Here is a 60,948-nt window from a genome sequence, read left to right as displayed (position 1 = left end):
GGGAACTTGGCGCTGCTATTAGACCTCATTTACCGCCATATCCTTGCGCCGAATCCAAGGGGGTTGCAGGGGAGTTTTGCTTGACTTCCCTACCCCAAACCTGCCACTAGACCTCAACTAAACCCTAATTTCATGTAGATACCCCAAATCTAGACTCAACAATTGGGGCTTGGAGTCAGGAAGACCAGAGTTTAAATATAGTTTCATACACTGACTAGGTGTGACTCTGAGCAAGTCACTTAATCTTGTTACTTCAAGTTCCTTAGCTGGAAAATGGGAATAAATGATAGCATCTATTTTCTAGTATGGTTGTGAAGATCAAATTGATGCTGTTCCAGTGGCGGCACAGAGAGTTGTGGGAATCCCCTTTTTGGTCAGAGGCACAGGTCCAAAGTGAAAGAATTCATGAACCCGAAATATTAGTGGCAAAAAAGTTAGTTTTATTGGCATTGAGAAGTCAGCTTTGCTAGGAAGGCAGAATGGCAAGAGGCCCTAGCAGAGAAATAAAAGGCTCATCACTGAGAAGAGAATAGCATCACAGAGGGCAAGAGTCCTGGTAGGCAGCGATGTTAACGAGAGAGATCCCTTGACAAAAAGCATAATTCTCACTCCAGACTTCTGCAAAAATAAGGAGTTTAGAATTGTCCTTTATAGAAGCTTGAGACTAAGGTTCCCGGTTGAAAAGAGAGCCAATGCCCCAGGGCCTAGCTACTTGGAGTTTCAAGCCACTGAATATCAGACCCAGATCTACCAATTGAATGAAAATCACTTTGAAGGCTTCCTGAATGGGGATCCAGCTAACCAAAAGATCCATGGAGAAGGGGGCGATTTGCCTTAGAAAAGCTGGTCTGGAAAATATGCCTTCTCCTAGACTCTCTGGGGTCTGGAAGACCCCCGAATCAAAGGGAACACAATTTCAAAGGGATTATTTTACAGATTAAAGGGCATACAGTTTCACCCCCACCAAAATGATATATTTGTAAAGCATTTGATACAATATAAATGCTTGTTTCCCCCTTACCTTAATAAACATTTTAATCAGTATTTATTATTTTCTATATGCTAAGAGCACACTCGCACCCTCTCCTTCACTCAGTCTCTCCTCCACAGTCTGACTCTGACTCACTCCTGATCTCGGAGGAGGAGGGCAGGAGGCAGGAGAGCCACGGAGGATGGTCAAAGATAGACCAGCCCCATTTCCAGTCCTTCTCGGCCCTTCTATACCTTAGTACAATTACATCATCACAGCACGCTGAATCCGGGGGATCATTACATCACCATAGTAAGCACTAAGTATACGTGTGAATTAGAGAACCATTATCTCATCCGTTCCCCTGAGTTAACACCTAGTTGTAAGTATCCTTGTTTCCAGTACACTTCTCTAGAGCTCCGGCGCTCTACAGCAGTCTCCTTCCCCAAAGAGTTTGCAATCTAAAGGATTGCACATATTGAGCCTCATACAATCCTGTTAAGTAGGTACCAGAGGAATCCTCCCCTCCCCCCCATTTTTTTTAAACATATAAGGGAATTTATCCCTCCATATAGGACTAAATTATATAGGGGCACCTGGTCAGTCATCAAGATCTGCGTTCGAATTTGTTCTTAATTGTGTGACTCTGGGCAACTCCCGCCTCCAATTTCTCCTGTGTAAAACAGGGATGATGATACGCCTGCCTCCCAGGGCTGTTCCGAGGACCACACGCGATCGTGACCGCAAAGTGTTCCTGAAACATAATGAGAAATGTACAAATGTTAGCTGTCGTTATTTTTGTGATTATTAAGCTGCTCGCTGGCTCCGCCTCGGTTTCCCCTCCCCCATCACTCCCCGGGGTTACCGGGAATCCATTCCCAAACGTGTTAGTGAGGATTGAGCGAGCCACAGGCACACAGGGTCTCGAAAATGTGAAGGGAGCTGTTACCGCCCGGGGCTCTCTTACTTCACAAACAATATCTCTCCCCTCCCCTCCCCCCCACCAGCGGCCCCACGGTGCCCGGTCTAGGACTCCAGGAGGAGGCTGAGCCCGGAAACTACATTCCCCAGAATTCCCAGGGCTTCCCTTCCTCCTCTTCCTGTCCCGGGCGGCTGATGAAACTGAAAGTGCTGCTCCTGCAGCTGGGGCTCTTTTTTTTAACCTTCAGTCCGGTGAACACTACGGGGGGGGGGCTGAATCCGGCAGGGGGGTGGAAAGCCCTGGGCCCCGGGTAAAGCATGAACGGAAGAGTGGATTATCTGGTCACGGAAGAAGAGATCAATCTGTTTAGGGGACCCTCAGGTACTTGGCGGGAGCGGAGGAGGGGGTGACGGGAGGGGGAAGGGCTGGGACGAGGGGGGAGGCGCAGGCTCGGGGTGCCTTCCCTCCCTCCTTTTTTTGGCCGGGCCGGGGGTCTCTGTCGGAGTAACACCGCCGGCAGCCTTCTGTCCGCCCGCGGAGCCTGGACACTGCCCTGTCCGCAGCCTGGCAGCGCCGAGCTGCCCGGACGTCAGGGCGACTCCCGGGAGGGGGAGGCTAACGGCGGGGGGCGTGTTGCCCTTTGTAACTCACCTGCGGTGGCTTTATCAGCCTCATCACCCCCGCCCCCTCCCCTTTTTGTCCCCTCCACCCTTTCCCTAGTGGCAGGCTCTGCGGCGTGATCGCTTCGTCCCCTTTCTTCCAGAGCCTTTCATTTTTATTTTTAAAAAAATCTCCGTTACGGATTCTTTGGAATCCAACATGTAAATTCATTTCTCGCCTTGTACAAATTCTTCTTCTTAAAAGAGCCCCACTACGGACAGTTTCTAAAGCGATTGAACAATCAGTCGATCCACCTGGCTTTTAATAAGGTTTGCAGCGGACCTGGAGGCTTTGAGAGATCACCCGGGCCAAATCTGTTTGCCCAGATAGGCGATTTGTCCAAGGTCACGGGCTAATTAAATGGGGTGGCGGGGCTGGGACTGCAACCCCGGCTGCCTCCGGCCCCTTGGGTGGTGGCTTTGCCGAAATACCGCCTGCCTGATTTTAGAGCCCTCCACACTCGGCTTCACCCTCCACTCCCGCTTCTTTTAAGGGGCTTCAGGAATGGGATAGGAACCGACACTTTGAGCTGCGTAGCAGCACGAGGTGTTGATTGAACCCTCTGAAAATAGACCTCCTGAGAGAGCCAGCCCTCAGTCAGCTGCTTGCTTCGCCCGCATCTCTCCTGAGTAGCGTCAGGGTGACTTGAACCTCCTGTTGAGTTTCAGAGTTATCCTGAAGGGATTGGTTTTAGGATAGTGATTTCCAGGTATTTTTGAATCGCATACCCCTTTTGATTCCAGGACTGGTGCTCTATCCACTACGCCATCTAGCTGCCCACATGCCCCTTTCAGGAAAAAAAAAAAAAAATTAGTTAAGATATTTGTTCTCTAGGACAGTGAACTCTCGACTTTTTGTATTGTACACTGTTATCTGTAGAAAAAAAAAATAAATCAACTCTCCCAGTATGTGTATAGTCATTTATGAATTACCTGCATGTACTGTTATACCAAAAATAATTAACATTATCTAACTTGAAAAAAGGTAAAAGGGCAAGATAAAGACGAAGTAATATATGATTCCAGAGTATCTGGAATTAAGAAAAAAAAATGAATCAACTCTCCCAGTATGTGTATAGTCATTTATAAATTACCTGCACGTACTGTTATACCAAAAATAATAAACATTATCCAACTTGAAAAAAGGTAAAAGGGCAAGATAAAGACGAAGTAATATATGATTCCAGAGTATCTGGAATTAGAGAGCCTCTAGAAATGATTGAATATCGGAAAATCACTGGACAGCTGTGTAGAGAATAGATTCAATGAAGAGAAGCCAATTAGGAAATTAATTCAATAATCCAGACTAGAGTGGAAGAGTACTTGGACTAAAGTGGTAACATCATTAAGAGAAATATAGAGGTAGAAATAACAAGACTTGTCAACTCGTAAGATAGGTAGAGTGAGGGCAAGTGAAGATTGGGACATAATACCAAGGTAACTTGGAAGGATGGAATTGCCCTTCTCCAGCTGGATGCCTGCCGAAGCCATGGAATGATCTTAAGGGCAGGGGATGGGTATGCTGGTGGGATGGGATGGTGGAGAACTTTCCAGTGGTACCTAAATAATTTGTGTCTAGTGGTACTGGGTTAGGTGATGACTTTACAGAGGGACCTAAAATCAGGGAGGTTGGGGTCTTGCACAGGTGAAAATGTATGGAACAAGGAAGGGTGAGGGGATAAAAGTGGATGTGATTGTATTATGGGATGTGATCAACTCTGATTGAACGATCCCATGGTTCTTGAAGTTAGACTGCAGCCTCCACTTTGGAGATCATTGCTTTAAGAAAATAGGAATTGATGTCTTGAGTATCTATGGAGTGGCTAAGCAATAACATCAGAAGATCAAAGACATAGACCAGAGAACAAAGATTAAAAGAGAAATAGATAGAAGGAGTGGGTAGAATTGGGATTTGAAAGAGATAAAATAAGAGGGATCCAGATTTAGAGAGAGGACTAGCAATATTTGCCCCAGAGGCTTTGCTGAAAGTTTGCAGTTAATTTTGCAGATAACTTTAGATTATCTGCAGTGACTCGGAGTTTATTCCAGCTTGATTTTGAAGCAGATGTCACAAACGGACTAATATTAATTTTTGAGCTGTTTAAGATGATATCTTATTCAATTTGTTTTAGAGATGAGGAAGTTGAAGTCTAGAGAAGTATGACTAACTCAAGGTCATCCAGCAATTGACATAGGTGGGATAAAAAAAAATCAGGGCTCTTGTTTCCTGTTTGTGTTCTTTTTTCTGAATTAGTTCCCAATGGACAGAGAGAAGTGAGCAATCTGGGATAGATGTGTGTGTGTGTGTGTGTGTGTGTGTGTGTGTGTGTGTGTGTGTAAAACTTTTCCTTCTATTTTATACCAAGTCTCCTGCCTGTTGGTAAATAATTCTTAGCTGTTTACTTATGAGGATTTAATCCATTTAGTCATCTAGTACACCACAGTATATGGGCTCCTAAACTTCTTCTAGACTTCACATTTGGGGTATCTGTTCAGAGAATGACTGTGTTTTTGTTTTTTCTTTTAAAAGTTTTCTTTCCTTTTGTCATTGAATCCTGTATAGGGGAAGTATGGTGTTCAGGATATATGGATAGATGAATAGTGGAGCTATAGGTGGCAGAATTAAGTGAGTCAGTTTGCTGTAGAGAAAGAAGCAAGAACATTGAAGCAGGAGTGAGGGGATCCAGTTTCCAGTTCCCACTTTGGTTCTCACAACAACTCTGGGAAGTAGTTGCTATTCTTATCCCCATTTTGCAGTTGATGAAACTGAGGCAGACAAAAGTTTAGTGACTTGTCCAGGATCACATGGCTCAGGTCATCCTGATGAAGATCCAGCATTCTCTCCAACTCACTGCATAAACAGAAAAGGAATTGTTGATGAATGAAAACTAATCAACTAAGTAAGCACTTACTATGTGCCAAGCACTGTGGTTAAATGCTGAGGATCCAAATGCAAAAATGAAACTCTTCCTTTCTTCAGCCTTCCAAGAGGGAGAGAAAACACATAAGGGAGTCATTACCATGGAGAGGTGTTTTCATTTATAAAGTCACCAGGATAGTTAGAGAAACTGATCACAAAAGCAACAGAAGTAGCTTCATCAAGGTCATGCCAGATTAAGTTCATTTCTTTTTTGGAAAGGTCTAGCTTAGGAGAGAGTGCTGCGAGTGTAATTAACCTATTAACTTTTTGAATGCTGTCTTTCCCCAGCCCAGGGTCAATATCAAGATTTATCCTAACTTGCATCCTTTCAGTGTTCCCATATATACTAGCCAGGACCTCTCCATTCATGGGAGCCTTTTGTTTGGGGAGAGGGAAGGTAATACTAAATCTTTGCCATGTAGAGCCCTTTGCTGAGAGGCAGCCCCCTTTTCCCATAAGGTCTGGATAGGATTACTGTCATCCAAGGATGCAATATTGCTAGTACATCAGAGGATCTTTCTTTTAATGTGTGCACTTTCACTGGCTGTCTTCCATTTCTGGAATTCTCTGTTTCTTTATCTTTACCATCTTATTTTGTGCAAGTCACAACCAAAATCCCACTTTAAGTGAAAAGTTTTCCCTGGTTCCTCTTAAAATTAATGGTTTCTCTCTATTAATTTTTTTCTAATTTATCTTGAATACATCTTGTTTGTACAGAGTTATTTGCATGCCATCTCCTCCATTAGTATGTAAGCTTCTTGAAGGCTAGAACTTATTTTGCCTTTGGATATCAGTTTCTGGCACATAGTAGGTGCTTAATAAATACCTATTGGTTAGTTGTCTATCATAGTTATCAAAGACCTTCAGATAATTAGATCCAGGTACCTTCCAATAATACCATTCCTTTATCTTTGTGGAAAGGAGTCATCTAAACCAGGGCTTCTTAAGCTTTTTCTACTTGTGACCCCTTTTTTCCTGAGAAATATTTATGTTACTCCATCTCAAATTTGAACCAAAGTTTTTCAGGAAGCTTTTGTGCATGTGCAATACAAAGTGCATATGCTGTATATTCAGAACCAAGGCTGCAGTAAAACCTCTCATGCAGCATGGGTAAATACAGTTGCAAACACCTTGGATTCATTACACATTTGCTTTGAATTCACTTTTGGTCACTGCATTCAGAAACTTTTTGCTGTTTTCAAATGTGTCACTTTATAAATGAAGAAACGGGCCCTCAGAATCAGATATCCTTAAAGTCATATATTAAGTTAGTGGCAGAGGTGGGTTCAGAACCCAGTTCTAAGGACAGCTTAAGATATTAGCATTCAGATTTTTTTTTTTTAGGTAAATAGTTATTGCTATTCAATTCATTTTTTTTAATATGTTAAAGTATATGTTAAATACATTATATGTACACATATTTATACAGTTTTTACTGCACAAGAAAGATCGGATTTAGAAAAAAGGTAAAAATAACCTGAGAAGAAAAACAAAAATGCAAGCAAACAATAACACAAAAGAGTGGAAATGCTATGTTATGGTCCATACTCATTTCCCACTGTTCTTTCTCTTGGTGTAGCTGGTTCTGTTCATTACAGATCAATTGGAACTGATTGGATCCTCTCATTGTTGAAGAGAGCCAAGTCCATCAGAACTGATCATCTTATAGTCTTGTTGTTGCAATGTATAATGATCTCCTGGTTCTACTCATTTCACTTAGTATCAGTTCATGTAAGTCACTCCAAGCCTCTCTGTATTCATCCTGCTGGTCATTTCTTATAGAACAAATAATATTCCATAACATTCATATGCCACAGTTTATTCAGCCATTCTCCAATTGGTGGGCAGCATTCAGATTTTTAAGAATTCCTTTAAAGGTCACTTTGGGGATAATTTTGCCTTTTTTTGTTAGCCATATAGATAGCAAAGTACTCTCATGGATACAGATTTTTCTTTTAGGGTTTTTCAAATTTCAACTTTTTGTTATCTGGAACTTGACAACTATCAAGAGACATGAACATTTACATAGAGAAGAACCCCAAAAGGGTGATCATATATGAAACTTTTTTGAAAGTATCTAACAAATTCAAATCAATTACAAAACTATCACACTTAAACCATGTCTTCCTGAATTCTTTCTGTTCTCTTTTGTTCATTTAAAAATGTTTCATTGAAAACAATTTTTTGTATCACCAGCATTAGTTCTACTTATTTCCCTAATTTTTCTCCCTTTCTCCTAAAAACAAATTCCCTTTCCTTACAACAAATAAGCAGAGTCCTACAAAATAAATCCATTCATTGTCCATATCTGTAAATATGTAATCCTCACCATGCCTTGGGGATCCCTTCACCATCCCTTTGGTCAAGACATCTTGCCCCTATCCATAATTATAAATGGTGTCTCTCATTTTCCTCTCATTTGTTTATAAAGTGATTATTATAGTAGGTTATATATAGATTTTATGGATTTTTTTTATCTTATGTGATATAAAATATAAAATATTGAACTAAGCCTAATTTCTCACAGACTTCTCTTCAAATTTCCCAGATATTTTTATGTCATTATTACAATAGTTTATGTTTTCTGGATTTTTTTTAAAAACAATGCTTTTGTATTCAGTTGCTTATCTGTTCCATTAATTGACTTAAAAATAATTTTTATTGATACCATATGATTTTAATATCTAAATTTATTTCCCTCCTCTCTCCTTTTTCCAGAGATTCATACTTTATTAATAAAGCACTAAAAAGAAAAAAAAGTCTTATAAAGCCAGTAAACACTTAAAAATATGATATTACATACAATATTTCATACCCACAGATTCCTATTTCTATAAAGTGTATCTGTCCAGGTTTTTATTCTATTCAGATAAGAATGAAATCATGAGATGCCCGATTTCTCCTCTATCTTCTTGTCTTTTTTCTCCTGTAGTGTATCTCTTTTTCCCCCCCAATCTCTTTTCTTTCCCCTCCTAACGTCAATAAAACAGAACTAAACTACTAGCAGATCTTGTATTTTACTTATTTCACTCCATCCGTGGCTCTTAAAGACAATAGGATTCTGAAAGGACACTTGTTTCCTCTTTCTTTTAATCATTATTTGGATTCTTATTCAAATGTGTTTACCTTTCTGGGTTTCTTTTGACTTCTGTTTAAATTTTAGAGTTTCTGCTTCTTCCTGGTCTTTTTATTAGGAATGTTTAAAGTCCTCTGATTAAAGGTCCATTTTGGCCAGTGTGTGTGTGCGCGTGGGAGGGGGGGGGAGGAGTCCTGAAAGCTTACATTCAATTTTTCATAGTTAGCAAGGTTAGGAAGGTTTACCTATAAACCCTCTTTTTGCCTTTTGGTTTGCCATATTAGAAGATTTTTTTCTCCTTTTTACCAGTTGCTGCCAGGTTGTGTGTGGTCCCGACTGTGGTTCCTTCCTTCTGGTATGCTTTGCGGATACTTACAGTATTTTTTATTTTTTTCTTTGACATCAAAGCACTGGATTTCTGGCTGTGACATTATGGGGAGTTTTCAGTTTGAAGTTTTTTTAGATGATGATTAGTAGATTCTTTATATTTTTACTTTTCCTCTGGTACTAATAAATCTGGCCTGTTTGCATGACTTCTTTGAGACATAGTGTCCAGGTTTTTTGTTTGTTCATAATTTCCAGGGGAATCTGATGTTTGTTTCTTAAGTTATCTTTCTTTGGCCTAATTTTCAGGTTAGTTTTTGGTAGGAAGTACCTTCTGTTTTCTTTTATTTCTTTTTAATGTCCTTCTCAGGATGATGGATGAGGTACCTAGCCTCACTGGGGGGTAAGGATGGATGCTTGCAGGCTCCTGAGCTCCTCCACAGTTAGGCAGGAGACGATGCAGGTGGGGATGTGGAGGGTGCTGAATTAACCTTATCCTTTTCTGGGGCTTCCAGTGCTCTGAGGGCTGCAAAGTAATGGGAGCCGCAAGCCAGGGGTGGGGCCTGGCTTCAAGATCCCAATTAGTGGAGCTGGTGCTGGTTTGTAACTCCTAACACAAGCCCTCAAGTTAACTTGTAGTCTGTTTGCTCACTCTAGGGTCCCTTCACTGGCTTCTTTCCCCAGCTTTGCTTTTTTTCTTTATAGGTGGAAAGGAAATAATCTCCTAAGGGCCCTTCCAATGGTAACTTCCTGTTTTTCTGTGACATTTGTAGCTTACAAGGGTTGCAGCTGATCCTTTGAGAATCCTTAGTGTAAATTTATACTTTAATATATTTAACATCTACTGGTCATCCTGCCATTTTGGGGAGGGGGTGGGGGGAAGGAGGGGAAAAATTGGAACAAGAGGTTTGGCAATTGTCAATGCTGTAAAGTTACCCATGCATATAACCTGTAAATAAAAGGCTATTTTAAAAAAAAAAAGAGAGAGAGATAGAGAGAGAGAGAATCATTAGTGTAGGCAGGGAGTGAAGAATATGAGTAGAGTAGTCCTCCCCACCAAAAGAAATCTGACAAGGGGAGGGTTTTCAAAGGAGCACTTTAGTAAAAATTTATTATTTGGGAGCGCCAAATGAGGTGCGAGAAAGAGTTAGAAAGATTACATAAAGACAGTTTCTGCCCTATACACACACACACATACATACAGACTCATAAAACTAGGAGACAAAATGGTATTCAGTAATTATATAAAAGAGATATGAATCAAAAGCAAGATAGGGTCTGGCGAAGAAAGGATTGCTACTGCCTGGGATTGAGATATTAGGAAAAGTTTCAGGAATTTAAGGCTGGGCCTTAATTTGAATAGGTGAATATGGCATAGAGGGCATTCCCAGAATAAGAGATTGCCTAACCTCCCTCCTGGATGGCATGGAGGTAGGACAGTGGGGGAAGTGTGTGGAGCACACGTCAGTTTGGCTGTTTGGTTTAAACCTGTGTGAGATAAGGCTGATAAAGATAAACAACCTTCCCTGTCAGTGGAAGGACATTGAGCTTCTATTGGTAGTCAGGAATGAATGAATGAATGAATGAATCTATGAAGTACTTACTACATGCCAGAACTTTGCTAAACTCTCAAGGTACAGATGCAGAAAGCTAGACAAGCTTGTAAGCTTGATGAGGGAAGTAGGGGCCCAGCAGTAGGCTTGGTAAGGAACTCATAGGTGTATCTAAAGGAGTCCCAGGGCAATGGCTTGACATGTTTGTTTGGTTTTTTGCTTTCTTAGGGATGCTTTGATTATAGAGGTAGAGGGGAAAAGTCACATGTGTGTGTGTATATAGGAGAGGGGAGGCCAGAATTACCTAGATATATTGAACCCTAACCAGTCAGGAGCATAGGGCCCCTATCATGAGATCCTAGCTGGGCAGAGAAAACCTGAAGCATTGATAGGATTATAAAACACCCTGGGAGCAAGCTGGAAAACACTGATTGTTCAAGTGGACTCTCTGTTACAGCCCCACCCTAGGTGGAGGTCTCTAGAAACTCCAGTTTTACTGTATCCAATCAGAAAACCAAGTTATGATGTCAAACTCCTGTATATGGATCTGTAACAGATCTGCTCATGGGATAGATCTTTTATTTATTTTGTTATTGTTGTTGTTGAGACAATTGGGGTTAAGTGACTTGCCTAGGTTCACACAGCCAGGAAGTGCTAAGTGGCTGAGACGAGATTTGAAGTCAAGTCCTCCTGAATTCAAGGTCTGGTGCTCTATCCACTGCACCACCTAGCTACTCCCTCATGGTATAGATGATCTTTTGCTAAATCCCTGTTAGGGTTAGCCTAACATGGTGGTCTGCTTCATGTCTTCTCTCCCCTTTCCTCCTTTCTTCCCCTTCACCTCATGGTGTCTTTCTCCTTGTTACAGCTAACTCTTTTAGGCTTAACCCGACAGTCAGTGGTATAATCCCCTTCTACCCACTTCCTTTTGGATTAACTGCCAAACCCTTCTATGGATTTAAGCCTGCCAGTTGATGTCATACTCTCACCTCATGGCATCTTCCCTTTAATGGATTAATTGTGAGTTCCACTTAAAAAAATTGTCTTTCTCCTTGTTAATTGTTACCTGGGATAGATAGCTTGACTATCTCCATGTTGTGAATGGAGTCTCCATTATGCATTTTTTGTATAATATTCTTTTTATAATTAATTGTTCTCTTAAATCTATTTCATATTTATTGCTCCTGGTGCCTATTATACTTTTTCATAAATGGTGATTTTACTTAGAGTGGAGTTGGAGGGCTCCTTTGGAGGTCAAGGTTGAAACTGAGGCATGAAGATGGTTGGAGTGTCAATAAAGAGCCATTAGTGGCTGGATTTTGAGGCCAAATTGGAGACAAGAACGCCTATTTGGATATTCCTGCCCTTTCTCTCTCCTGCGCCTATAGTATTATAGGTGCCTGGAGAACTTCAATTTTTAAGCCCTTATTCTAATATATATATATAGGACTGGATTAGCTTTTTTCTCTATAGGCATGTTAACTCTTCCTTTATTTACTCTTTTTCTAGCTGGGAAAACATGGGCATGAAGAAAGGTATTAAGGGATAAAGTCTAGCTACTTTTTCTATAAAGTGTGTCCCCATGGCTTGTGTCAAATGAAGGACAGGGTTGTATAGATTGGTCTTGATGGTGTACTGAATTTTAGACCTGTCTTGTCACAAACTAACTGTGACTTTGGGCAAATCCCATAACCTCTCTGGGCCGTGGATGATTTCTTAAGGTTAAGAGAAAAATTCTTCTGAGAAAGATCTAGAGAGTATAGTGGACTGCAAGCCAGCCTTTCTCAATTCTAACATTTTATGAAACCATTACACTCAATTATTCCTGGGAAAAAATAAGATGGTAATGAAGGTCTGGGTTAGAATGGTAGCAGTGAGTGTTACTACTGGGATTATATCCCAAAGAGATTATAAAGAAGGGAAAGGGACATATATGTGCACGAATGTTTGTGGCAGCCCTTTTTGTAGTGGCTAGAAACTGGAAACTGAATGGATGTCCATCAGTTGGAGAATGGCTGAATAAATTGTGGTATATGAAAATTATGGAATATTACTGTTCTGTAAGAAATGACCAACAGGATGATTTCAGAAAGGCCTGGAGAGACTTACATGAACTGATGCTGAGTGAAATGAGCAGGACCAGGAGATCATTATATACTTCAACAACAATACTAGATGATGACCAGTTCTGATGGATCAGGCCATCCTCAGCAACAAGATCAACCAAATCATTTCTAATGGAGTAGTAATGAACTGAACTAGCTATGCCCAGAAAAATAACTCTGGGAGATGACTAAAAACCATTACATTAAATTCCCAATCCCTATATTTATGCACACATGCATTTTTGATTTCCTTCACAAGCTAATTGTACAATAATTCAGAGCCTGATTCTTTTTGTACAGCAAAATAATGTTTTGGTCATGTATACTTATTGTGTATCTAAGTTATATTTTAATATATTTAACATCTACTGGTCATCCTGCCATCTAGGGGAGGGGGTGGGGGGGTAAGAGGTGAAAAATTGGAACAAGAGGTTTGGCAATTGTTAATGCTGTAAAGTTACCCATGTATATATCCTGTAAATAAAAGGCTATTAATTAAAAAAAAAAAAAAAGAATGGTAGCAGTGAGTGAAAATGGGGGGGAATCTGGAAGACTGGAGAGAGAATTGGCAGGAAGTAGACTTGGCCTCCTTTTACAAATGAAGAAACTGAGACCCAGAGAAATCGTGCTTTACCCAGGTCCTCCTGTTCCAATATATACCATGCTTGCTTTCTTCTCACTTATAAAATGAGATGTTTGACTTGATTATCCCTGGGCTTCCTTCCAGTTTAAAATTCTGTAAAGTTATAGCCAGCATTTAGTGGTGCTAAGGAGATAAGAGCGGTGAGAGAAGAAGACACGGAGCCACAGAGGAGAGCTTCTCCAAAGCCAAGGGAGAATGGTGTAGCCGATGTATCCTGTAGAGAGGTCAGGGAGGATCTGAGGGTAGGAGGTTCTCTGGAGAACTTGGAGGGCAGCTCTACAAGTGGGTACTGAAGTACGAGTGGGTAGTGAGAAGTGGTGGAAGAACTTGGGCCAGTAGGAACAAGGGAAAGTCTGGGGGGTTTATTTATTTATTCAGATTGCTGAAATCTAGCTGTTTGTGGTCAGCTGGAAAGGAGTCAGAGTGGGGGGGGGGGGAGGAGGTTGGGGACGAGAGAGAGAGAAAGAGATAAGAAACAGGTGGGGGAGGGAAAGAAGGGTGAAGGCTAGGAACATGGAGAACAATTAGGAGGGAAGAGAGAAACTGTGAGGATCTTTATGATTCCATTGGTTGTCCTGGAGGAAGAAGGACTTACAGTATAGGAGGAAGACAGCCTTTACAAGAATTAAAGACACTCTTAAGGGCTTGGACAGCAGGGAAGGAGGAGACAATGAAAGTTTCTAGGTAAATTGAGGAGTTAAAGCTTGTGCCAGATAAGTCTCAGTCTTCTCAGTGAATTAGGCTAGGTCAGCCTGGAAGTGGGGGGGGTGGAAGGCTTGAAAAAAGAGTTCAAGTTTTGATAGTCATTGAGAGGAATGAGATGAGAAATCAATGCCACCTAAAGAAAAGGATTGTTTCTATAATTGAGCTTTAACAATCAACTTCATAGGTCCTAGAAGGGAGTTGTGATAAAGATCTAAGGATTTTAGTGGACCGCAAACTCAACTAAACCAAAGTTTTATGTGTCATTCAAAAGCTAGTGTTTACTAACAGCAAGAAGGGCCTGGAGCTCAGCTGGAAGGAGCTAATAGATAATTTTGCTTATGCTCTGTCCTGGTCAGACCGCAGTTGGAGGATTGTGTTCAATTCTGTTTAAGATGGTGACAGAGTGGAGTGTATTCTGAAGAGGAATGAGTATGGTAGGAGGATTGGACTTTCGTGTCATCTGAAATTCAGTCGGAGGAGCTGAGGATGTTTGGCTTGGAGAAGAGATTTAAAGAAATATTTAAAGGTCTGTGATCTGGAAGAGAGGTTAGATTTGTATTTGGCCTTAGAAGGCAGAGACTGGAGTAGTAGGTTAGAGTTACAGAGAGGTTGATTTTAGCTTCATTTAAGCTAGCACAGTGGATAGTATGCCTGTCCTGCACTTGGGAAGACTCATCTTCCTGTGTTCTCACCCTCAGCCACTTAGCTGTAGGACCCTGGGCAATCACTAAACCCTGTTTGTCTCAGCTGCCTCATCTGTAAAATGAACTGGAGAACGAAATGCAAAACCCGTCCATTATCTCTGCCGAGAAAAGACAAAATGGGGTAACAACTAAAAATGAAGACAACAAAAAAGAAAAAAAAAAGAGTCCCAACAATTTTAGAAGTCTCCAAAGTAAATTGGACTGTGTTGGATGGAAAGAAACTAGATGATCTCTTTCTTATCTGTGATGCAGGAGAGATTAGAAGTGATAGCATTCTTAATAGCTCTTGAAGATTGCTTTACCTGTCTTAAGTCATTTGATCCTAATCATAGCCTTGGAGAGGAGAGGAAACTGAAGCTCAGAGAGATTAAGTGATTTCTTCACAGTTAACCAATTTGTGGTAGAAGTGGGATTTGCCTCCACTGCCACCAGCTTTCTCCTCTTCTTGGATTTGAGCTGGAGGAGATGGCAGCTGAGGTCCCTCCTGACTTGGAGATTGTGTGCTGGACTACTGGGCTCCAGTGAGAGCCTAGCTTAAATGTAATGAGTGAGGTTTACATCAAGATCACTATGCCAGAAATAAGAATGGAGAAAATAAGGATGGTAGGAATTACCCAAGGTTGAGGATTAGGAGATAGGCAATAGGGAGTTTCATGGGCTGAGAGAATCATTGATGTGGTTCATCTTGGGGGTAAATACAGGGTGAGGGGAAAAAGGCAAGTGAAGCCAGAGTGGAGCAGTCAGTCAGTCAGCTGGGACTATTAAATACTTACCATGTGCTAGGCAGTATGTTAAACACTGGGGATACAAAGAAAAGACAGAAGCGTACTTCCTGCTGTCAAAGAACTCATTCTAATGTGAGAGACAACATGTCTCTCTTGTGTACACGCAAAATACATAAAGAGTAAGTGGAAGATCCTCTCATCAGAGGGAGAGCGCTAGTAGATTGTGGGTGTGATTAAGTGAAACTATGCAGATAGGGAAGGATTGAGGGACTGGAATTCATGTTGAGGAGGATAAGCAGGTCCAGCAGCAGGGAAGGAGGAGGTTGTGATCATGAGGTCTTTGCCAGCATCAGGCAGGAGACAAAGGTTGTTGGAATCAAGGAGGGTCAGAAACTAGCTATGGTGTCAGCCTTAGCCTCATTCTCTAAGATCCCAGAATTAAAAGTTGGAAGGAACATAAGAGACGGCTTACTCCAGCCTCTCATTTTGCAGATGTAGAAACAGGTCTGGGTCAGAGTTGCCTCAATATTAAGTAACAAAACTTAAATATGAACATGATGAAGGATGGTGGGGAATATATCTTGTTTTCTGATTCTTTTTTAAAAAGGTACTGATGATTTTATAGGTTGTGGCTGTTTTGCAATATCCTAATCTTTAGCAGCATTGTAGTGTTCAAATGACTTTTTTAATATGTCACAGGAGAAAGGTTTTATAGTTTGCTATTGATAGATATGAAGGTATCTCAAAGTAGGAACACAGGCTTATGACCTGATTTCAGGCCAGTGGAAACCTGCCATGTAGTCATTTATTTTACCTTTGACTTGGGTAACATGCATTTTTCTAATGCTCCAGCCTCCAGGTATAACACATGCTTTTAATTAAGGCTGCAGTCTTTGAATCCATGCCTGCCCAATATAGGTATCTAGATGGTGAACCTTATATATATTCATCCATTCAGACAATCATTCATAAATATTTCTTGTGAAGTTAGAGTCATCCTTGATTTTTCAATGCATTTTCAGTCATTCACCAGGTCTGGCAGATTCTCCTTTCACAAACATATTTCTTATCTGCCCTTTCCTCTCTATTCAGAACCAATTCTAGCTCTTAGTGTCTTTCACCTGAACTATTTTGAAATTGGTTTCCCTGGTCTCTGTCTTCCTTTTCTGTTCTATCCTCCGCTCAGCTGCCAAAGTAATCTTCCCAAAGCAGGCATCTGGCCATGACCTTACCTTGTTCAGTAATCTTCAGGAACTCCCTGTTACTTGTAGATGCAGCTAAGTGGCATGGTGGATAGGTGCTGGGCCTGGATTCAGGAAGACTCACCTTGAGTTCATATCTGGCCTCCAACACTTCCTAGTTTTGTGACCTGAGGCAAGTCATTTAATCCTGTTTGCCTCAGTTTTCTCATTTTCTAAATAAGATAAGGAAATGGCAAAAGGAATTATCATCCATAATCTTGCTGTTTCTGTGTATACTGTTTTCCTAATTCTGCATCTTTCAACTCAGCATCACTTCATGTAAAATTTTCCAAGCTTTGGCCTACTCAGCATTTCTTAAAGAACAACAATATTCCATTACATTCATATGCCATATCTTATTTAGCACTCCTCAACTGATGTAATGCCATCTCTTTTGGGAAGCTGATTCTCCTGGTTATTAGTGTTCTCTTACTCCTCAAACTACCCAGCACTTAACATAGTCCTTGGCATATAGTAAGTACTTAATTCATGTTTATTGAATGAATCTTGTAGTTCTCTCTGTTAAGTGTTGTAGTTATCCAATATAAATGCCTCTCTCTCTTTTGTTTCCTTCCCCCTCAAAAAGCTCTTTGAGATTGAGGACTATTTGTCATTTGTCTTTATATTCCCAGTGCTGGTCATTGTGTTTAACAGGTAGTAGCTGCTTAATAAATGTTTTTGAATTGAAATGAACAAATCCTTTGCTATGTGTAAATTATTGTGTGAGATGTTATGAAGAATAAAAACAAATAAGATATGGTTCTGGCCTTCAAATTCCTTACAGTTCATTTGGGGAAACAAGATAAACATACATAAAATATAATAGTAATATAAGACAGCATATGATTAAGGACTGATAATTGCAAAAGCTGCTATAAGAATTTAAAAGGGTGAGTATAGGTCAAAGCAGTTAGGAAGAAGTAGGTTTTTAAGTGTTAGAGGTGGTATGGCAAAATTTGGAAGCCAGAAAGCCCAGAGTTCAAGCCTTGCTTCTAACACATATTCTTATGAATATGCAGGGTAGCCTGTCAGTGCTCTAGGCATATCTCTAAGACTAAAATCCACAGAATTGGCATTGGGAGAAAGTTTCCTTACCCAGGAGTTCTCTGAATCAATAAAATACCATCTTGTCCTTATCCCCTTTAAATGTGGATACAATTTTAGCCAGCATAGAGGAGGGGTGAAGGCAAAGGTATTACAGATGGAGAAAACAACATGAAAAAGCATGTAATGAATTAATGAACCAGTCTGGTTGGAGCAGTAGGTTCTAATAGGGAGCAGTAGGTGGTAAGTCTGGGGAGGTAGGCTGAGATCAGGCTGTGGAGGGCTTTGCATGCCAGGTTAAGGAATTTAGGCTTTCTTCCATAAACTAACTGTTCCTAGCGCATGCCAGGTAGCACATAGGCCAGTTTTCTTGTTTAGTTTAGTAGTTTAGCTGCTGCCTGCCCTTTCCCCATTTTGACCACCAGTTTGAGTATCTGAGGGGGCTTCAGCCATAGTGATTATTGAGACTGTGTGAGCAGAGCAGTTATTTGGAATAGGGACAAAGCTCCCATTTCTTTCATGCTCATGAGTTACATACTACACATAAGTTAATGTTTCTATCCTCATTTACATACTCCTGTGACTGCTACCCTTCCACCCTCGTGGCATACCCCAGATCAAGGAGTTAGAAATCCCTTAATAGACAGCTGTCATCAGCTGCTGAAGACTTATGAGCAGTATATTTAACATCAGGCCAGTGTTGTTGGAAGATTGTTGTTTCTTTGGGGTATGGGATATACCTCAGAAGCAGTGATGATAGTAGAGAAAGGGAGAAGAGACATTGCTGAGGAAGAATCAGTTGGATATTAGGGGGTGGAGAGTGGGGACTGGATAAGGAGGAGGAAGAAATCAAGATGACTGAAGTTAAGCTGGGATAAATAGAAGAATGAAAAAGGAGATCTAGTTTTTGAAGGGGAAGGAGTAAGTTTTTTTTTTTTAATTTGTTAATTTTGAATGATAGGTCATACAAGTGGAAATAACCACTTGGATATTAGAAAGTGGATGGGAGCTCAAGCAAAGAATCAGGGATGTAGAGGTGAATTTGGGTGCAAAGTTTAGATAAATCATGGCCCTTGACCTCAAGGAGCTTCCAATGTAGTAGGAGACTAAAATTCCCAAACTGCTTTGATATACAGTATTATATGATAATTGCATCAAGGGAGGAAGAGCAGCCCTGACCAGAGAGACAAGGGAAGATTTTCCAGAAGAGGTGGTGTTTGAGTTATACTTTAAAGGATAGGTAGGAATTCAGGTGTACCTTTGCACTGAAGATGCTGTTGTACTATTAATACTGTGTTGTGTCTTGTGTCTTGTCTTCTGGCCACAGCAGTGTTCTCCTTTAGACTGAGACTAATAGGCTTGACAGCTGCCCCTACTTCCCAAGCCATGGCTGAGGGAATGTAGGATGCATAGCTAAAATAACATTCTCCAACAATAGGATTATATCTAGGAACCTGATTCTAACCACACTGTCCTCTGGTTCTAGAAACACAAGTGGTATGTAAGTGAGAGTGTGTCTTGGAACCTCCAAATGTCACTCAGAACCACATTAAATTAGGAAGATGGCCTTTAAAGACTAGTCCCACTCTGACCCTATTTATAATTGTTATTAGAAGAAGAGGAGGAAGTAAACGAAACTTTTAGAGGACTTTTGTGTACTTTTACACAAAACTACAAAAGTTTTAAGGTCTTAGGTCTTAAAGGTATTTAAAAATTGATGGCTTTGGTTCTTTATCAGAATTGACTTAAAAACTTGTTGTTTTTTAAAATATTGTGTTTTTGTTGTGTAGTCATTTTTCATTCATGTCTAATTCCTCATAACCTCAGGTTAGGCTTTTCTTGGCAAAAATACTAGACTGGTTTTCCATTTCCTTCTCCAGCTCATTTTACAGATGAGGAATCTGAGGCAAACAAGAGTTAAGCGACTTGCCCACAGTCACATAGCTAGTGAGTGTCTGAGGCTGGATTTGAACTCAGGTCTTTCTGACTCTAGGCCCAACATTCTGTCCATTATGCTACTTAGCTGCCATACTTTGATATACAGGTGTATAATTAGCCCTACTCATAACTTACTTGTCTTGATTAGAGTTGTATTTTGTATCATAAAGGAAGAGAGTGAGAGAACAGAGAGAGAATGAGAGAACGTGGATTTTCCTGAAACTGACTGAGAAAAGAGAATTGTGAGAGAAAGAGGAAGGAGAAAGGAAGTTATAGAGAACGTGTGTGAGAGATGATCTAAATTATAAAATATAGAGGAAAATAAGAAATAAGGGATGTACATGACTCCCACACCCTTTCTTTACCTGACAGAAAAGAAAAGGGCTGAAGAAGAAGAAATAGTAGGTCGGATGTTTCCTTGCAGCAAGTACAGGTTACCCCACTGTTCTGAGTGCATTTGAGTGAAGATGGTGACAAGTGGAAATGATGGGCAGGAAGTTCTGAATGAATACCTGATGGATGCAAACTCAAGGAATACATTTTTGTGGTAGGAAATGGACTTCTGTGTTTGCCTAGGTAGGGCCTAAAGATAATTTATTGCTCAATTGTGAGAATCACATCCACTCTCTCCATTTTTAGATCTTTGAGACAAGAACACACATGTGATCTGTAGTGGTAGGTGTTTTTATACTGTCCTGAAAGAAGACTTGGACATATCATCATGGAGAAGAATTTTTGGGATCTTTTCAGCCAAAGAATTTTGATCCATCCCAATCTTTTTACATTCAGGGAGATGCTGAAAAGCAGGTGGATCCCTAGATAATCAGCAACCCTCAGATGTTTTTCTACTGAGACTGAGGAAGTTTTGGTCCAGACTTTTGTCAGACAAAGTGTGGGATTTGATGCTCAAGTGAGGAAGATGTTTGATACCTTAATTCTTTTCTGTCTCTCATGCTGGCAAGTAGATTGAGCTGACAGATTTTCCCCAAGAGATAAGAAGACCTGCATTTTATTCCTGATTTTTCTCAGTTGTTTGGTCATCTTTTATTTTCTGTGCCTCATTACCCTCATTCAAAAATGAGATCTACTTCCTTGCGGAAGTGTCATGGATGTTTAAGTCAGAGTCTCTGAAGCTCGGGGTTATCCCTAACCCAGAGCCATGCTCCATTTCAAACAACAACATTTAGAAAGGCCTTCTCCCTCCTTTTTTTCAGCCCTGTTTAGGCAGGGTGGGTAGAGGGTCCCATGATGGGAGGCTCTAAGCTTTTCCAGCATTAGTTAGCTTGTACAGCTGCTGTGGATTTGACGGAGCCTGGCGGGTAAGGTTGTAGCTAGGGAACAATGGAGGAAACACTGGGTCTTGAGTCAGGAGGACCTGAATTTAAGTCCAGCCTTGGACACTTCCTAGCTGTGTGACCCTGGTAATGTCACTTAAATTCTGTTTGTCTCAATTTCCCCAATTGTAAAAGGAGGATAACAACACCTCTCTTGCAGGATTGTTGTGAGGATCAAATTAAAAGGTATATATTTTTAAGGTGCTTAGCACAGTACCTGTGTGCCAGGTGCAGGGTACTATAAAAATTCTTATTATTCTCCCTTCCCTAATACTCTCCCTCCTAAATCCAAAGTAGGCATATGCAAACACTTAGCACATATTCAGGTTAGGATTTTAATTTTTAAAAAGCAAAAGAATATAGAGTGATCCACCTAGGTCTTGTGGATTTTCTCTAGAAAACTGTACCTTGGGGGCAGCTAGATGGCACAGAGAATAAAGCACCAACTCTGGAGTCAGGAGGACCTGAGTTCAAATTTGGACTCAGATATTTAACACTTAGTAGCTCTGTGACCCTGGACAAGTCACTTAATCCAAATTGCCTTAGCAAAGAAAGAAAAATCAGGAACACTGTCATTTCTTGGCTCCCTTCTACAGGGTCATTTCCTTGATCTGCTCTGGTTTTAATCGATAAAGACCACGTCCCTTGCTTTCTATCACAGTCATTTCTTTGCCTGCTAGGTCCTTGTAGTTTTCCCTGACCAGAGTCAGGGTGAAGTTTTGTCGTGGGTACCTGGTCTGGTCCACACAATGAATGAACTGTTGGTTTCTTTAATATGAAATCAGCCTTCTTCAAATGGCCAGTCTGCTGTCGGGAAGCCCGCTCCCTGGCTGAAAAGCCCCTTTGTGTGGCTGTTTCCACGTCCTGGTGGGAGCTTGGTGCCAAAGGGACTTGGAGAAGAGAAGCAGCCACTCAGGCTGAGGTTCGCAGCCCTTTCCTCTCCTTAGGAGGGAGATGTGCTAGCCTGGCCCCTATGCTTTCGACACTCCAGCCTCCCTTAATCTGTTTGTCCACAGCCTGGTCACGTGGCATGTTGTCTGTTTTACCTGTCTTTGGTTTGGTGCTTCCCCTAGAACGAACATGTTTTGCTAGTGATTTTACAGTGGCCTTGAGGTTTGAGCTGTGAAGACCTCGTCCCGAGATGTTCCTCTTAGTTGGATTGTCATTTGTGACGCAGCCAGGAAGGAGCTAGGGATATAGCTGTAGCCTTTGGTTCCACCACAGATTTATTTCATCTATTTATTTAACTTCTAGATTCTAAAGAGACAATATGGAAAATGAGTGGAGTGTTGGACTTAAGGTCAAGAAAATCTAAGCTCAAATCTTGTCTCTGAACCCACCAGCTCTGTGATCCCAGGCAAAGGGCTTAGTCTGAGCCCTAGGCTGCAGGACACATGTGTTCTCCCACCTCCCTCTTGTACCAACCATTGCAGCCTCTCTGCTCTCCTCTCCTTGTTCCTCATAGGGGGGGAAGAGTGTCTCTTTTGCTGCAGGCAAAAGCTCTGAATTTGGAAGGAGAAGCTTAGGGCCTCCTTGGGCCACTTTCCCCTGGTTCTGCTGCTCTCTGTGGGCCAAGATTTGGCTTAGGTGATCTCTGAGGTATCTTTTATCTCTTAGTCCCGGGAGCTCAGATCCCACCAGCGACTAGAGTAATGAAAACACCAGGATGTTAGGATTTCTGAACTCCAGGTACAATTATGTGACAGTTGTGAGTTTATTTCTGTGTCACAAACTTCTGCCACCTGGTAAATGGCCCAGGGAGTTGATATATATATAGCTCATTGTTAGCCTGGTGTCAGTTGTCTATAGGTAAAGACTCCTGTTGCACATGTATGTCTCAGTTAGTCTTTTAGGAGGTGGGTATAGGGTGCTGTACCTGGAGTCAGGAAAATGGGTTCAAATGCTTCATAGATGTATGATTCTGGATGCATCACAACTTCTGCCTCAGTTTTCTATCTGTTAAATGGGGATAATAATAGCATCTACCTTCCAGGGTTGTTGTGAGGGTAAATTGAGATAATATTGGTAAAGTGCTCTATAAACCTTAAAGTGCTATGTAAATATTAGCTGCTATTATTGTCAGTTACTCATAATAACAAACACCTTATTATGGCTTGTGCTTCAGATATAGGTAGGAAGAAAGAAGAATTTATTGAGCTATTCATCATGGATTTGGTTCCTCCATCAAGTAGCAGTTGTCCATTGACTCTCTAGTTTGTTCTCATCTTAGTTTTCCCTGCCATCAAAAATAAAATTTTAACTCTCAAATCATAGCCACCTCAAATAATACAGGATCTAGAGAAATAAAAGGATGGGAATGAAGGTCCCATGATATGTCCCTTTATGTGTTAACTATCTTCAGAGCATTTCTTTCACTTAGTAATGGGTTAGCACTTTTTCCCATCCCATTGAATGTATATATTTTTTCATTTTCAGTTTAAACTATAATTTTTGTTTTTATGTGATATACATTTACAGATTATTCCCACTTTTTCATAAAAAATTTAAAATAGTTAAGTAAAACTAGTAATATAGTGACTTCATCTGAAAGTGCTTACAACATTCACCTCTGTAGCATTTCTTCCACTTTTCTGTTTTCTTTGTTCAAATAAACAGAAATCTATTTTCTCTCCCTCTCAAACCTTCTCCATTGGGAGAGAGGGGAAGAAAAGAAAAAACAAATTCATACAATAAATATGTATGGTCAAGCAAAATAAATTGCCCTAATGGATATACAAAAACAAACAAACAAACAAAAAACCCCCAAATATTTGTTTCATTCTTCCCCAATTCTATCACTGTTCCGTCATGGATAACATATTTATCATTGGTCCTTAAGAACAGGGCTTCTTAAACTTTTTCTACTCATGATTCTATCTCAAATCTGAGCTGAGGTGTTTCTGGCAGTGCTTGTGCATTTGCAGTGCAAACTGTGCATGTTGTGTGTTCAGAAGCAAGGCTGCAGTGAAGTGTGCAATGCAACATGGTCAGAACCATCAGAAATACCTTGAATTCATTATGCATTTGATTTTGAATTAATTTTCTTCATCACTTTATAAAAATCCTCAAAATTGTTCATTTTTATCATTTTTATTTTATAGTATAAATTGTTGATTCTGCTTACTTCATTCTCCACTATAAAGAACATGATGGGTGAAGAGTATGAACTTCGGGCAACTACCTTCCTGATGTTGCCAGAGCCATTAGAAATGGAGATCCTGTGGAAATTAACGTTAATTCTTGGTCCAATTTGCTTAGAGGAACCAGATCTTCCTGAAACCTCTGGCAAATTCATTTAAGCACATTTTATTCCTGGCCTGATCCAGGTCAATAGTTCTGAGAGCTACTGGCTTAGTTTTATGGGAACACCATCCCAATCCCACTCCATCTGTTTGCCTAGTCTGAGTCTATGTTGTTTGACGTTGTCATTTCTCTCTGTGTCCTGCTCTCTCCCTTTCTCTCCACCCTTCTTCTCCCCTCTGTTCCTTTGTGATTTTCTCAGGGCTGGGCTTCAACATCGTCGGAGGGACAGATCAGCAATATGTGTCCAATGACACTGGCATCTACGTCAGCCGAATCAAAGAGGATGGGGCAGCGGCCCAGGACGGGCGGCTCCAGGAGGGTGATAAGATCCTCTCGGTGAGAACTGGTTTTCCACCTTCTTCAAAGTCCTCTGTCTCCTAACTTATACCTTAGCCCTCTCTTTGGAAGGATTTTTGTGGGAAACATATGATAGATAGAACTACTCTTAAGAGTCCTTGATAACTAGTTTAATCCTTGTCTTGAGATGGTATCTTTTTTGGTATTTTTTTTTTTTTTGAGTAAAATATTATTGGCCCAGTTATTTTAGGCAGAAGAGTGCCTAAAAGTGATTTGCCAACAATCATACAGCTAATAAGGTATAGGAAGCAAGAGTAGATAAAGAATTTCAGTCAAAATGGCAAAAAATCCAAAATTAGTCCTATAGTACAGGGTTGCTGCCACTGAAACAGCTTCCCTTTTAGTAGTTGAGATCCCAAATCCTTGGAGTTGTGTCTTAGGCCTTTTATTTGTGTAATTATTAAAGTTATGCCATTTTTTCAGCTGCAGAATCTATCTTAGGTGCTTAGGTAAGACCTCAATTATGACAATATGAAATGCAAAGATAGAATATATAGAATAGTTGGTAAGAATAATGGGGCTTAATTAAATCAAACTGTAAGTATGAATTTCCATAACTACTAAAAACAACACAGAAAACATTGCTCCTTCACTAGACTACTCGAGGTCATTGCTGTGATATGTGTGTATGTGATTATCTGTATGTATACACACATACTCATACAAACACACATATATATGTATAGGGAGGGTTGAAAAAATATAGTTTTTGTATTTTCTTTCTCTTTGTTTTAAGGTTATACTGAGGATAGATAACTATCAATGTACACATCTGATTGAAAAACTGGATGTAGTAAGGATGTTGGTAGAGGTAGTTCTAAGGACAGTTAGGTGGTGCAGTGAGTAAAGTGCTGTCTTTAGAGGCAGAAAGCCCTGAGTTCAAATCCAGTCTCAGAAACTTACTAGCTGTATGACCCTGAACAAGTCATTTAACCCTGTTTGCCTCAGTTTTCTCATCTGTAAAAGAGCTGAAGAAGGAAATGGCAAACTTCAAATGGGGTAGGATTACCTCTAGAAACTTGAAATGGACTAAAGAGGAATTTGGAATGGGTAATGGGAAAGGCCTTTAATGACAGGAATCTTCAGCTCATAAGATCAGAGATCTAGATGTAACAGGACACTCACAGGTCATCTAAGTTCAATTCCTCCATTTTAAAAATTTGATGAAAAATTTGAGGAGGCTGAATGACTGGCCCAAAGCTGTCATTCTTCTCTCTAGGAGAAATGATGGGGCAAAGTTTTGGCAAACGAAAAAGAATCTCTGTAAGAATAGAGTAGGAAGGCTGTGAATTGGAAGTAGTATGAACAAATAATGAAGAGAGAACTCCACAAAGAAGGTCTGAGAATTTTGCCTTGGCTGCAATCCAATTGTTTCTTGGTTTTTGTTGTAATTCATTCTCTCTCTCTCTCTTTCTCACTCCTTTTAATCCCAATCACTCTTGATATCTCATTTCATTAGTGATTAATATGCATCAAGATACCAAGTGGAAGTGTGATGTAAAAAGACGTACACCTGTGGAGTTCATATTCTCAATCTGACATGCTTACTGTGTGACTGTGGGTGAGCCATTTTTCCTTTCGGTGTCCCAGGCAAATCTCTGTCTGTGTTACAGAAGTGTTTGTTTGCCTAAATGGAGAGAGGTGTGACATTAGCTATTCCCTATACCCGTGAAATCACAACCATTTCCCTTCCAATGTCACCTCTTGGGGCACTGCTTCTAAAGGAAGGCAAAGAGAAGAAGTCCATCTTTGATTCTCTTGGTGACTGGGACTGAATTAGTCCAAGTTGACTGACCTGAAAGACATTGAATGTCCTTTTGGAGAGGCTGATGTTTTAACTTTTTTTTTGATTGACTCTCTGTCTCCAGGGACAGGCACTTATTTAGCTGCAGGACTCTGACCAAGGCAGCCCTTCGTACGCTAGACTTCAGTTCACCAGTGTCCTCATTTTTCCCCACCCTGCCAAGCCCAGTGACCGAATGTTTAATCTTTGGACAGTTCCTTGAAGGCCTAATCTTTATTTTGTGAGAGAAACAGAAGTTAGGAAGTTTAGGGACACAAATGTTGGGTATTTCTAGGAGCATCTTGGAGAAAGTCTGTAAATATGAGATGACATTGCAATGCTCTTTCAAGGAAACATACTAATATGTTGCCTGAGTAAAAGTTTTGTCGGTTAGTACAGAAGTTAGTCAATTAACAAGTGTTTATTAAGTGCTTACTATGTGCCAGGCACTAAACTGGGCCACTCAGTGCCTAACTTACAATTATTTCACTCCAAATCCTGCCCTCATCACTACAGTACATCAACCTATATATTGATATTTCCTCAAATACCCCAACTTTTTAGTTCCTCCATCTGCTCAGTTCTCCTAACTTCTTCACTCCACCTTTGCTTTATCTAAAATGGTCATACTCATAGTCTTGCCATCACCCACAAGTGTTCCATTTCCTTGTTAGTGAATTCTGAAATTCTTTTTATCATAAGACTTTCTCTTTCCTTCTTTCCCTATGCATTATGATTCCTAACTTCATTCTTCTTTCAATCCCTCCAACCTTCAGTTCTTTCCCAAGCCATCACTTTTGCAACTGACTACTCTCTTCCCTTCCTGATCTTGACAGACACTTTAGTGAATCACTTCAATCCAATACTGTCTTCTGTATGCGGGTCACTTATCCCCTTGTCCTTTTGTCAGTCATGTCTTGTCAAATCCCAAACTTGGTTCACTCCCACTTTCTGCCTTCTTTGCTTCTATTCATAAGCTGTTGACCAAAGCTGAATAATATCATGAAAATATTTGTGCTTCCTGGGTCGATTTCACATTTGCTATATTACCTCATCATTCAACTGAAACTGCCCTCTGGAAAGTTCCCAGTGTCAAATCTTTTGGCCTGTTCTTAGTCCTTTTGGGCTTCTCTGTTCTCTGTTCAGTGGCTTGCTTATTTTGATGAGCTCTGCCTTTTTTACTTCAATAGACTTTGTTTTGTGAGTGGTTGTTAAGTACTTTGGAGCTCTAATTATTTTTTGTCCTTGGCATACAGCCATGGGCTTCCAATAAGGTGTCTTGGAGTGATCTCCTGACATCCTGTGGACTAGACTTTTACTTCTTCCATGTCTAAGTGACATCTATCATAGTTCCATAACCTAAAGTTAAATGACAACATGATGGTTCTACCTTATCTACTGGGATAATGAGTCTTTTTAAAAATAATCTTTTATTTATTTACTTAAATTTTCAAAAAAATATTTTTTCCAATTACATATAGAGATAGTTTTTGACATTAATTTTTTCCCCTGAGGCAACTGGGGTTAAGTGACTCGCCCAGGGTCACACAGCTAGGAAGTGTTAAGTGTCTGAGGCCAGATTTGAACTCAGGAGTACTTCAGGGCTAGTGCTCTATCCACCTGGCTGTCTCTCGATATTAATTTTCTTTAAAATTTATTTATTATTTATTTATTTTTTATTATAGCTTTTTATTTACAAGATATATGCATGGGTAATTTTTCAGCATTGACAACTACAAAACCTTTTGTTCCAACTTTTCCCCTCCTTTCCCCCACCCCTTCCCCCAGATGGCAGGTTGACCAATACATGTTAAATATGTTAAATTACAATATATGTATACATGTCCATACAGTTATTTTGCTTTATAAAAAGATCGATATTAATTTTTTAAATAAAATTTTGTGTTTAGATGTTTCTCCCTCAAAGACAAGCAATCTGATACAGTTTATACATGTACAATCATGTTAAAAGTGCTTAAAGGAAGATGTACAAACATATTTCCATGTTAGTCATGTTGTGAAAGAAGATTCAGAACAAAAGGGAAAAACCATGAGAGAAAAAAATGAAAAACAAAAAATAGTGAAAATATTATGCTTTACTTTGCATTCAAATTCCATAGTTCCTTTCTCTAGATGTGGATAGTATATTCCATCATGAATCTTTTGGAATTGACTTGGGTCAATTGTATTGCTTAGAAGCATTAAGTCAATCATATTTTATCATTGCACAGTATTGCTGTTACTGTGTATAATGTTGTCCTGGTTCTGCTCACTTTACTCAGCAGAAATAACTTAGGATTCTAACGACCACAGTAATGTTGATGGGATGATGATAACAGTAACTGACATTTATGTGACAATTTAGAATTTTTAAGGAACTTTATGCATTATCTCATTTGAGACTCAAAACAACCTAAAGAGAAAGGTTCTTCAGTATTATAATTTTTACATTAGAAAATTGAGACTCAAAGAAGTTAAATGATTTGTCCATGGCCACCCAGCTAATAAATGTCAAAGGCAGGATTCAAGCTTCCTTAACTCCAAATCTGGGAATCCATTCATTATGCCATCTTGCTCTCCTTTAGTTATGTAACATTGGGATAGGTCTCTAAAGAAGCTTAAGAAATCTTTCTCTCTGTAAGCTTTAACAAATACTATGGTGTTATCTCCTTAGGATAGATTACCCATGGTCCTGCCAGAAGAACTCAGTAATTCACAGGACTTTATGTGATCTCCATTTATTTTATCAATTGAAATGTGGTGACTGAACTCTTTATATTGGTGATTGTTCCATTTTAACAAAGCTTTTTGCCTAATAATACCACTCACAGACCAGGTCATCAGTCTGTTCAATTTCATATTATATTATAGCATTACTCTAAGATTATGGAATAAAGTGAAATTATATAGTGAGATGTGATAGTATCAAGTACTCTGAAGTACCCATTGGGTACAGATACCAAAGGCATTTCTGTTCCAGCCAACTTAGAAACTAAAGAGGGAGATAGTACAGTCGTTTCTGTACATAGCCACAGAAGAAAAACTAATCCAGAGCCAGTAAGACTGTACCAATAGCCAATGAAACTTAATTGCAAACTCATGGAACCTCCTAATAGCTCTCTGTTAGGGTAAAATTTAATTCGCTGGAATATAACAAGTCTTCCTAGAATTTTTTTCATTTTTGCTTTCATTTTTGATGAGAAGACTTTAAAGGGCAAGAAAATTATATGACTTCTGACATTAAGTAAAAATGAAATTTTTGATATTTATGACCTGAAGTCAGTACACATTTAATTCCTTCTAGTATATCTTCTATATCTATTGATAGAGTATGATATAGAAAGAGTTCATAGTTAAACTGAATAATAATCAAAAGATCTTCAGTCATTAAAGAAGTTTGGTTATGTTTCTTATACTATATTTACTAAGGCAGGAAAGAGGAATAATATCCAGTTGAAGCAAAATATGTTCTATATTTAACTCCTTGATCAAGCAGAACAACTTTTCAGTATCTTTTATTTGAGAAAATCCATGATAGAATGTACACATATAACCAAAAAAATGTTGTTTTACATGTAATTGGGGTAAAAATTAAAGAAAAGAAAAGAAAAAAAACCTATGACAGGTTACTATGAATTTAATAACAGCTTTAGTGAATTGGCATTTTAGTCATCAAAAAATTTTTGAGGAAATCATTTCTATCTACAGAAGATATTTTTGCTAACATATCAAATATGGATTTCTTACAATAATAACCCTTCATAGGTCCAAAGCCCACTTTTTGGCAGTCTGTTTTGGAACAATCTATTAGGGCCATTCTTTAAAAACGGGGTTATAAGGAATGTTTACATTGTAAACATTTCTTTAATTTAAAATTTCTTTAATGTAAACTTTGCAAACATGTAAAAGTCATTCATTCTTTCCAAGTTTACCAAGTGTCTAGCCTGTACAATTTATAGTACTTGCTGATTGAGGATATGGAAATAATTAAGACATGATCCCAGAATTTAAAGAACTTAAAAAGTATCAGAGATGATAATAAATAGAGATACCAGTGAAGATGACATTTATTTTAGATGACATTTATTTTAAATGCATAAGGGGTGGCATGTACAATGGAAATTATGATTTAGAGTTAAGAGGACCTGATTTCAAATTCTAGTTCTACCACTTACTAGTTAGTTGTGTGACTTTAGGTAGGCTCCTTAATGTTTTCCTCATCTGTAAATAGATGAAGTTGAACAAGATAGTCTCTAAAGTCTCATCTAGCTTTCGGTCTGTGATTCTATGCCAAGGATAGAGAAAGAAGTTATTTTTATTCAGAAGGGTTAAGGAAGACTTCATGGAAAAGATGACATTTGAGCTGAGATTTGAAAAATAGTTGAGTTGTCAGTAAGTATAGATTAAAGGGTAAAAGCATTCCAAATACAGGGAATAATATGAAAAAACAGATGAAAAAGTGTTAGATGTGTTCTGGGACTGGTCAGTACTCCATTTGGTAAGAGGTTAGAATATATGAAGGAAAGTTGTATAAGATAATACTGGATTAGAGCCAGATATTGGGGTGTGGGGGTGGGTGAGGCAGGGTTGAAGGTGAATAGGAGTTAAGGATCAGCCCTTAGGTGCCAGGCTAATAAGCAGTTCGGGTTTTGTTCAAAGTGCTAAAAGTATGTGGAAAGTTGAAAAAAGTGCTAAGAACCTGTGAATACAGTGACTACAGTAGTTATCTGGAAAGGTTTTTAGAGAAGGAAAATTTCAAAGGAGAAATAGACATAGGTTAGGACCAGAGTTAGTATCATGAGTAGAAAGAGGGACATGATGTCCTGGTGTGAAAAAAATGGGATAAAAGGTAAAATCATAGAATTGGAAGGACCTTAGAGAACATCTTTTCCAAAGGTTGTTGACCTTTCTTGGTGTCATAAAACTCTTTGGCAGTTTGGTGAAGACTTTAGACTCTGCTCAGAACAGCGTTTTTCAATAATCGTAGGAAATGCTAAATATCAGATAGAGACTAGTGAAAATAAGGATTTAATATTTTTTCGTCCAAGTTCATAGACATCCTGATATCTGCACACTCCTGACTTGGGACAGTCCCTATTCTAAGGAGAGATGAAGAAACCTAACTGTAGAGAAGTAAACTGGATTGTCCAACAGGAGATAGCTAATTAGTAGCAGGACTGTGACTGGAAATAGGGCCTATTCATTCCTCCTGGTCCAGTGCGCTTTTTCCTGTACATCTTTTAAAAAGTGTTCTCCTTACATTTCTTTTTAACTTCTTATCAACATTCTTGTCCACCACTGTTACTTCTCAATCATTGCCCTCCTCCTTCATCCTCTTGCTCCTCCCCACCTTTATCTTCTTCTCCATCCCTAAAAGGAACCCTCCCTTGTAACAAATAAATATAGTTGTATAGAGTAAATCCACACATTGAACCAAGGCTTGAAAATGTTGTTTTCATTTCCCACAGATAGCCAATCCTCTCTCAGCTAAGAAATAGGAGGTAGGTTTTACCTTTAGCTCTTTGATATTAGTCCTTTGGAATATTGACTTTCCAGAGTTCTGAAGTGTTTACTTTTTGTTTTCCTTTAGATTATTGTGGCTGTCATGTAAACTGCTCTGCTTACTTTGATCTGCATCATTTCATATAAGTCTTCCCAAGTTTCTTTGAATTCTTCATATTTACTTTTTTTTTTTTGGCATAGTAATTTTTTTATTGCATAGTAATATTACCTTGTACTCACATACCAGTTTGTTCAGCCATTTGTACTTGTTGGGCATACATTTTGCTTCTGGTTATTAGTCACTATATCAAATGGTACTCTAAATATTTTGTATCTGAGACCTTTCCCTCTATCTTGGGATTTATTCTTTGTATTGGTATCACTGGTAGCACTGGTAGTGGTCTATCTACCGCAGCATACCGCATCTTGATAGTCATGGGATAAAACACCAGCACTTTTTTTCAGTACACAGCACTTCTAGAGAATGTAAAACTAAGTGTTTTGTGAGGTCCAAGTAGAAAGAATTTGACTTGATGAGATGCATCAGGAAAATTATCCTGAGAAAATTACATTTGGCTAGGAATTCTGAGGAAAAGAAGGCAAGGAAAGGCACACTAGACATTGGAAACAGTGGGAGCAAAAGCATGGAGTCAGGAGAATTCATGGAACATTAGAGAGTAACTCAATTGGACAGGAGCATAGAGTACAAGGAAAGCTGCAAAGTTAGGTAAGGGTAAAAAAGTTGGGCAGTGCCAGATCATGGAGGCCTTGAATGCTTGAAAAAAAAATGAGTTCGATTTCCTACTCGGGATCCTCAGAAAATTTTTGAATGGAGGACTGACTTGACAAGGTCTATGCACCCTTTAGCCTGTGCTCATTTCTCACACTCCTCATAAAATCTTAATTTGTGAGTTATCCATAGAATTTACTCTTTAGGATTTTGTATTTTCAGAACTCATCATAGACACAGCATGTAGATTTACTGGATCTCTACTTCTAATTCCCTTATTCTTCTTTCTTATCGTTCTTGGCAGGTGAATGGTCAAGACCTGAAGAATTTACTGCATCAGGATGCTGTGGACCTCTTCCGAAATGCTGGTTATGCTGTGTCACTCAAAGTGCAACATAGGGTGGGCTTCTTTCTGTCTGGGGTGTTTGGAGCCACTCTTTATATAACATGATTTTTGAAGATCCACACAATTTCCATGCGGCTAGTCCCAACCTTTCCTTCTCCTGTTACCATCTATGAGTCTTTGGGGAGAGAATTAGAAGAGAGCTTTGAAGTCGTTTTTGTGGTTGTTAACTTGTTTTCAGCCGTATCTTACTCTGTGACCCCATTTGGGGTTTTCTTTGCAAAGATGCTAGAGTAGTTTGCCATTTTCTTTTCTAGATCATTTTACAAATGAGGGAACTGAGGCAAACAAGGTTAAGCGACTTGTCTAGGATCATACAGTTATTATCTGAGGCCACATTTGAACTCAGGAATGAGTCTTCCTTATTCTATTTATCCAGTATACTACCTTGCTGTGCCTAAGTTAAGTCCTTCCTACTCATTTTATGGATGAGGACACTGAGAATAAGAGAGATTAAAGGTCATAGAGCCAGCAAGTGTCTGAAAGAGTGTCTGACCTCAGATCTTTGCATTAGCACTCTATCCTAGCATGGTGACCAAGAGCTTAATAAATGTTTGATTATTGAGTGCAGAGCAAATGATTGGAGAAGAAGAAGCTCTGGATGGAAACATGTTTTCCTAGGGAGTTGTCTGAGAAAGGGAAGAAAGATATAGAATGATTTAAGATGTGATTGGTCTAGTGATGGTTTTTTCAGGATAGTGGAAATGGGCTAGTTTTTAGACCCCTGGGAAGGAGCCAGTAGATAGAGATAGAGATTAGAAAGAGAGAAGAGGTCATTGTAGGGACAGTGTGCTTGAGAAACAAGGGAGAATGGAATATATAGAGGGATTGGCCTTGGCAAAGAGAAGGTCATCTCTTCATCAGAGAGTAGAGAATGAGAGATGTTTTCAAGAGATTGGGGATACAGAATTTCTATATAGAGGAGTCTATTTTCTCAATAAGGTATGAGGCAATGTCCTCGGCTGAGAGGGTGTAAAAAAACCCGAAGACTGTAGAAAATGTGAGAAAAGGTTTGAATTAGCCTTTGTGGAGAGTTGGGAAGGAGTAAAAAGATTGTCTTGTGAAGGACCATTTGAGATGACATACCTTTTTTTTATATCAGATTGGCTCAGTTATATGATTTCCTCCAGTTTTGTGAATAAAATGAAGTAGGTAGTAAGACCAGTCCAAAGTTGGCATCTGGGAATTCATATAAGATTTGAAAGTGGAGGAAAGAGTTGGATTTATTAACTATAGAATCAAGATTAGAAAAGGAAGAAGTTGAAGTTAGAGCAGAGTTTTATGGCTTAGAAGATTTTTGAGGGATGGAGGGTTTGGAATTTCCAGTGAGGACAAAGAATAGGTATAGGAGGAATGCAGCATAGGGAAATAGGAAATAATAAATAGATTATGATTTAATACGTGGATTTTGGAGGGATTGGTAAATTGACTTGGAAGACTTGGAGGTGGTGGTGAGATCAAAGGTTTGCTGTGTTGAGATGGAAAGGTCAGGTCACAGAAGATGAGGAATAGGGACATTTGAGTGTTTGAAGGGCAATAACATGTATATAGAAGTACTCTAGTTTGAGACAAAGCAGGAGAATGATTTGGAAGACTAATAATTGCTACTAGGCTATCTGGTGCTTTTGCACTATCTATCTTTTGTGTGGTATTTATCTTGTATGTCTTATAAAGGGTCACTCAGCTATAGGAGAAAATCTATAAGTACCATTTAGGAGAGGAACTGTTAGTATTTGTTTTGTTTTATAGTTTGTTCTCCATTTTGCCTGTATTCTAGAAATTTTTCTTTTCATGTATCTAGAATTGAGAATTAGGAGAAGAGGACTTTAGGCAGTGAATGAAAGGCCAAATTCTGGATTCCTAGAAAGAGAGTCATCTGGAATTTGACCAGTTTCTCATGTTAAGATTAGCACTATTTGCCGCAGAGAATTAATGTGCTTCTTTCAGCCTCTGCTTCAAAGAACCTTTCAGAATGATCATTCTTAGAGAGCCTCCAGCACATTAAAAGCTTATAGGGCTCATCTGTCCTCCAGTTCTCAGCAAAGCCAATGTAGAACCTTCCCAACCGAACCCTCTCCCTCTGCCTGGGGCTTCTCTCTCTGACAGCTGTAACATAAATAAGACTGAATGGTTATTGACCTTCCTTCCTGCCTTTGCCTTATGGTGCTCAGGCTTTATGGTGATGTCTTTGTTGGGTGGTGGTATTTCTGAAACACTGGTTAACAAAAAAATTAAAATTTATCTTTCCTTTCCAGGTCCAAGTGCAGAATGGGCCCTTGGGTCATCGAGGGGAAGGGGAACCAAGTGGCATCCCAGTTGCCATGATGCTGGTGCCATTGTGTGCTGTCGCCATGGCAGTGGCCTGGGCCATCATGAGATATCGGCAGCGGCTGTGATAAAAGTTTGTCTCCCTCCAGTGCACCCCGATGAAGATCTCACTTTCTCCCTCTCTCTGTCTACCCACCTATCCACTTGTGTACAGAGCCACCACATGATTTAAAAAGAACGAATGGATTGTTCTGTTCTGGACTGATGTTGGGAGGGGCTTGTCCAACTACTGAGAAGTTGTCATTGTTCTGATGAGGGGTGGAGGGAAGTGGGAAATCGGTTGGCAAGCTAAGAGAGAGTTGTGGGCATGTGTGAGGTGCCTGTTTCACAGGGTAACCAGCGGCTCAGCCTCTGGCTTTGTCTCCTGCCCACCAAGCCCCCGGGATGATACCTTTTCTCTGGCCTGGCCTGTTTCAAGGCCAGTTTGTGTGAGTCGAGAAAGAAGAGATTTTTCTCTCTATTGGTTATACTTGGGAACTCTTTGTGGTCCTCACTTTCTAACTACAAACCTAGGTGCCTACATTGAACAAAGAAGAATGAGGGGGCCATTTTTAGCATTGAAAAATGTGATAGTCAATGCCTTATGGAGAATTAAAGAGAAAAAGCTACGGTTGTGATTTCTAGGTTTCTGATGCTAGGGCTTTCACTTAATTGAAGATTTAATTAACAGTGAGAGACCACTATGGAAGAAGCCTGGGCTGAGAGAGGGAGGAAACTGAGGGAACTAGCAAGAGATGTCTGAAAGAAAATATTTTTTTCCCATGATAGCCATGGGAGAGAGAGATCTTCCTTCCTTCCTCCTCCCCACTCCCATTGAAATAGGCACTTTACAAAATCTTTGCAAAAATAAAAGATTTCCAAGATCTTGCATTTAAAAATTTTACAATTTATAAAACGTTACTGTTTCGCTTCCCCACAGAATACCCTTAATTTCCCATGCACCCTTTTTCCTTCTCCCCCTTTTCGTTAGTTCTTTGTATCTCACTGTTCAGATCCCTCTAACTGTGACTGAGTACTCTCTGCCCTAAATTCTTCTGGTCTCTATATGTTTTGATTGCAGGTGCCCAAGATGTTCAGAACCTGTTTGTGCACAGTTGCCTATTTAGAGTCTGCCCTGAGCTCAGTTGATGACCTTGTGAATGTTGAGCTAAAAACTGAGATTGTTTTGTTAGGTCAGAAATATCCAGGATGATTCTGGGCAAAATACATCAGATCAGGAATACCTGCAGGAAGTAAAGGGGGGCCTTCCTCCTTTTATCTTGGAAAGTACTTGCATATGTACTGAGTGAAAATAGCATTTGGTTCAGTTTACAAAACATTCTCTATTCCATCGATATTTAGTTCCAGGGTCCTATATCATTGTTATAGTCAGTACATCCAGCTACAAAAAAGTCTTTGAATTCAAAAGGTTAATCTAATTAGATTCTGGGTTACTAAAAATTGACATTTTCATGCTATGATTTATGAGAGAAAGTAGTGTAATTGTAAATTACCTGTTAATCTATTAACTGAACTACTGGGAGCCACAGAAAAAAAGTTAGAAGTAAGCAGGAAATTATTCCCTTCAATCCACAAATAGTTATTAAGACCCATGGCTATGACAAGGTCTTGGCTATAACTCTCCTGTTCAGGCTCCCTCCAGCACTGTCCTGCAGAGGAAAACTTGTCTGAAGGGGCAGTACAAATAACACAGAAAAGATGAGGAGGGGAGCCAAGGTAGGGTTCAAACCAAAGAGGATGTGGTGAAACAGACATTTCCTGTGTGGGTTCCATGATGGATCCAGGATTTGGTCAGTGTTTGTATTTCTTCCAAGTGGATTTCTTCCTATTTCTCATCCAGGTCACTGAAGGTCTAGCTGCTGCTGTTTTACTCTCCAGGGTGCCAGTTCTCCCTCAGCCTTTCCATCTGCATTTGTCTCATTCTCACTGTGTGGCCAGCTCTTCTCCTTCCCTTTCTATTACTCTGTGCCTTCAGTAATTGTTCTAAGTCATGTCTCCCATGTGGGTTACATTAGTGTGGCTGCTTTATGCCTACCCTGAATCTTCCTGTCATTCTTTATATTATTTGTTAATTCTTCTGAAAGTGTAATGTTCTTGATATGCATCCTCTAGGAACACTGGGAGAATGTGAGTGTTAGAAGTAGGCTTTTCTAGAAAGTCCAGCTCCGTTTTCCAGATATGATTATATCTAACCCCATCTTCTCAATATGGGGGCTCAGCTCATTTTCTGTCTTTATACCGTGCTCAAGATACACATATTCATTTTCATCCAGCTTCTTGTGACAGATTGGGCAATGTGTCATTTTCTTCCCCATTGTTTTCTGTTTATGTGGATGGGTAAACCATTCTCCTTTATCTTGCCATGAACCATTGTAGTGTTTGAGGACTTGATGCAATTAGTGGAGTGCAAATAATTGCATTCTAACATTATTGTTTCTAAATATATATGTGTATGATGTATGTGTACACACACACACACACACACATTTTTGTCAGAAAATTCAGCTCTTGAAGTTATGTTCTTATTGTGATAAATGAAATGTGTCTGTTAAGTTTAAAAGCTTCCAGGGGCTACATAGGGAATGCTATTTTTAAATTCTTTGTGGGGTACAGAGATGGTTTTTTCCCAGCCTTGGGGAAAACCGTGTTTCTGCCTTCAAAATCTTATTCTAGCTGGAATGAAATCACTAGCAATCAACAGTAGTAAGTGACAAGCGCCAATGAATAATATCATACAATCCTTATACACTATTAGGTGTTGTATACTTTTGTAGTGATTAACTCTTTATATTTGTTTCCCCAGTGCCTAGTCCAGTGCCTGGAATGTGGTAGGCATTTAAAGGTTTGTTGGTTGGTTGATTGTTTAGTGAGTCAGAGTTCAGCAATGTTCACTGTGAATTGAGGAACCCTTATGGAACTGGAACTTAAAGGATAGATAAGAGGAGGAAAAGAGTGAGGAAGGAAACATGGGAAATGACAAAGGTCTAGAAGAAGGTGTGACTATGCAAGATAGGTTTAGAATTCGAAGGCATAAATGGGAAGCATTTATTAAGCCCATGTTCATGTGCCAGTCACTGTGCTAGAAACTGGGGATCCAAGTACAAAACCAAGACAGTACCTGTCCTTGAGGAGCTTACATTCCAGCTGGGGCAGGCAGTACATACAAGGGAGTGCTGTCCTAGGAAGAGTGCTTTGGTTTGGCACAGTATAGAGATGGGGAGTGGAATTACACCGGAATCCATTTGAAATCCCCTTTTCAGAAGTAATGATAGTATTGATTTGATTAATGTTCCAAAAGTAAAAATGGTTGAAAGTTGGAGGATGATAGGAATTAGTAATGGATGTGCCAGTGGGATGGACAATAAGGAGATGGCTGATGTGGATAGCCAAATGCCATGTGGAGCAAGACAATGGATGGTAGAGTATAATAATTTTTAGAGAAATGACAAACCAGTAGTTATTATAGGAAAACTGGCACTTATGTTTTTCATTTCATATCAAGTATTTCTTGAACCTGTACCATGTGCAGGAGAAGCAGCATTCCATGGTCAACAGATTGTTGGCTCCAGAGGCAGGAACATTGTTCAGATTCCATCATTGACAAGTCACAATCTTTATGGCTCAGGTAACTGTAAATGACTTATTTCCTGAAATATAGATGGAATGCAATCTGAGAGTCCTCAGATTGAGGAAATCACAGATTCTCACTGTATTTATTTATAGGTTGTGTATTTGTGCAGACACAGGAGTTGCCCTCAAGGTATTTCTAGTCTAGTTGGTGAGATGAAAGATAACCACCTGAAAAGTTAATAATAAAATCTATTAGTGATAATCCAGAACAATAGTAGAGCTGTTCCAAGGTAGCTCTGAGTTAGTTGCCAAATGAATCAACATAAACCATAATTGCTATAGAAATTCCACATCAGGAGAGAGTACTTTAGGGTGAGATGACTCGGGAAAATTTAAAAACAACTTTTCATACAATTGTTTGCCTGAGCTTCGCAGCATCCCTGGAATGCAATATGAACCCCTAAGTCTTCCTTAGAATTTACCTTTGGGGTTAGAGTACTGTTCCAGAAGCCCATGCAGTGATCAGAAGCCTAAGTACATTTTCAACCCTGAATAGAGTACAACCCTGTACTAGTAACTATTGGCCTCAAAAGGCCTTAGTTGGTGAGTGATCCTGTACGCTGTGCCCAGAGCTTTAGGCAAAGAAAGCAGCTTCTGGATTGAACCTTCCCACCTCAATCAGTTCCATCCTTTGCCAGGGCTCATCTCATGGCTCTGACCAGTCATCTGTGATAATAACCTAAGAGGCAACCATTTATAGAGTAGGAAACAGGGAAAAGAGTTGTCTTAAAAGGTTGTTTTTTTTTTTGTTTTGTTTTGTTTTTTTAAATTTAAAATAAGGAGGTGCTAAGACAGTGTGAAGACAGTGTGGTATAGTTGAAAAAACACTAATATCAGAATCTAGGTTCAAATCCAAATTATCATTAATAATGGCTAATAAAATAGCAAATATTTTTATAGTCCTTATGTGCTAGACATTTTTCTAAATGCTTTACAATTATTGTTATTTAATCCTCACAATAACCCTGGGAGATAGATGTTATAACCTTATTTTTTTGATTTTCACAATTTTTTTTTCTTCTAAACATTTCTGCATTTATCATGCCGCACAAGAAAAATCAGATTAAAAAAAGAAAGAAAAAAAAAAACAACCACCACAACAAAATTCACACTACATTCAGTTCCCATACTCCTTTTTCTGGATGTAGATGGCTCTCTCCATCATAAGGATATTGGAATTGGCTTGAATCACCTCTTTGTTGAAAAGAGCCAAGTCCATCAGAGTTGATCACCACATAATCTTATTATTGCTGTGTACAATGTTCTCTTGGTTCTTAACTTAGCATCACTTTGATATAAATTCAGGTCTTTCAGAAATCATACTGCTGGTCATTTCTTATAGAACAATAATAATTCCATCATATTCATATACCATAACTTTTTCAGCCATTTCCCAACTGATGGGCATCCACTCAGTTTCCCACTTTCTTGCCATTACAAAAAGGGCTGCTACAAACATTTTTGCACATGTATATAATCCCATTTTACATATGAAATTGAGACAGGTTAAGTGACTTGCCCAGGATTACCCAGCAAGTGTCTGAAGGTATATTTGAATACAGGTCTCCCTGATTCTAGGTCAGGTATTCTACCCATTGCATCATCTGCCTTTGTAGATAAATCTAATTATTTTTTGAAAATCAAACTGATTGTTTAGGAGAGCTATTTCATACACTGGATGAATAATATTTCTTATTTCTAGTCTCATGTGAAACAAAAAGTAAACTGTCCCCTTTGATTAGGAGAATTGAAGTCAATGAGAAGAAAATTAAATTTGCTATTAAGTGGAACAGATTTTTCAACCTACCTACATCTTATTGTATTCATCTTAAGTAATTTAGATTATAGTTATGGTGGGAAAATCTTAATTCAGACTTAATGGTAAATTGAATTTTTTAATTTTCAGAATTTTAATAAATGGCAAATTAAAGATTTAGAAGGATTTTTAAAAAAAAAAGTTTAATTTCTAATGACTAAACTTCCTCTGTCATATGAAATGGTGAATTTCCTGTCACTAGTACGAACCTTGGAAAAGCTGGACTGTTCTCAGAGATCTAGAGGTAATTCATTCATAGGACTGACAAATTGATTGTTCCTGAAGAAGCTTTGAGCTTTTGCTATGGAACAAAGAATTTATCACAATAAAATAGCTGCATGTACTGATGAGCAGAATTTTCTAGAATGAAAAATGTCATTTATTTAAAAAATTAATTTGATTCAATACACATTTAAGTGCCTTTATATCCATGACAAGAGACAATGGTAAATAGTGGGTAAAAGGCTAGCCTCAGTGTCAGAAAGACCAAGGTACGAGTTCTATGTCTGATATATACCAGCAACATAGCCATAGGTAAGTCACTTACTTCCTTAGTTTCCCAGGCAATATTTTTTCATTTGTATTTTATTCCAAATAAATATAAAGATAATTTTCGACATTCACTTTTGCAAAACCTTGTGTTCCAAATTTTTCTCCCTCCTCTTCCCCCTCTTTCAGCAAGCAGTATAGGTTAAACATGTGCAATTCTTCTAAACAAATTTTCATATTCATCATGCTGTGCAAGAAAAGACAGATTAAAAAAGGACACGAGAAAAGAAAAATTTTAAAAGCAAAGGAAATAACAACAAAAAAATGCTATGCTTTGATCCATATTTAGTCTCCATAGTCCTCTCTCTGAATGTGGATGGCGTTTTCCATGTCGACTGTTGGAATTACCTTGAATCACCTCATTGTTGAAGAGAGCCAAGAACATCACAGTTGATCACATAATTTTGTTCTTACTTTGTACAATGTCCACTTCACTCAGCATCTGTTCATTTAAGTCTTTGCAGGCTTTTCTGAAATCAGTCAAGCAGTTTTCTTAAGAACGAAAGACAGGGATGACTTGATGATCTTTATCTGTGGAGAAACTTTTCCATACCATGTCTTCTACACATTGATAAAATTGTGGGTCTAGACTAAAAAAGAAAATATCCTAAAAATGTTATCTGGAAATTTTTTAATGAAATAAATAAAAATATATCCCATAGGAAAAAAATTAGAGAAAATACTGAATGCACTGTACTAGGTACTGGGAATATAAAAAAACAAAGTGAAACTCCCTGCCTTCAAGGAACTTGCATTTCACCAAACACGTCCCTTCTTGAACTCCCTCAGCCTCAACCTATGTTTTATTTGAAACAGGAATGGGTATCTTGCCAACCTCTTGTCCAAGGTCTGCTCAGAGCTAGCAGTCTTGGTGGGGCCATTCTGTGATGCTGCAGCCCTTTAGAAGTGGAGAACTGACAACTTGGAGATTCCAGTTTAGAATCCAATGATAGGTTGAAAAGAAGGGGATTCCTTTCTTCCACCTCTTGCCAGGGTCTCCAGCCTGATTGTAGCTAGATTTTTAATTTTCCCATGTTTTTCTTTCTTTGTTATGGTTGGTTTGCAGAAATACAACATTTAGTGACCTTGTTCATTTAGCAAAGCAAGGAAGTATCATTTCATTACTACTTAAAAAAAGAAGCACTTGGTATTCCAGAATTGAATCTTTGTTTTTTGAATACATTTTCTCCACACTCATTGTTGATTTGTTTTTGAAGTATATTTTCAAATGCAGGTCAATCATTAGCTAACCTTAAAGTCATCCGTGAAGTACTATGTATTTGCAATAATAATTAAATTCATGCCCCTATCCTCTGAGATGCCAATTAAAATTCTTCCTAAGTTGCAAGTTTGAACCGGGAGGCCCAGGCTGTTGATCACTTTTCTTATTAAACCCATATCCAAAATTGTGTTTTGAAATCCGAGTTTATATAGTCTATGCTCATTCTACCACCAGGCCACTTTATAGTTCTCATAAGCAAGAATGATCTTTAGAAACACTATTCTTCCCTTTACTGTCCTCTCTCTTTTTATTCAAGTCTCATCACAATATATCCTGGGTAAAAGCTATATATACCAGGGTGTCTTGGAACAGATGTCCTTTAGTCATTTGGAGCATGCATTAGTCTAATAATGAATGTCCCAAGGAAATATCATATGATGTGATAGACATTAATGAAGATTAAGAGTAGAGCAATAAACTCACTAAAATTCATTACATTCTTGTTCTGTGCTAATCCTGATCACTACCAGGCACATCATGTGTAAACCCTTCTGCAGGCTGCTTGTAAATTAAATAGTTGCTTTTCACCTCCCTCTCCTTGCTACTGCTTCTTGCCTTGGGACCTTGCCCTTCTGTTGGGGAAGGCAAAGAACAGAAATGATTAACTTGTTAAATTTAGTATCGGAGGTTAAAGCCTGTGAGTGGAATTGTGGTTTGGGGTTATGTGGGATTTGATTCAATGACATTCCTATGACCTGATTCTTGAAGTACTGCAGGATTACTTGTTTCATAAAGTTCTAGAGGAAGAGCAGTAATTAATGGTCTATTATTAGTTGGTAATTCTTAGTAATTAGTGGTCTATACTATTACCTGGAGGAACCCAGGTTTAGAGGGGTACATAGACTGAGGCTATTTAGGAGCAAATGGTTTTTGTTAGTGTCAGAAGAGGGCAGCAGAGAGCTATGGTATACACTAATTCCATTTTTATTTTATTTTATTTTTAAACAAAGAAACACTGTCCTTCATTTCTGAAGAGTACCATTGACATCACAGAATAATGTCTTGACTCAGTCGTGAACTGGATATAAGCAAGGCAGAATTTTACAAAGTCACCAGCCAGCCTCACTTTTCCAGAATGAATGAAATCTAGTGGCAAGACAAAAGTCAGGCTGGTGAGGGGCTGTCATGCAATGGATGACCCAGCTCTAAGCACTCCACCATGCCTGCCTGCTTCAGCCGTCTGGGCACTGCACTGGGCTCAGTTCTGGGGAAAATACAAATATAAGACTTGGTCCTTATACTCAACAATGCTTAAGTTACTGTATGACCAGTCTACTTCCCTGTAAGTTACCTCTCTCATCAGCTTCTGTGCATGAGTCTGTGGGGAAACAAAGTAGACTAGCATTTCTAGGAATTTGGTGGATTCAATGAGAAAGGGAAACAGGTTCCAAGACATCAGCATTAGTGGGGAAAGGGGAGTGGCGGATCCGAGGAGAATAAAATAAAAAATCATAGGAAAATACAAATATAAAACTTGATCCTGGTATTTAAGAAGCTTACATTATTGTATGACCAGTCTATTTCCTTGAAAGGTACTACCGTCATTTCCTACTGCTCATGGAGAGACACTAGAATGAGAACACAGGAAAACAAAATTGAGAGACTAGCAATTCTAGGTAATTTGGTAGACATAACGAGAAAGGGAAATAGATTCCAACATGTAAGCATTAAGGGGAGGCAGGTCCAAGGAGAAAACACCAGAATAAAATAAAAAATCATAGGATCTCAGGGTTGGAATGGACCTCAGAAGTCATTTAATTTAAACATCCACCTGATTCATGAAAACCACTGTAACTTTGAGAAGTAGTGACCCAGTTTGTATTTAAGTACCTCCAATGAAGAAAAACTCACTATCCCATGAGACAGCCCCTTCTACTTTTGGACAGTTTTCATTAATATTGCTTTTCTTATAGAGCCTCCTTTGTTTCTATACTAGAAGCCCTGGGTTTACATCATGGCTCAATCCGAGGTGATGAAATTCTTGCAAGTGATAGGTAGCCTTTGGAAAATGTCAAATGATCCTTCAGTTTCTCAAAGGGGCATCTCTCAATTAGCTCTTAATACCTGGCTCAGCCTCTATGCCAGTTTGTTTTTATACTGTGTTTAAAATTTCCTCAAAACAGTCCGCAATCCCTCTCCTCCCAGAACTTATTTCTCTCCTTCCAATGAAAGAGTTAGATGCAGAGGGCTTGGGTTCAAATCTTTCCCTTACCACCAATCTGTATGATCTTTAGTAAGTGGCTTAACTTATTGGACCACCATTTTCTCATCTTCTGGTTCAACAGCTTGGAATTTGGAACTTTGTGAATTAGGTAGATGCATACTTGTTATCCCACTTTAATGGATGAGTTGGGGGGAAAGAATTTTTCATATGTATTCTAGGAAAGTTGTCTTCCATAGAATAAGTTTTTCAATAAATAGGAAAGTCAGAGAAAGATTTCTTAAGTGGTAACTGATGCTGTGCCTTTTAAAGGCTTAGAGGAGGGCACTGTGCTAAAACTGACTTGTCAGGATGAGTGTATGACCAGTCTAGGTGTCTGATGGTCAAAGAAGGAAGCCAGACTACAAATAAAGTGAATTATTTTAGGTTGATATTAAATTTCAGAGATGGAGATGAGAAGTATGGAAGAAGAGGGAAGGCTAAAAGTATATGCTTTCTTAGAGTCAATTTAAAAAGCAATGGTGAAATTGGGCAGGTAATATAGTGGGTAGGTGCTGAACTTGGACACTGTCATCCTGGTCAAGTCACTTAGCCTTAGTGTCTTCATTAGTGAGATGGAAATGCTAGTAGCATCAATCTCATAGGATTGTTTTTCCCCTGAGAATCAAAATGAGAAAGATGTAAAGGTCTTTGTAAACTTTAGAACTTTATCTGAATGCTAATATTATTCTAAGAGTTCCTCATTCAATGGAATATAGTGGAAAGAACATAGAACTGGGAATCAAGAAATTTAGGGTTCTGGTCCCCATCCTTTCATATCTAGCTGTATGATCTTGATAAAATATTCATCTCTTGTGGGACTCAGTTTACTCCAATGGATAATGAAGGATTGGATTACATGACTGACTCTGAAGATTGCTTTCAGTTCAATGTTTCTATGGTCCCTTTTAAAAACCTTTTTTGGTTATATTTTAAGTTCCAAGTTGTCTCCCTCCCTTCCCATTCTAAACTACAGAAGGCTGCCATTTGACCAGATACATACATACTTATGTGCATACATATGCATGTATATGTATACACATATATATTATAAACCATAGTATGCATACTTATATTAGTTTTTTTTTTCCTCTCGAGGTAGATAGTATCTTCTTTCACAGGTCCTTTGGATTTTTTGGCGAGGCATTTGGAGTTAAGTGACCTCCCCGGAAACCCGTAACTAGTAAGTGTTGAGTGTCAGAGGCCACATTTGAGCTCAAATCCTCTTGACCCCAGGACCAGTGCTCTGTCCACTGCAGTTGTTGATTTGAATATTTCTAATAATCTGAATATCTTAGGCATTCATGGTTATTCTTTCAATAATATTGCTATTACTGTGTACAGCTTTTTATTGGTTCTGTTTGTTTTACTTTTCATTGTTTCATGCAAATCTTTTCATGCTTTCTAAAATCTAAAATCCTGCTCATAATTTCTTTTAATCACATATCACAACTTAGCCATTCCTCAATTTCCAGTTCTTTGCCAGTACAAAGAGAGATGGTATAAAAATTTTAGAACATACAGGTTTCTTATAGGCTTTTTTCCTTTTTCTCTGAGCACCTTGGCAAACAAGTCCAACAGGTATTGCTAGATCAAAAAAAATGTACAGTTTTATAACTCTTTGGGCATAATTCCAGATTTTTATCCAAAATGATTGGATCAGTTCACAGTTCCATCTATAGTATATTAGTGTTCCAATTTTTCCACATTCTCTCTAATATTTCCCCTTCTGCCATTTTAGCCCATCTGATAGATGTGAGATGTTTCAAAGTTGTTTCATTGTGTATTTCTATAAAAAGTAATGATTTATGGCATTTGTTCATATAACTACATATAGCTTTGATTTCTTTATGGAAAAGAATGGAAATTCCTTTCCATTGATCATTTATCAATTGGGGGAATGACATAGTTTTATGAGTTTCCTATATATTTGAAATATGAGACCTTGGTCTGAGAAATTTTTTATAAAATTCTACTCCCCTAATCTTTTAATTTGAATGTAATCAAAATTATCCATCTGAAATCTCACAATGCTCTGTCTCTCTTTTATTTATAAAGTCTTCCATAACTCTGATAGAGCCTTCTAATAAACTTAAGATCTTTCTCTTTATATCTAGGCCATGTATCCAATTTGACCTTATTTTGGTAAATGGTCTAAGATATTGGTTTATACCTAGTTCCAGCAAGATTGCTTTCCAATTTTCCCAAATTTTTGCCAAATACAAAGTCTTATTCCAAAGTTTAAATCTTTACCTTTACTACTGTGTATTGCGAGTCTATTCTGTTCAACTTATCCACCTTTCTATTTCTTAGCCAGCACCAGATAGTTTTGATAATTACTACCTTATAATACAGATTAAGATCTAGTACTGCTAGATCTCCTTCCTTTACATTTTTTCCCCCATTAATTCCTTTGATATTCTTGACCTTTTGTATTTTCAAATGAATTGTGTTTTTATTTGTTATGGTTTCTTCAATGGAAAAGAATCACTATCAGGCCCTGGAGAAAACACATCATAAAAATTTCACAATGAAAATTCAATGTAGAATGTGTAGCCGTACCAGAATTGCATCGGCCACCAATAGTGGGCAGTGTCCATCAAGATGTGAGGAGAGTTAAAGAAGAAATCACCTTGGCTTTCAGAATTTATAATCTAAGCAAAGCTGTAATTGGAAACTTTGGTGCCTAAAGCAATTGCTTGGAAGGTAGGATTCGAATCCATGCAGGGCACTGCAGGTATGAGCTGAGCAGCAGGAATGGTGGTGGGGTTGGGGTGGAGGGAACAGAAAAAAAACCCTTACTTTGGGTATAGTGGTGATGGGGAGAGGAGGATGAATGTCTAGCATTTTCCTATTTTAATTAATTGTTCTTGCTCACTAAGTGCTAAGGACAGTTGTTTTTATACTACAGAAAGAATCCAAAGTATTCTGAGCACTTTTTATATTTTGCCATCCTGGGACAAAGCCTCAGTTGTCCCTTATGGCAGGAGCAATATTAACAAGGCCCTACCACCTATACCAAGCTAGTTTCTCTTAAGAGTCTGTGCTAGCTTCTTCCTAAAAGAGAGGAATGCTGTTCTCAAGATCTGAGGGACTAAGTACGATTTGATCTGTTAATATAAAAAAGGCTAGCCCCTGTGGATTCAGGGACTTTTACACTTAGAAGATGTTCCGCTGCCAGAAGAGTCACCACACCCATCTGACTCACTATTCTTGTTTGACTAGAAGCTTTAAAAAAATCATTGCTTAAAAATAAATAAATTGAGGGGCAGTTAGTCACCATAGTGGACAGAATACCAGCCCTGGAGTCAGGAGTTCAAATTCAGCCTCAAACACTTGACAATTACTAGCTGTGTGACCATGGGCAAGTCATTTAACCCTAATTGTCTTCCAAAAACCCCCAAACAAATTATTATTATTATTATTTTTTAGTTAAAAATCTCTTTTCCCTCCTTGATCAAACCCATGGAACAAATTTGCACAGTCAGGTAAAACAGAAGGCCATATTGGTTGTGTCTAAAAATGTGTGTGTGTGTGTGTGTGTGTGTACACACACATATATATGCATATATATGTATATTGTTGTTTGTCCTCTGTTCTTGAAGAGGACCATGACATCAGGGAAGGGATGCTGTGCCATGCAAGTGAATTGGATTTAAGTGAGGGAGGGCTGTGCAAGGTCACCTGCCTTACTTAACCTCCAGAGCCATGGAGTCCAGTGGCAAGATACAGATCAAGATGACTGGAGATGGCCCTGGATGCAATGGGAAAACTTGGCCTTTTTGGGCTTCAGCAGGCCTCATTTTGACAGAGACTGCGCCCCTTCAGTGATTAAGGATAGTAAGCAAAGAAGCAAAGAATGACCTCTTCCACCCAGTCCCAAAAAGAAAAAAAAAGAATCTTGTTATGTATCTGTACCCCAGAGTCCTTTAGCTCCTGCACCTTGAGTTCCTTTCCTCTGTGCCCCTTGTTGAAGACCCTTTTAGTACTGTGGCTCAATAAGCTTTTTGTTAGTTCTCATGCTCTACGATTTTCTTATTTCATGCTGCTCCCGAATTTGAACTCTTGGACTGCTCTGTCAGGGCTGGCCCACAACACCTTCCCTTCGCCCTTTCCAGTTATAGCTCTGATCTCATGCTCCACAAGTCTAAAATAGAACTCAATATCTTTCCCCCAAGATTTTCCCCCGGCCCCTGCCAAACTTTTCTATTTCTGTCACCACCCCCCTCCCAGTTTCTCAGCTTTGGGCTTCTCATTCTTCCCCACCCCAGATAGCCAATCAGGGATTCAGTTTCACCGTTTCTGTCCCCACAGCTCTGGCGTCTCTACTCAGATATCTCTGTTCCTACTGCCAAAAAATTATCTATCACTGAAGAATTAGATTTTTCTACATGCCTCATTTCCCTCTTAAAGCAAACAAAAAAAAATTACTGAGGATGTACTATGTAATAAGCACTAGGTATAGAAATACAACCTTATTCACAAGGAGCTTAGCTCTAATGGTGGAGACAAGGACATATGTAAATATATACAGAATAAATAAAAACGTATACATGCAAAGTAAATACAAAGTAGTTTTTGGAAAGAGAGTCCTGGCAGCCCTTAGTTCCAGTCCTTAATCCCTCTTGTCTAATTTTAAAAGTTTCCTAAATTAGTTTCCTTTCCTCAACTTTCTCCCCCCTGCCAGTACTTCTAACAGTGCTGCTGAAGTGATTTTCCTCAAGTGAAGAGCCGACCTACAATTATCCTTCTCTGTAAAACTCCTTTGGCGTCCTTTTGCCTCTAGGATAAACTTTCACTTGTAAAGCTCTTTGCTCAATCACACTTCATTGTGTATGTCTGCCCCTCCCACTTAAACCGGCCTACTCCCTGGTTCTCTCTTATGACATTCTGTCTCTCCTCTCCTGACCTTTGTCTTGGCTGTCCCAAGGCCTGCAATGCATTTCTCACCTTTGGCCTCATAAGTCCCTTTTTTCCTTCCAAGATGCAGCTTAACCTCCACCTCTTCCTTCATGGAACCTTTTCCCTATTCCCTCAACTACCAGGACCCTCTCTCCAAAAACTACTTTGTATTTACTTTGCCTGTATATTTTCTATTTATTTGCATATGTTCTTGTGGTTTCCACCATTAGAGCCTAAGCTCCTTGTGAATAGGGTTGTATTTGTTTACTCCAGTGCTTGATCCATAGTAGATTCTTAAATATTTTTTGTTTGTTTGTTTGTTTTAAAAAGGGTATGAAGCCTGCAGAAAAATTTAATTCTTCAGCGATAGATAATTCTTTGGCAGTAATAACAAAGAAGTACTTGTCCTCTCAGGGCCGTCAAATTGCAAAAGAGCTGAGCAGGTAAACACTTAGGATTCTCTTATAATCCTTTCTCCTCAGTTCCCCAGTCAAGGACTTTTTTTTTTTTTTTTTTTTTTGAAGGTACCTAAAAGATCCTAATACTCATTGGTTTCTGCCTATTCTCTGAAAAATACTGTTTTAACATCTCATTTATCCAAAGATTATTTCTCTAGCAACTTTGTTTATCTATTTGAGACACAGCCAAGAACCCAGAAGGAAGCAAAAAAAAAAAATCTAAGTAGCCAAAATGGATGTCCAAAATTGTACAAGCCAAAGCTTACACACTGAATAATTCAAATAACCAAATCACAGATGCTTGAAATATTGAGGTAATCTGGTTTCATAACACTGCAGATTAGAAGGAGCCCCAGGCAGGAACAGTGACAGCCTTAGAATGTGGAGGCAGACAGGAAAAACTATAAAAAGCAGATAGAAGCAGTGTCTAAGAAAGTAAATCTGTGTACTGTCAGGATTTCATATGTGAGCCCAAGATGACATTACTGTATTATAATACAGTACAACAAATACCTCATATTCACAATAAGAAGCAATGTGGGTTCCTGTCTAGTAGTCAGGAGGTAGGAATGCCAGTCCTGGCTTTGCTGTTTCTTAGCTGTGTGACCCCAGACAACCAATTTCATCTCTGTTGCCCATTCTCAATCTTTTTTTTATTCTTTTTTTGGAGGGTGGGGGAGTGGGGTTAAGTGATTTGCCCAGGATTACACAGCTAGGACATACATGTTCAAGGCTGAATTTGAACTTAATTTTTCCTGACTCCAGTACTGCTACACTAGTTAAATCACATAGTTGACCCCTTTTCCCCCTACATTTCCCCCTTTTAACATTTTTGATGATTCTAAGTCTTCCAGAAGAGTTAGTTTAAAACAGGGCTTCTTAACCTCTTATATGTCATGGATTTCTTTGGCAAGTCTGGGGAAGTATATAAACTTCCTTTCTCACAATATTTGGAAATATATAGAATAATATAGAATAATAAAGAAAACCAATGATATTGAAATACAGTTCTCAAAATATTAAAAAACATCTTCAAAGGTCTTAAGTTAGGAACATATACTATGTTTAGTATATTTTTAGTCAGTCAATAAAATTATTAAGTCAAATGCTAGGGATATAAAAAGAAACAGAAGACAGGCCCTGTCTTTACGGAACTCACAGTCTAATGGGGAATACAGTAAAGAGTAAAAACAAGCAAAATACAGAATAAATAAATAATTAACAAGGAAGCCACCAGAATTAAGAATGAGACAAGAAAGCTGCCTGTGGAGGATAGGATTTAGCTTGAGATTTAGAGGAAGGCAGAGGACGGAGGATATTTTTCTTTAATATGTCAAGAACAAGTATTATACATTTTAGATAGCCACTAAAATGAAAACAGCCTTGGCATTTATGATTCATTTAAGAAATATTTATTAAGTACTTATTGCACTTATAGCTTATAGCTATAGTACTTATATATAGTATATACTTATATATAGTATAGTACTTATAGCTGTGGAAGATAGATAAAGTTTGAGTAAATATATGACTCAGCCCTCAGCCCTAAGTGTATCTCAGAGATAGAAAGACTTGAGTTCAAATTCCATCTCACCTATTGGCTGTTTGATCCTGGGCAAGTTTAACCGGTGTCTGCCTAAGTTTCCTTACCTGTAGAATGGTGATTATAATAAAATTGCCCTCCCAGACTTGTGAGGATAAATGAAGGAGTATTTGCAAAATGATTTTCAAATCTTAAAGCAACATAGTAGATGGGGCACTGGGTCTGAAGTCAAGAAAACTTATTTTCCTGCGTTCAAATCCGGCCTCATACACTTATTAGCTGTGTGACTGGGCAAATCACTTAACTCTTTTTGTCATTTTCCTTATCTGTAAAATGAACTAGAGAAGGAAATGCAAACCAGTTCAGTATCTTGCCAAGAAAACCTCAGAGAGGTTTTAGAATTAGATGTGACTGAAATGATTGAACAACAAATGACAATTTACTTTTCTTTCCTAAATTAATGAATCTGTGGTCTTGTCAGTGTGGGTGGATTTCAATCCTCCAATGACTCAATGATTGCCAAGATTTTCATTGACTAAAAATATTAATCACAGATTAGTCCAGGTAGGCCAGTCCACAGACCACAAATACACAGCCTAGGGCAGTGCTTGAAGCTCTCTAAGGACTAGCCAGATCTTGCCTTCACAAGTGTAGTCTTTGAGAATTCAAGGCCTCCTCCTTGCCTTGATGATCAAATAACTAGCATATCTAAGAGCATAATAGAATGTGAAGCAAAGTGCTATGGCAGATGTGAGGAGGGAAAGATTTTATTGTCAGGAGGGACCTACTTTAAGTCTCTGAAAAATACTGTAACATCTCATATTATCAGACTTGAATATCTGAGACACAGCTAACACTCTAGAAGGAAGCAAAAAAAGGTCTGAGGAGCCATAACAGATGTTCAAAAGGATATATTCTAAAGCTCACGTGCTGAATAATTCAATAATTACAATTGTACTGTGTTATAATGCAATGTCATTTTGGACTCACATATGAAATTCAATAGTACACAGTCTCAGGCTTCAAGGTAGGATGGTGTTTTTGAGGCAGACTCTAAAAGAAGGGTGGGATTCCAATTGGAGGGTGGAGGAAAGGGGCAGAGGGAAGGTTGTGAGCAAAGGAACAGAAGCAAGTAAGTATGGGATGTGTAAGCAGGAAGAAGAGTAAGTCAGTTTGGCTAGAGTACATGGAAGAAAGCAATATGATATAAGGATGAGAGATAGGGTAGTGCTGGATTATGGAGGACCTTGAATACCAAATTAAGAAATTTGACTTAGGGGAGCCACAGAAGGTTTTGGAGAAGGGAATGACATGGCCAGGTCTACATGCTTAAAATCTGGCAAATGATAAAATCCATTAGTGTGAAATAGCTTTTTTGTATTTTCCGCATTATACAAATCTTTATTCTAAGTGAGTTTCACGTATTGAATTTTGAATGTCCAAAATTGCCCCAGTTGGGAACTTTTTGACCTGACACTTCAAATTTAAGAATGTGGCTACACCTACTGTCAGAAGGTGGTATTACAGCACATCATTAGCACATATTCAATAACATTCCAGAGAATAGGAGGATGCCTGAAAAGTCTAGTGATTGCTGAGTATCTCCAAGTATGGGAGAAATCATTTTTCCAATATACCTTGAGCTATTGGAGTTCAATAAACTCTTTAGGGTGAGGGACTAATTTTTTTGTTTTTATCTTTGTACTCCTAGGTCTAATGTTAGCCCACTCTTAGACTAATAATAATACCATTTATATGACATTTTAAGGGTTATAAAACAATTTACATATGCTACTTACATATGCTACCTCAATTAGACTTGTGAGATAAATGCCCATTATACATTCATCCTCTTTTTACAGATGAGTATAGGTGAGGTAACTAAGATTGAGAAAAATAAGTGATTTATCCAAGATTGCATGGCTAGTGTGTCTATGGCAGGATTGGAAGTCAGGTCTTCATTCCTGGTCTGAAACTCTATCCATTACATAATCTGTATAGTAGGCATTTAATGCTTATTGAATTGAATTGATTCAATATGTTTAGTAGGTACTTAATATGTTTAGTGGTAATAATGTGTATAGTAGGCACTTAATATGCTTAATGGTAGTAATGTGTATAGTAGGTACTACTTGTTGAATGGAATTGATTCAATATGTATGTAATTCTTGTTGAATGGAATTAAGAAAACTTGTTCAAGAAAGGGAAGAGAAAGAAAGAAGGTTCTAACATTGCATGAGATTAGTCATTATTTTAACTCCTTCTTTACTAAAACCTTTTAATTCAGACCACTGTGGGACTCATTTTCTTTTGGAAGCATATCTTTAATTTTGTGCATAAGGTGAATAGTTAACTATTATTATAGCAGTTAAAGTTGTCATTTCCTGAAATACATTTGTCCATTAAAAGAAAGCATACTCATAGAACTCAGCAGTATCTCCAGCTTATAACGTATTGATCGTGTCCAGTGGTTCTTGTTTGTAGTCACCTGACTCCACTGAGCCAGATTTTGTTTTCTGTTAATCTTGACAACTCTTGCTTGTTCCTCCCTTGTTGGAGAGCTTTCCAATGGCCTCATTATGTGAAGTGTTTTTCTTGCTTAAAATATAAAATAGGAGTATCAATCAAAAGACTCAGATTCTGACATAATCAGCTTTTACTTTGCCCTCCCAATTTTTCACTCACATTCCCCAAGGCCCATTCCAAAAACATTTCAAACCACATATATGCGTGGGATTGATAAATTCAGAATAAGGTGGTAGCCCATTTATAATTTAGAATGAGACACTAACTTGTGTCAGTTGAAATCTACAGCCCAGTGAAAGGCAAGGAGCCTCAAGGGATCACAGGGGAGTTATTTCAAGGTATGACATAGAGACAAGTTGAAACAAGAAGCTTTCAGAGCTCCTATGGAGATAGCAGATCAAAGGAGGACATGTGTGTGTGTGTGTGTGTGTGTGTGTGTGTGTGTGTGTGTGTCTAGAGGGAAGAAATCATGTGGTAGAAAAGCATTCATTCCTAATTTAGCTTCATATTTTAATTTTTAAAAATTGGAGTAATTAGGATCTTTGAAATGTCAAAGTCTCTAATTTCAGCAGCTGGGGCTCTGGGAGATGCTTCTTTGATTAGGAAAGAGTTTCTCTTGTTTTCTGGCATGTTAATGCCAGAAAGGATAGAAAATCTAAGCTAGAGGTTCTCATCCTTTTTGGATGCTCTTGACAGGCTGATCAAGCTCAAAATAATGCTTTTAAATACATAAAATCAAATACAGAGAATGATAAAGGAAAACAATTATATTGAAAATATAATGATAAAAATATTTAAATATTTTTATTATCAAATAATATACAATATATAATATAATGTTTAAATATTATGAAAATATTTAAATATTTTTAAAGGTCATGAATCCCAAGTCAAGAATCCCTGATTTACTAAAGAATGAGTGGGTCAAACAACAAATCATAAAAACAATTGATAATTTCATCCAAGAAAATGGCAATAAGAATCCCTGGTCTAGGTGTAGCTGTCTTTATCTGAAAAGTAGGTATTCTCTCTGCAGTGTTTTCGTGGATTGAGAAGACCTTTCCTTTGGGGCTGAAGCTGACTTATAGCAATCATAAATGTGTATCTGGATAGAGAAGGGAACATAGGTGAGTTCTAGGTCTTTGCTAGAGAGATTCTTTTAGAGAAATGGGAGTGGAGTGGGAAGAAGAAGGAATAGGAAGTGGAAGTTGTAATACAAGCAAAGAATCATAAGTAGGAATCCCAAGATCTGGGACATGTTTGTTGCACAGGGATATAAAGGTAGAAATTCGGAGAAAAGGCAGAAATCTACCACTCTTGGACTAACAAACTCTCTTTTTTTCTCTTCTTCTCTGGATCCCTTTTGATGTAAAGGTAGTTGGATGGTGCTCTCTAAGCACTATCTAGAAAGGGTCAGGTCTGGATTTAGGAAGACTGAAATCAGGAAGACTCTCTGAGTTCAAATCTGGCCTCAGATACTAGCTGGGTGACCCTGGCCAAGTCATGTAACCCTATTTGCCTCAGTTTCCTTAATTGCAAAATGAGCTGGAGAAGGAATGATAAACCAATTTTTGATTTTCTCATAACCATCTTTACCCAGAAAATTCCAAATAGGATCATGAAGAGTCAAGTATGATTGAAAAATGTCTGAACAACAGCAAGAACAATGACAGGTTGCCCAGAAGAAAACCTTTTTACTCTGGGTCTCCTAGATTGCATCCTCATCCACTTCAGCTTTACCCCTCCTAAGTCATTTGTTTCTGTCTTCCCCTTCCATTGGGCCTTTTAGAGCCCCATCATACTGCTGAAGAATTTCTCTTCATTTTAGAATTCTTCCTTTCACAATCCTATCTTGCTTTCCCAGAAATCTAGCTCCCCTCAGAAGACATCACATCTCTGCTCCTCTCATAACCCATCCCAAGCTGGACCAGAGGATGTCTAAAGATTGGCAGATGATATTTTCTCAAATCTTTCCTATTCTTGGAGCTGGGGGTGGGGTGGGGTAGTAATGATGCTACCCATCTTTGAAGTGTTTTGTTCTCACAGAATTTTGGAGGTTCTAACATGGCCCTTCCATCCTCATCATCCTCATACACACACACACACACACACACCCACACACACACACTCACTCACTTTTTGGTTTTTGAATCTCCCCCCAGATATTGTTCTCTACTCTTGACCCTGGGTACAAAACTATGAAATCAAAGAAAGGGAATGGGGAAACAGAGGACATATATCCTCAAGAAGTTGGGGCTCAGAGTGTTCTCTTTCTTTAAAAGGGGGTTGCTCAGTCCAAAGTATTTAGCCTTGAACTTTGTGCAGACTCTTGACTGACAATGACCCTGCTGCAGCTCTGAACTTCTAAGCTTAAGCTATCCACCAGGCTTACCCTCCCCAGTAACAGGAATTATAGGCATGGGCTACCACATCTGGACAAATCTCTCATTTTATAGAAAATTAAACAAGAGCCCAAGAGAAAATTAAGTGACTTGCTCAAGTTCACATAGGTAATAAGCTAAAAGACTGGGATTTAAACCAAGTTCTTAGGCTTCCAAACCAATACTTTATCATACTGACAAATTTCTACTGCCCTGGGATGCCTTGCATGATAAAGATTATTTCCTTTCTTTAGTCTTTTTCCTCTAGGTTTGCAGCTCAATTGTTTCTGCTTATGTACACAATGGCTTAATCAGGAATAGATTTCTGTCACTCAAAAAATTGTACTCCCTCAGCGTCCCCCTCTTGTCTGATTTCCTTTTATAATTCAGCTTCTGTCCATGGCTCCAGGAGAGCATGGAAGCAGCAGAGTGGATAGCGTGCTAATCCTGAAGTCAGGAAGATTCATCTTCCTGAGTTCAAATCAACCCTAAGAAAATTTTAGCTGTGTGACCCCCCTCGACAAGTCACTTAATCTTGTTTGCCCCAGTTCTTCATCTGTAAAATAACCTGGAGAAGGAAATTACTCCAGTATTTTTTTTTCCAAGTCAAGGGGCACAGTTTATTATAATTGTAATGCCAATTGAAATGTGCTAAGTTCCAAAAGAATTTAGCAATGAACCAGGAGCAAGAAGATAAATTTATAGGCAAAAGAGAAATCAGGTGCTTCATGTCACTGATACGCTAATTTTATAGCTTAGAGGTAGAACTGAGGAATAGTCTTTGAGGTGGAGTTGAAGAGTGGTTTGGTATGCACCTCATTAATTGTCTCAGAAACTTTGCTATTACTGACCAGCAGATTGTTATCTGACAGCCAGCATTGCTTGTGGAGCTACAGCATTCCCAAGGCCAGGTAGCCTTAAGGTTACTGCCACATCTCCCCTAGAAGTTGCACCCCATAATTCCCCTTCAAGCAGTTAGACCCCAAATTCATTTGGGGCAAAGGGATGAAGTTCTCATCTTCTGGAGCTGCTTCAGACCAACAAGGGGTATAGAGCTGGCCCTGCCTAGTTGGGTCCAGACTGAAGAGGGGAGACAAGGGACTTGAAGATGGCAGCAGCATCCATACTCTGGTGTCTTTGCCAAGAAAACTCTAAATGGGGTCATGAAGAGTTGAACATGATAGAAAAATGACTGAACAATAGCAGGAAAATTAGTAATATTCAGATTATTTATAAATGGAATGACTGAAACTTCAGTCAACCTTCTTTGCCCTTCTTGCAATTTTAGATCTTTATTTCATTGTCCAAGGGACTACTCCCTGCTGATTCAAGAACATCCTAATTATTCCACAATTTTGTGCTTAAGGTAATTGAGGTACTTGAAGAAGATTTCTCAAATTACTTAGGATAATTCCAGTCACAAAAACTATTTGAATTAATGCTCATCTGGGTTTTCAGGAAACCTAGGTATCTTGAAGTCTACCTATAATTCTCCCAAAATGAGTTTGGGGAGTGGGAGGTTAGAGCTCAGAATCTTTTCCCATGCTAGATTGGGATAGACATCAACATATTTTTACCAAGGAAAAAAATATGTTTAGTATTGTAATGCTGGAGAAACTGAGGCAAGATAGAGATTACAGAGTTTTTAATAATTTATTTGAAAGGGAAAGATTTCCTGGGACCAAATGGATCCATGGTTTGGTCCCAGGGCTGAATGAGACTATGGTCTCCAAGAATATAGCAAACAATGTGAGTTCTCAATGACAAATATTCACATGGCTCAGATACAGCGGGTAGACAGAGGCAGGGGTGGAGTCAGGGTGCAGAGAGCAGGACGGGACTCTGACAGGGTGGGGGGAGGCACCAGACATTCTGGGATTGGGAAAGGCATTCTGATAAATAGGGAAGGGCTGGGGTCCTGATGTCTAAGATAGAAGGTCTTTTATCCTATCAAATATTCTGATTAGGAGGGAGGGATGGTGTTGCAGGATTGACCAGAACAATTAGGAACTGAGGCAGAACAGTTCAGGGAAACCGAAGCAGGGCAATTCAGGTAAACTGAGTCAGGATAATAAAAGAGAACTGTGAGATAACACTATTTCCCATTTGTCTGATGGCCTCCTATCTACATTAAATATTTTTGGCAGATATTCTTTTAATTTCTCATACATTTAATTTCTGACTATAAGATAATTTAGGATTTATTTTCTCAATGTCTGTATGGATTGTTTATACTGTGATTTAATATTTTCTTGAGTTAAGAATATCACATGGAAAATATCTATGGAAAACACAGGAGCTATGCATGTTCTTATTCATTTACTTATCATCTCTGACATTTCAGAAACTGTTCTTAAATGGGAAAAATATTCTTTTTTAATAAGCTTTTTATTTTCAAAATATATGCATATTGTTTTCAACATTTTCCCTTACAAAACCTTGTATTCCAACTTTTTTTCTTCCTCTCTTACCTCTACTCCCTCCCTTAGGCAGCAAGTAATATGTTAAACATGTGCAATTGTTCTATACATATTTCCACAATTACCATGCTGCACAAGAAAAATCAGATCAAAAAGGGAAAAAAATGAGAAAACAAAAAAACAACAAAAAGAGTGAAAATGTTATGTTGTGATCCACACTCAGTGCCTACAGTCCTTTTTCTGGGTGTGGATGTCTCTCTTCATCACAAGATCATTGAAACTGGCCTTAATCATCTCACTGTGGAAAAGAGCCATGTGCATCAGTATAATCTTGTTGCTGTGTACAGTGTTCTCCTGATTCTGCTCATTTCACTTGGCATCAGTTCATGTAAGTCCCTCTGGACCACTCTGAAATCATCCTGCTGGTTATTTCTTATAGAACAATAATTAATATTCATCACATTCATATACCATAATTTATTCAGCCATTCTTCAACTGATGGGCTCCACTCAGTGGAGGAAATATTCTGAGAGTGGGTATTGCCTTATATTTTTTCCTTATTGCACAAATATATGCTGATAGGCAATCATGGAAGAGGAGGAGGAAGGGAAAAGGAGATAAGTCACATGGAGAGAGAGAGAAACAGAGAGGAGAGAGAGACAGAGACAGACAGAGACAGACACACAGAGACAGAGACATACAGAGAAAGAGAGAAAGACAGAGAGAAAAACAGGAGAGAGAGAGAGAGACAGAGAGACAGACAGAGAGAGAGAGAGAGAGAGAGAGAGAGAAGGAGAGAGACAGAGACAGACACATTCACATACACAGAAGGAAAGGTCTGAAGCTCTGCAGCAGACAGCTGGGCTAGGGATAGTGACTAGTGACAATTAGCGCTGAACTCTACTGGTCATTCTCAGTTATGCCAATGATTGGAGAACCAAGAGGCATAAAATAAGATTTGGAGCAGATTAGTTTGAGAGAGGCTGCTATGAACAGCCTAGAGGACGCCAGCTTTTGGGGAGGAGATCATTGCATTTGTGGTTTGTTAATGTGACACTCAGTTACGTCTCAAATGCTGTGTTCCTTAAACTTCAGAGAAAACTTGTTACTTGTTAATTATCTGCAAGTTTAACTGAGTGCAATATCTTATATATTCACCAGGTGGAGCCAGGCTTGAATTTTACCAGCCAAGTATTCTTCAGTTATACTTGGTCAAAGGACAAAAAAAGCTACATAATGATATGCTACACATAGTGCCTGGTACATAGTTACTTTCTTCTTCTTTCTCCTCCTCCTCCTCTTCCTCCTCCTTTTCTTCCTCTCCCTACTTCTCTTCTTCCTCCTCCTCCTCTCCTCCTCCTCTTCCTCCTCCTTCTTTTCTTTCTTGTCCTCCTCCTCCTCTTCCTCTCCCTCCTCCTTTTCTTTCTCTGCCTCCTCTTCCTCCTCCTTCTTTTCCTCTTCCTCCTCTTCCTCTTCCTCCTCTGCAGATCATTTACCTACAGATACCTAATTTGTTTCTTTTCAAGTGTTTGGTACTTAGATCCAAAGTGGCTTCTGTTAACTACTCTCTGGTCAAGTCCTAATTAAGCATTGAAGTTGAAACACGATATTGTTTAAAATATTAAAATGTGAAATTTAATATGTTTTTCTAGCAAGTCCTTACTTCATGAAATATTTTACTTTTTAAGACCATTTCCCAATGCATTCATAGTTCTACAGGCTATAATTACTCTCCCACATAGGATGAAGTGAAAAAGGAAAAACAGTTGACACCAACCATCTCCTTCTCTTAGCTTACTGCTTGGCTTTCTCCCAAATTTTTTGGTGCAGATGGAGAGAATCCTGATCACAAACACCAATAGATTATAGAAAAAGAATCATGGACTAAAAAGTGAAAGCTCACCCACCTCAGTCTCATACAGACATACACAACATAATGTTGATTATTAGGCCTTGGTTACTTGGGTGGGA

The 60,948-nt window shown here is 38.8% G+C and overlaps 1 protein-coding gene and 1 long non-coding RNA gene across 2 annotated transcripts; one reads left to right on the top strand and one right to left on the bottom strand.

Moving 5' to 3' along the window:
• Positions 1 to 401: 401 nt before the first annotated feature.
• LOC100923298 lies at positions 402 to 2,051 on the bottom strand. The gene is made up of 3 exons (XR_001120972.3): positions 1,836 to 2,051; positions 1,567 to 1,724; positions 402 to 618 (listed from the first exon to the last, which is right to left on the bottom strand). It is a non-coding gene; the product is annotated as an uncharacterized LOC100923298 (long non-coding RNA).
• An 8-nt stretch (positions 2,052 to 2,059) lies between these two features.
• SYNJ2BP (synaptojanin 2 binding protein) lies at positions 2,060 to 36,147 on the top strand. The gene is made up of 4 exons (XM_031952611.1): positions 2,060 to 2,273; positions 24,366 to 24,502; positions 32,843 to 32,938; positions 35,197 to 36,147. The coding sequence occupies exons 1-4, from the start codon at positions 2,210 to 2,212 to the stop codon at positions 35,335 to 35,337; spliced, it is 438 nt and encodes a 145-aa protein (XP_031808471.1). The 5' UTR covers positions 2,060 to 2,209; the 3' UTR covers positions 35,338 to 36,147.
• Positions 36,148 to 60,948: the final 24,801 nt, after the last annotated feature.

The sequence above is a fragment of the Sarcophilus harrisii genome, chromosome 2 (genome assembly GCF_902635505.1).
Source record: "Sarcophilus harrisii chromosome 2, mSarHar1.11, whole genome shotgun sequence".
Lineage (NCBI taxonomy): Eukaryota > Metazoa > Chordata > Mammalia > Dasyuromorphia > Dasyuridae > Sarcophilus > Sarcophilus harrisii.
Note: the sequence above shows the minus strand (reverse complement) of the source record. Positions and strands in the feature narration are given on the sequence as shown.

Coding starts and splice junctions, on each gene's coding strand:
- SYNJ2BP (XM_031952611.1), top strand. CDS start 2,210: ATGAACGGAAGAGTGGATTATCTGGTCACGGAAGAAGAGATCAATCTG. Junction 2,274..24,365: donor TCTGTTTAGGGGACCCTCAG/GTACTTGGCGGG, acceptor TGATTTTCTCAG/GGCTGGGCTTCAACATCGTC. Junction 32,939..35,196: donor CACTCAAAGTGCAACATAGG/GTGGGCTTCTTT, acceptor TTTCCTTTCCAG/GTCCAAGTGCAGAATGGGCC.